The sequence below is a fragment of the Acipenser ruthenus genome, chromosome 4 (assembly GCF_902713425.1).
Source record: "Acipenser ruthenus chromosome 4, fAciRut3.2 maternal haplotype, whole genome shotgun sequence".
Lineage (NCBI taxonomy): Eukaryota > Metazoa > Chordata > Actinopteri > Acipenseriformes > Acipenseridae > Acipenser > Acipenser ruthenus.
In genome coordinates, this window is record NC_081192.1 from 8792515 (window position 1) to 8864603 (window position 72089).

A 72089-nucleotide genomic window follows, 5' to 3' on the forward strand; every position below is an offset into this window, starting at 1 on the left:
AACAGCTGAGCATTGTTTAAATCCCATGCAACATATATATAAAAGCCAGAGATATTTTTTGGGTCCTATATCAAAATCTGGATCCTAATGTCAAAAGTGACCAAATTGAGTACTTCACTTTTTCACTTTTTGATTGATTGATTTGCACTGTTTGCTATATTTTTGCTGTGATTATTTGATTGTTTTTATTTTATATGAATTACTATGTTCAGTTTTTGCTTTGTGTGTTGATTATATTATTGTATTTATTATTAGTACATGAGTTACCAAATGGTAGAACTGATTGACAGTCTGAGGAACCTAATTACATCGCCTGTTACCCATTACCTCATTAAACCAATGACTGCCTTATAAAATGTGTGTTGTCAGCAGGGAGCAGGGCATACTGTGTTGCCTGAGGACCCAGACTAGGAAGTGGCTGAGAAAAGCTGATGGAGGAACAGACTGCAGGAAGAACCTGGAAAGGTTGGACAAACAGATAAAAGGAAGTTACAGCCAAGTAGTAACGCTTTTGTTTGAGTGGTGTCTAGCTTGCGGATAAGTGCACAGGACTAGAACAATCTTGTTCAGTGTGCAGTTGGAAACCATTCTATTAGACAGTACAACACGCATATTGACTTTACTACTATAAAGGAATTACAGGTCTGATAATATTATACTGATTGTACAGGATTGTTGGGTTGGGGTTTTATCATGGAATCCCAAAATAACCTGTAGAGAAGTGGAAAATGGGAGGGTTAACTTTCATACACATAGTTAACAGTGTTACTTAGTTTATTGTCACCTTGTCAGCTCTCTATCAGTTTGGTGCGTTAAAGCATGTGACACATTCACTGATGTCCAAATCTTCTCCCAAGTTTTAGCAGATACTCCTAGACTACTGACGGACAATTTAAGTTATTTTAATATGGCCTTTAAGGACAGGTTTTTTTTTTTTTTTACAAAAGTAAAGAAAGTGTGTCTTCATATGAATGCATAAATAGTAAGGTCCATTATTCAAATCTTTCCTGCTATACAACACTTGAGTTTATACTTGAAGGGCTTACGACACAGTTGGTTTGCCTAGAAAGGGTTGTTTTATATGTTTTCCATTTAAGACCAATAAGGAAAATAAAGCCAAGCTAATTTTCTGTAAAGAGTACATACAGATGTTTGTACTCGCCTTTTCTCAGCTGTAGTCAAGGAATGGAAACCATCAAAGATTTAGTACTCCAATTTATAAATTCCCCTGAGCCCTGAAAAATCCATTGTATGCTGTACTGGGGGTCACAAGAGTATATCGTTATTGAAACTAAACATTCACATGTCATTGATTTTTTTATTTTATATATATACTGTGTGTGTGTGTGTGTGTGTGTGTGTGTGTGTGTGTGTGTGTGTGTGTGTGTGTATATATATATATATATATATATATATATAAATAAATAAATGGGTCAATTGGAAATGTGCCCATGGCAATGTTACTGTACATGTTCTGTGTTTTTTTTTTTTTTTTAAGTGCTGTTTTAAATCTGTCTCTTGAAAACCCCTCAAGTGAGAAATATACAATGGCTAAAAATAGATTAACATTTTCAAAGTGCAGTATTTTTAAAAGCTCTGCCAAGAACACATACATTTGCACAAAACTACCAAGGACATTGTTGTGCAACTTGGCTTTGTTCTGTCTGGAAACATTTCAATTTGCCCATGATATATATAATTATGGTATGTTTACGAATCAATCTGTATATACAGTATAACTTATCACAGTTAGACATTGTCAAATAAGACACTTCATTAACTTTGCTATTGTACATGTTCCAAATGCCTTCCTTCCTGCTGAACAATGAGCTTCAGGTGTTCTGCATTACTGACAGATGCACCGATATATCCCCAGCAGTTACTGGAAGTCATTTCTACTTGTCAGCTGTGCAATCAGCAAGTTACACAGAATTGTGATCTCAGCCCAGCTTTTCTAGCAGGTGTCTCTTTCATCAGTGCCACCATTCCAAGTGACTTTTGACTAATTTAGCTGTGCAGTCCTGAAGAAGTAAAGTAAAATCTGGAACTGAGTAAAAGCTATTGATGTTTCATAAGGTTGAAAGAATCACTTTAATTTGCACTAGCTTGGCATTTAAAAGTCAAACACTTGTTATCTTGACATCCCTCTATTTTCTGTGACACAGCTGTTCCAGTCCACTCTTCAATGAATACCAATCAATACATTAAATAAACAAAAGAAAGCATAAAGGTTACAACATACAGTATATTGTAAAGGTCATATCCATTGCCTTAATAAAAATAGGTAAACCATGCTCTTTTTTTATGAGAAGATTTACTTGGAGTGTAATGAATACACTATGTAACACAATTTTTGTTCCTGGGTAGTAAGTGTTATTTCCTAATTGCTTATGCCTCAAAAGTATAGAAAATGGCTATTATTCCCCACAAACTTTGTTTTTGTGACCAGGAGTGATATTTTGAAATTTACCTATTTCCAATGAGAAAACGGGCAAATTTGTGTCTTTTTGTTCACATAAAGTCAGAAAAAAACAACATATGAATCCAAATTAACATGTATTTATACTAAAGTAATACAAAAATGACTACAAAAGATTTAGAAGTGAGTAGTTTTTCAAGATTTACGATTATACTGTAAATCACTTTCACGAATCAGCCCCCAAATGTAGTCTCCCATCATGTTCTCGTTATACTGTCCTTCATTGACAGCTCATCCAGGCGCCTCAAAGCCGTGCTGCTCCATAATGGTAACAAGTACCCGTCTTTTCCCCTGGCTCACTCGGTGCACCTCAAAGAGGATTACAACAGCATCAAGACCTTGCTGGACGCCTTGAAGTATGATGAGTACGGCTGGGACCCCCGGAAGGTGCTGATGCCACCACTGCACATCAAATTGGGCCTTATGAAACAATTTGTCAGAGCTCTAGATAAGGAGTCGGCAGCCTTCAAGTACCTTCAAGACTTCTTCCCTAAGCTGTCTGAGGCAAAGGTCAAAGCTGGTGTCTTCGTCGGACCACAGATAAAGAAGATCCTGGAGTGCAATGAATTCCCCAAGAAGCTCACTAGTAAGGAAAAAGCGGCTTGGAACAGCTTTGTCGCAGTGGTTCGGGGCTTCCTGGGCAATCACAAGGCCGAAAACTATGTGGAGCTGGTTGAGACTCTGGTGAAGAACTACGGTACAATGGGCTGTAGGATGTCCCTCAAAGTCCTTGATGCTCATCTTGATAAATTCAAGGAGAACATGGGAGCGTACTCGGAGGAGCAAGGCGAGCGCTTCCACAAGGATATACTGGACTTTGAACGCTGCTACCAAGGACAGTATAACGAGAACATGATGGGAGACTACATTTGGGGGCTGATTCGTGAAACTGATTTACAGTATAATCATAAATCTCGACAAACTACTCACTTCTAAATCTTTTGTAGTCATTTTTGTATTACTTTAGTATAAATACATGTTAATTTGGATTCATATGTTGTTTTTTCTGACTTTATGTGAACGAAAAGACACAAATTTGCCCGTTTTCTCATTGGAAATAGGTACATTTCAAAATATCACTGTCCTGGTCACAAAAGCAAAGTTTATGGGGAATAATAGCCATTTTCTATACTTTTGAGGCATAAGCAATTAGGAAATAACACTTACTACCCAGGAACCAAAAAAATCTATATATTTGTTACACGGTGATATCTTCCTAGCGGCTGATGAGTTAGTAATACTGACATCAGCATAAAGAGATTGCTCTTTAGTTGAATTTCTATGACAATCATCTTCAAACCGTGTGCTTTGCTGTTCATGTCCAGCCCTTGCCTTTCCATTCAATTCAATGGGGTGAGATGCCAATTCATTACAGTAGCATATGTAAGTGGTTAAATAATTGACTTGGTAATCGGTCTCCTTCACAGTTTAATTGTCCAGGTGGGGCACTACCACTATATAAAGACTTTAATCAGTTGACAGCAATTCAAAATCCATCACAAGAGTCTATACCACTGGAAAAAACAGATGGCGACCGATTACCAAGTCAAATATTTCACCACAAGTCCTTAAAATCCTCATCTATAAGCCCACCAAATGTCAGTTTGTTAACTTGTGTCATTTTTGATACTTTCATCCTGAAGCCTTTTTGTGGGGCCATTAAATCAGACAGTAAAGTAGGTAGACCGCAACAGAGATGCATACAGAAAGTCAGCTAAATTATGAGCACACCTAAACAATTTTGAAAGTGATATATCCTCTACTTTAGAAGGAACATGCACTTAAAAATCACAATTTTGGTTGGCATAGTGACAGTGAGTTTCATTGTCCCTTGTGTTCTTTGTTCTGAAGTTTTGTAACGGTAGGGCAGGCAGTGGTAATTGCAGCTTAAACTAAAAGGACCACAAAGCCTGCCTGCTGTTAAGAACTTGAGGAAGGGCTTCAGGGAGATAACAAAAATTGGCATATCACAGGTTAAGAAAATGTGCTTAAGTTAATTGGGTAATTGTTTCATTGTGAATTCCATGCTTTCAGAGGGAAGGTGGGGGAAATTCTGTAAATCAATTATCAGGTTGGATGGTATAAAAAGCTTGGTCAGAAAGATTACTGGGCCATTTTGCTGAAAAGAGTGAGCGACTTGGTTTAATGGTTAGAAAACTGAACAACTATAAATGTTGCCATTGACTACATGTTTATCTATTAAGCATACACTAAAAAAAATGCATTTAGCCCTTAAATCAGTAAGATAGAGCACTAAAGATTTAAACATGCCTCATTTTCTACATGTTTCTAAAGTCTAGTAGAAAATTTAATGTACACAATAGCATTACAACTTTGCATGTGTATCGTAATGTGTACTCTATTTTAGTATTTATTGATCTGTTATTTAAACTTTGATCATGAAGAATGAATGACAGCATTCTTTTGAACTCCAGGCCAGCACTAAATGTGTTCCAGAGGCCTGCAGTAATTGCTGTGCTGTAAGCCTGGCAGCACATCTCAGATACGAGACAGTGGTTCCTACCAGCAAGTCAATGTGAAAGTCAAATACTGTATAAAGTAGGAGTGTATTTAGTTTTAAATGTGCTGGTTCCTTGTTTTGACACATTGTGCTATTCTGTTTGACTGTAGTCTGAATTAGATCTGACTTCTGTAAAAAGACTGTATTGAAATAAAAATTGCTATTGCCTTTTTTATCAGTTCACTTGCACTAGAGGAAAAATGATTCTGAACGGCATAATAAAGTAATAAGGTTATGCTTCATTCTCTATTTAGTAGTGAGTGGGGGCATTACAGAAAAAAAAATTCAGTCTGTGTACAGTATGTGTGAAGGAATGGTGTCTCTATGTAAAGCATTATCTTATGTGTGTGTGCCTGTGCAGTAATGAATGACATGGTCCAGGGGTCTCCAACCTCGGGCCTGGAGAGCTAATGGGTCTTCTGGTTTTCATTTCAACTGAACACTGTTACTTAATTGCACCAATTATTGGCTTAATCAGTCAAGATTAACAGCTGTTCCAGATATTTAGCCATTGATGTAAAGACAGCTAGAAAACCTGCAGGACAGGGGCTCTCCAGGACCAGGGTTGGAGATTTCTGTCACAGACCATCCATCTTGCATTTTGAGCTTTCACCTCTTTTGTACGCACCAAACTGCTTAGAGAAATAGGACACAATTTGTGTGATCCACATACAGGAGCAGACTTTATATTTTAATCAATAAACATAGTGAGAACTGGCAAAATGGTAAGGCTCCATTCATACAATAGCATTACAGTCTGAGTATTAATGAGAAGAAATACATAATTGGAAACAGCATGTGAGAGTTGGAGGAAAAACTAAATACACTAAATGTATTTTGTGACTTCATTGTAACCGGTCAAAGCAAATCTCTTCACTTTCAAATCTTGATATTAATGTTTTTCCATACCCAGCTGACAAATCATGTGCTTGTGTTTTATGAAAACAATTGAAATCTAATTTAAGCATGTCTCAGAAAAAAAAGCTCTTCCTGAAACTTTACACACCTGTAGATTTCTATTAGCATGATCAATACACACATTTTTGCTGAAGCATCTTTGCTTAAGCATTAGACAATGAACGGCTCCTGCCAGGACACACAATTAATTATCCAAGCAGTGGTTATAAAACCTATGGAAAGTCTCAGTTTCAGTGTTTAGAATAATGAAAGATTTAAATCCAGATACACTAGTCAATTAGCAATTTGTTAATGCAGGCCCCTTTTACAATACAGAAACAGATATAACAGTACAATTACTTAATCTTGTATCATTCCGACAACAGTTAATCCCCAAGAGAGATCACAGCCTTTTTGGTGTTAATAATAATTAATGATCTGTATATAACGCAAAAAATGGGATACTGAACCAAGTATTTAGTAGAAGAGAATTAAAAAATTAAGCATTTAGACATGACAGGGGGTGTGATTAACATGAGAACTATTTATGAGAGTGATTATCATGTTAATCAAACCCTTTGGACAGGATGGCTTGGTGATGATGTCAGACCAGGAAGACACAGGCACAAATACTGCAAGGGTGAGTTGCAACTGCACTCGTATTTATTACATTAAATAAAATAAAATAGTTGAACAGAAATAAAACACAAAACAAAATGTCAGTGGCCAGAATAAACAGATACAATAAATTAAACCAAGCAAGTATCTTGCTGGTTTTGACCCAGCACGCATAGCAATTGTTTTATCTTGCTGTCACTTTCTCTCCACACTCTCGTTCCTACTCTCCACTCTCATTAACCCTCTATGAGTGGCTGCTTTGCTTTTATATACGTGGCTATCTCCAAATTGATAATTACTTAAATAATTTGAGAGATGGCCACGTTATACACAAGTTTAGCTGGATGGGGGATTTTAACCCCACCCATGCTGTAAAACAACAATAACAAAACTTTGTTTAAAATAAACACAACAGTACATTTTAAGCAATAATAATACAAAATAAACACAGGGGCAGGGTGTACCCTTTCGCACTACAATGCAGGTACATCTTCAGTGATGTGTTGACTTGATGGTAGGACGGAACCAGAAGTCGTGCCATCATGATGAAAAGGCGTAGCTGTAAGACTGCTGAACAACTCTACTGTGATCAGCTGTGTTGTGCGCGGCGATTGGCTAGAGCGTGACACCGTGCTGGTCACGGGGAGGAGTTTGGCATTACAAAGGGGATGCAGCTACGTGAGTATGGCCTCTTACGCAAAAACGTTAACCCATTCAGAGCGCTGTTTCTTGTTGTTTTGTTTTTGTGTTGGCAGACCTATTCGGAGTCGGAAGCTGAAGCCCTGAGCCAGCTCTACCACCGAGAGCATCCACACTGCCACACCACCTCAACCTGTACTTGCACTTGGAGCACCTGCACTTCCCCATCACCTCAACCCATGCATGCACCAGTGGATTACCAATTGTGATTATGCTTTATTTCGGGAAACCTATAGTTTGGGACTGCACGCCCACTGTTTAATCCCAGATACCATCGCTGGTAGAGGGGACAGTTATACAATAAACTACACCCTCTTGTTTGGAATTCTATCACTCTGCACCACTAACATCCTAACATAAGCGCATGCTGTTTTGTCTCTTTAACTACCTGTTCTAGCCTTTTGTTTTTTGTTTTTTCTCCATGTTATTTGTTCTTCTCCCGTCCTGATAAATGTTTTAAATATCTTCAGATACTAGCTCTATTTTATAAGGGTTATATTTTATGATAAAGAGGTTCTTAAAAATGTGCTGCTAATTCCTCTTACTGTTTAGCTTATAAGACAATTTAATGTAGCTGCTGCTATTCTTTGTAGACCCTAAATTGCTAAACAGTTGCTTCTTACTGTATTCGATATTAGAAAACGATTCACTGTTATACGTGAGGAAACATGTGTCGCCAGCAAAAACCAAGGTTATTCTCTATGGTTGAATCTAACAACTTTTCTACTCTCTCTCTCTCTCTCTCTCTCTCTCTCTCTCTCTCTCTCTCTCTCTCTCTCTCTCTCTCTCTCTCTCTCTGTGTGTATGTGTATATATATATATATATATATATATATATATAGAGAGAGAGAGAGAGAGAGAGAGAGAGAGAGAGAGAAATTAAGGCTATATTTGCATCCTGAGCCATTCGAAAAAAAAGGCATAATACCACAGTACTGACGTCTAAATGTGATAATTCCTCTAGAGGAAAATATACTTGACCTTTGACCCGTTCGACTCCTCGAGACCATCACTTTCAATTCAAACACAAAATGTCAATCACTCGACAACACCCACAGCACAGAAATGTTCATTAATGAGCAACAAAATCAGAATATGTAAATCTGGTAAATTTGTATCTCAGAAAAACTGGAGAGGAATGGGAAATTAAAACAAGGTAAAAGAAAACATCCAAATAAAGCTGAAGCACTAACTGATAATGACATAGAGCGTCTGTGCAGCACTGAAACACTACGTTTAAAAAAAACAAAAAACAACTGTACTGGTGAACCTCATCTTCTTTAATATTAGCATCACAAGGGTATCCATGTATTATACAAAATAATAGATGGGCATCTTCAGTGAGTTACAGGTAAACAATTCCATCTCGGGTTTTTGTAACAGTTTATAAATTACTCGACCTAACGGTCTCATAGTTTATGATGTCACAGAAACCCTAGATTAAATTATTTTCCTGTAACTCACTGAAGCCCACCTACACCATTTTAGAATTAAAGAGTGTAAGCAACAAATTGGCCCTTTTTACTTTTAGTGGGAGCAGCTCAAATACCAAACAGAAGAAGACCCTCAGACAGCTGTAATATCATCAAGGGTTTTTATTCTCTCAGGAGAGAGTGATAAAAACAAATACAATAATAACAATACAAAATATTAAAACACTGGCCACTAGTTTTTTAAATAAAAATAACAACCACAATTAACAAACAATAGATCTGCTGCTTTGACCTCACTACCTGGTAGTAGTGCCGTTCCCAGCCAGCGAGAGGCTACAGCTACCCTTACCCCATTTTAGAATAGTTAATCATATCTCCCTTCCTCTCTAAGGGCACCACCAGACCTTCCCTCAATGGGTGGCACTCGTATCTTCAGGTCATCAATGAATTGCAAAAATACTATTTAAAAAAATGTACATAAAAGCCAGCACAATAAAAGAAAGAATGTCTACTTTTTTTTTTTTTAAAGAATCGGGACTACAGTGCTTCTAAATCCATTAAAACAATGGGATCCAGAGAGGTCTTTAGTCATGTCTGCTTGCTCACTCCTGCTTGCACCATTCTCCGCATCTCTTCCCCCCCTGGCTAACCTGCCAGCTTTTAAGCTGTGTGGACAGCCACGCATTAGATTCATGAATAAAACACTCAAATAAAACACAAAAATGTGTCCAAAAGCAAACGCATCATTCGTGAAAATGCACCCTGCAACATCAGTATCATCAGCCAATCAGCTTCCAGCTCTATCAGGCTTTTAGTAGACAGTATCAAATTTTAAAATCAATCTGCGCAAGTATATAAAATATATTTGGTGCAAGTGCCTTTTTCATTTTGACTTGCTGTATTGAAAGCTCAATTCACATCCCTTGGACAGCAAATATAAAACAAAAGACACAATGGTCAAAATTTATTTTATTATCCACTATAACCAGCCAATCAATACTTTTCACCAACAAAAGCAACCAGCCCTGTACCCACAACTACAGAGTCAGCCAATCACAGCCTCTCAGCTCGACTGGAGCTCAGACAGCAGCATCTTTTAATAACAACAAACCGAGACATGGACAGTTCAGTAATATCGCTCCATTCATATATCTACCACTGTCCAGATAAACTATAAGCAGCTCTGACAAGTAAAAAAGTTACTTGTTTGATAAAGTTTTTTTTTCTCTCTAATTATTAATGGGACTATTTTCCAAAAGCTTTTCTCAACTGAAGGGTACCCGACAAATCATTACAAGTTCAAGGTAAAGTTCAGTTTGAAAGTGTGTGTTTTATTATTTTTGTTTTTATTTTTTTTAAATAATGAGAATAATCATTTTCTAATCTTGATAGTGTCATCTCGATGCATAACTCCAGTCGCGGTCAACTACTGCACGGTAAAGCCTTTGTCGGCGGACATGATTGCTTAAGTGGACCACTGGCTGCCGTCTCATCACACAAACATAACAGCATATAACTCTGCACTTCAGTTCTATATATATTAGTCCTATATACGGTAGTGTGGCAATGTGCCCCGTTGTGGCTGTCCTCCTCCCAGCCCGGCATGCAGGATGAGGGCTGCAGATGTTGTTGCTGCTGCTGCTTCTGCTGCTTCCTGCAGCTCTTTCTTCCCATCCTTGCTTTACTATTATTATTTATTTTATTTTTTTTTCACAGAACCCCCTCTCCTGGTCTGACGCTTGGAGGCGCTATTATCCCACTTCTGACACCACGTGTCACAAAGACGGCCGGAGTGGGTGGCGTCAGACCAGAAAGGAATACACAGACAGAGACGGTGGTGATGATGAGCTGAGTGCAATGGCTGCACTCAGCGTTTATTAACAAATAAAAGGGTTGAAAACAGCGGAATACAAAACAGGACACGGCACTTGCGCCAAAATAAACAGACATACAAAATGACTAACACTAAACAAACGGTGCAGGACAGACGAACAAACACGGTGAGTGAGACAGTTATTCACTTTATATTTACGTTCTTTCTTATTATTTAGTTTCTCCTTCTCCACACTCGTTCTCCACTCACCGAACACCTAACCACGAGTGACTAAAAATGTGCCTATTTATACTGTTGTGCTGGGATTCAATTACTAATTAATTATTCACTTGAATCCCAGCACGTGAATTAATTCTGTGCAACCCCGTGCTCACATATTACATTTAACCAGCACGTGAAGTGATTTGTGCCCTCCTCATGCCTAATACAAATCTACACTTTTTAAATACACGTGAAACACAGACCCGTTTATATCCCGTGTACCAATCTATACACCAACATTAACATACGCACCAAACATACAACACATAACACACAAATGCACACAGGGGCGGGGCACATTGCCACAGGTAGTTGTAAGTTTAAGATTTTGGCAGTTTTCCGAAATGTTTATAAGTAAAATAATATTGAAATTAACATTCACCTTTATTTAGGCCACATTAAACTGACACAAGACAGGAGTGCTTGTCACCTGGAAGGACATGTTATATAACTGCAAATCATTGAGACTACTCTGTAATACATAAACATTTCTATATCGTGGAGGACTCCCGTGTAAATCCCTTTGGCAGTGTCTCATTCAGGATGATATTTTTTTTTGTTGCCATGGAAATAACAGACCCCGCTGAAATGGCTCTTTTCATAATTGATCTCAGGGGAACTAGTTTTATACCATTAAAATGCCTTCAGTATATGGCCCTATGAGTTAACTTTCGATGTAATTACATTTCGCGATGCTGTTACACACTGAGCATGATGTAAAAAGTGCCTTGAGGCTGCTACACAACGAACGTGATGCAAAAAGTGAATATGTGCTGAAATGAAACAAAAAAAAATAAAGCCTCTATTTTCGATAAGAACTTTTCACACCCCAGGCAAAACTGTGTGAGAAATAAATAGGATTGAATCTTTGTGGATTCATCATGACCTCTATGACATGGCTTCTCAGAAATATTGGATTCAGTGGACAGGAATTGTGGCATATACTGAAAACTATTTGAGGAGGCAGAGGAAAGTAGTAGCTGCTAGCTCTGATTGAGGAGGAAATAGTCCAACTGGGGACCTCAAAAGAGAGGTGATGGATGAACTTAACATCAATAAAAAGGAATGGATGGCTAAGGTAAGTGATGACAGAAGTTAACATCGATGAAGGAATGGCTGGCTATGGTAAGCACACTTGGTCGGGTGGGGGTTGGAGGGGAGTGGGGTTGGGATGCCAGCAACAGTGTCAAGCTTTTCTGAGGTACTGTAGGCTAGTTGATGAAACACCAAATACGGCAGGTGCCCACTTGATGACCCCTGAGAAGTACCCCACCCATCCTAATCCAGAAGGTTGCCATGCTGAGGTGCCAGGGAGGCTGCAAATAGCCTGAGCCCTGGAGCCAGTATTACACTCCAGCCATCAACACACTGGGCCAATAGGAAATCCACATTACCTGGAGGAAAAGCTCTGAAGGCTCATATATTACAGTTCCCAAAACTGTTATCACATGTTATTTTGGCAAAAGCTGTCCAATATTAGCATGAAGTAAATAACAGCTTGTGACACGATGGCTTGTGTAGTGACGTTAGACCAGGAAATAATTGACACTCAGACAGCACTGGGGTATGTAAGGGCTGTTGCGCATTTAATAATAATAAATAAAAGGTTTACACAAACACAAAACACTTGTACAAAACGGCACAAATAAACAGACAAACAGACACAGAACAAAACAAACAAGTATCATGCTGGTGTCTACCCAGCTCGTGTAGCAATTGCTTATATTTCTACATTCCTCAGTTCTCTCTACTTACATTCCATCTCTGAGCACACCACATCCATAAGCCCAAGCTCCGGGTTTATATATATATATATATGACTGCCTCCAAATTAGTAATAAATAAATCAGCCTGGAGACAGTCACATTCTGTGTGAGTTTTAACCCCATCCATGCTGTAAAATAATGAATAAAACATTGTGTTTTTACGCACTAAACCATACAGTAAAACAATAATAATACAAAATAATACAAAATACACACAGGGGCAGGGTGTACCCTGTCACATTTGTCCTACCTTGTGCATAGTCCACATGGCCTCAAAGGCCACCTCCCCCCCTTAAAAGCCCAACAGTCTTGGTCAGGGTCCTGGTCCAGGAACGGAGGCATCACTGGGCCCATGGGCGTTAATGTTGCCAGTGGCAATGCTGTCAGTGGAAATGCTGACAGAGGCAAGGCTGGCTGCTACAGCCGGGGCAATCCTGGCCACAGAAATGCTGCCATTGGCAATGCTGGCAGCGGTAATGCTGACAGTGCATAGACTGTCTCCTCCAGCATGGGCAGTCCTGGCAGCGGAAATGCTGACAGCAGAGCAAGGTCCTCCTCCAGTGGCAAAGCTGTCAATGGAAATGCTGACAACGGGGCGAGGTCCTCCTCCCGTGGCACTGCTTTCAGCAGAAAGGCTGCCAGTGGCAATGCTGGCAGCTGCACAAGGCTGACAACTGCAAGGCTGACAGCGGGATGGCACACTCCAGCCTCGGCGGTGGTGCTGCATACTCCGGTAGTGGTGTCGCTGGCAGCAATAAGGCTGCCCTCAGCGCGGGACACTGGCAGAGGCAGTGGTGCTGTGTACTCCAGCAATGCAACTACTGTGGGTGGAGGTGATCTCCTCATCTCTCCCCCTTCTCTGTAGTCGGTGGCCCCAGAATTTCTGGCAGCACAACTGCTGCTGCTGGATGAATTGTGACTCGTGACTTGGACTCGACACTCGGGATTCGGACATGGACTTGGACTTTGAGGTTTGAGGACTCGACTACAAGTCTGGAGACTGGTGAGAATATGGAATTAGTTACCTAGTCATGTTGTTGAAGCAGAATCATTTGGATCCTTTAAGACTCAAATTGAGAAAGTTTTGAGATCAGTCAGCTACTAGGAACCAGACTATCTTAGATGTGACGAATGGCTCCCTCGTGGATACATTTTCTGATGTTCTTGTGGTATGTTGTTTAACAGTCTCAAGATTAACACTGATCTTGGACTGGCTTACCCAAGGAAAGTAAGGAAAGTAAATCATCTTTGAAATAGTTCTCTTTGTTTGGATCTGTCAGAGGTCTAGGTGGAATTCCACTTAACCTGTCGGCTGCCGATAAAACTGTATGGTTGTTTAATCACCTAATCCCACCCACTAGTGTTTGAAGGTGGAATCAAAGCTTTTCTCTTGACTGAATGTTAGTTCACCAACTGACTCTACCACCATTTAGTTACTGCTAATTTAATTAAAATCCTAGCTTACAATATTAGTACAGGTGGTGATTTCACACTAGTCTAGAAGTACTATTCTAATATGTTGTTTTCAGGATCTTGTGGCGTGGGAGCAAGATCACTGTACTGGCTGCTCAAACTGTGTGAAATGACATCTCTTATATAAAGAAACAACCTTCACACAATGTATTTACTTTTTACAAACCACAAAAATGAAGATCATGCTCAGGCTTTAGTATTAAATATCAGAAGTATATCTTAAAAAAACAAAACAAAGCAAAAAAACAATTCTGCTGTAGTATTCCACTCATGCGATGACACATGGTATAAAAACAGAATCGTTTTTTATTATTTAATTTCTAGGAAACTGGGTCTCATATATTCAAACAACAGACAACTTAATTATGTTTTAAAATATAGAATTTTCCCTAAGGATCCAGCCTGTGGTGGAAGGAAATGAATCACTGGGTATAGTGATCTAAAATACATGTTTCCTTCTGGGTTCCATAGTAATTGGTTGCTATAAATCCCTGTTGTAGATTTTTCAACACATCTTGCCCATAGGCAAGTTGAGTGTTTAACTATTCCTCTTGAATGAATGCATAAAACATCAACAATACTGTAAGCATTCACCTAACAGCCATAGAGTGGGTAAGCTGCATTTCAGCATCACATAAAATATAAAGAGACAACTGGGTCTCCAATATATAGTTTGGAAAGGTGGGTATGGCTCTCCCAACACATCACTGCATACAGTTCAGTGTTTTGTTCCAACATGTGTCCAATCTATCCTAGTACAGCTGTGGCAAGTTTGGCATCACCTAGAATTTTAGGATTGAAATATATATATATATATATATATATATATATATATATATATATATATATATATATATATACAGTATATATTGTGATGAAGCTAGACTTTGTCGCTTTTTAAAATGGCTGTCCGAGAGTAAAAAACAAAAAAAAAAAAAAAAAAAAACTACATGTCCCAGGAGCCTCCGTGGCAGAGAAAGGATGGGCGGGGACTCCTGGGTATGTAAGGAGGCAAGCTGAGAGAGTCAGGGCAGTTCGTGGGAGGTTGCCGTAGGGAACAGACTCCAGACTCCAGTTTGCTTGGAATAAAACTGGAATACCACAGCCTGTTGCAAGCTTGAAAGGGGTATGTGATTCAGGACTGCTGCAGTTTATGCAAATTGTTTTTTTTAGTTAAATTGGCGGGTGAATGAAATCGCCAATGTTAATTTGCTACAGTGTGGGAAAGTTAAACTAATATAGCCAGCCAAATAGGGAACCTGGGAGTGAGAGGTAAACCTGAAGGCATGTGACTTTGTGATTGAATATAAAAATAACCACACGGACACGTGAGAGACTTTAAAAAAGAAACTTTATTTTGTTGAACACTATTTCTGGTGGGTAAACCAGAAAGCCCGCCTTCTTCACATCTGGGAGGTCTGGAACAGTCATCTCGGCAACGCAGGAAGTGTTGGACCTTGTGGAGCGGTGTTTGTTGATTTCACTGTGTAGAGAGGGACAAAGAAGAAAGTCAGTTAGGCCCGAACAGGGCTAGGCATATTATTTTGTTTGTTTATTTTTGTGTAAATAATAAACTTACCTGGACCATACAGTCCATTCTTTGAGAAACTCCTGTCTGGATCTCCGGTTTTTGGGTCTCCCCCACTTACTTGTCTGTCACAATATATATACAGACGTGCTCAAATTTGTTGGTACCCCTCCACAAAAAACGAAGAATGCACAATTTTCTCTGAAATAACTTGAAACTGACAAAAGTATTTGGCATCCACCATTGTTTATTCCATATTTAATATAAATCAGACTTTGCTTTTGATTTTTTATTCAACATAATATTGTAAATAATAAAACAAATGAAAATGGCATGGACAAAAATGATGGGACCGCTAACCTAATATTTTGTTGCACAACCTTTAGAGGCAATCACTGCAATCAAATGTTTTCTGTAGCTCTTAATGAGACTTCTGCAACTGTTAACAGGTAGTTTGGCCCACTCTTCCTGAGCAAACTGCTCCAGCTGTCTCAGGTTTGATGGGTGCCTTCTCCAGACTGCAAGTTTCAGCTCTTTCCATAGATGTTCGATAGGATTCAGATCAGGACTCATAGAAGGCCACTTCAGAATAGTCCAATGTTTTGTTCTTATCCATTCTTGGGTGCTTTTACCTGTGTATTTTGGGTCATTATCCTGTTGGAGGACCCATGACCTGTGTCTGAGACAGAGCTTTCTGACACTGGGCAGTACGTTTCGCTCCAGAATGCCTTGATAGTCTTGAAATTTCATTGTGCCCTGCACAGATTCAAGGCACCCTGTGCCAGGCGCAGCAAAGCAGCCCCAAAACATAACCGAGCCTCCTCCATGTTTCACTGTAGGTATGGTGTTCTTTTCTTTGAAAGCTTCATTTTTTCGTCTGTGAACATAGAGCTGATGTGACTTGCCAAAAAGCTCCAGTTTTGACTCATCTGTTCAAAGGACATTCTCCCAGAAGGATTGTGGCTTGCCAATATGCATTTTAGCAAATTCCAGTCTGGCTTTTTTATGTTTTTCTTTCAAAAGTGGAGTCCTCCTGGGTCTTCTTCCATGGAGCCCACTTTCGCTCAAAAAGCGACGGATGGTGCGATCAGAAACTGACGTACCTTCACCTTGGAGTTCAGCTTGTATCTCTTTGGCAGTTATCCTTGGTTCTTTTTCTACCATTCGCACTATCCTTCTGTTCAATCTGGGGTCGATTTTCCTCTTGCGGCCGTGCCCAGGGAGGTTGGCTACAGTTCCATGGACCTTAAACTTCTTAATAATATTTGCAACTGTTGTCACAGGAACATCAAGCTGCTTGGAGATGGTCTTGTAGCCTTTACCTTTACCATGCTTGTCTATTATTTTCTTTCTGATCTCCTCAGACAACTCTCTCCTTTGCTTTCTCTGGTCCATGTTCAGTGTGGTGCACACAATGATACCAAACAGCACAGTGACTACTTTTCTCCATTTAAATAGGCTGAATGACTGATTACAAGATTGGAGACATGTGTGATACTAATTAAAGAAACTAATTAGTTTGAAATATCACTATAATCCAATTATTTATTATCTTTTCTAAGGGGTACCAACAAATGTGTCCAGGCCATTTTAGAATATCTTTGTAGAATAAGCAATAATTCATCTCTTTTCACAGCTTCTTTGCTTTATTCTATGACATACCAAAGGCATGCAAGTATACATGATAAAATAGCTTTTAATTTTATCACTTTTCAGGAGGAATGAAGCATTATTTCAATGAGCTGTAAGGGTACCAACAAATTTGAGCACGTCTGTATATATATATATATATATATATATATATATATATATATATATATATATATATATATATATATATATGAGCATAGTTTAGATCTTTTATTTAACATCATGGTTTTAAATTGACTTAGTTGACTTATGAAGCAAAATGTGTTCATTCTATATGGTGATGTAAAACTTCTGGCCATAACTGTATATATTAGCACATGCCAGTAGCTGTTTTCTAAACCACTTATCTTAAGCCTACTTTCATGAAGTAAATTAGGTCAAATTGGAGTCAGACCACTGGATGTGTCCCTGTCATCGCACATGAGACTGTGAGTAAGAATACCACCCATTACAAAAGTTTATTTTTGTTGTCTCAATTTGCTGTACACTCTTAAAGAGGTCCCTGTTGTTCATTATACCCAATCGTGGGCAAATTCTGCAACCATAGGATTGGATGTATCTGCAAGAAGATATGGAGTGTCTGGAATTTCTTTCTGGATCCAGGAAGATAGAAATATTATCAAAATAATCTTAGAATTAACACATACTAACTGCACATTTACATTTTAAGTGTGTTTACAAAGGCTCCGCTTTGAATCTTCACTGTGTAGCGTGAATTAAACCACCGATGAGAAGCACTGATAATGCATAGCGTTGCTTGCTTTCTTTTACAGTATAAGGGAATCTGCCCGGTGCTCATCCTGTGTGTCATGCGTTTTTGTGTGTTTTGTAAATGTACTGCAGTGGCTAGACAGTGGACAACCTCTGGTTATTCAAGGAAGACTATAGCACAGATTTGTCGTAGAGTCAATAATGTAGGGCAGATCGTCTTTGAAAGGTTTGTTAACCGTGGACTGACTGTATCTAAAGGAGTGAAAGCCAAGGTTTTATTTATTACTAGTAATATTGAACACTAATAATACTGTTTCTAGGGTTGCAAAAACAGTGATTTAAAAAATTAAACAAAATTCTATCCTGCTCTAAAACAGTTAAAAACAGTTTAATTGACTGCATTTAATTATACAAAATAGGCTTTTGCAAACATTCCTAAACACATTCCCTTAACATTTTATAAAAAGGACCTATAATTGAATTATATGCTACCATTTTGCATATCCAGATATCCAAAATATAGCGCATAGATGTAAATGTGCTGTTACTCCCTGGTACCTAACTTACATCAAACTCACTTCAATGGTCTGCTGAAGTCAGGGCATGTCACCTACAGTAAAGTATCCATTTTTGTTCACTGTTGTGCATCGTTAGACTATAAACAAATAATAATGTAATAAATATGTCTGTAATATTAATAATCTTGCATTGTAATACTCTTCTGCAGCTGCAGTTTACACGGTGGGTGATGCACACAACATGCTGACAATTCAAATCCTGTCCATTTTAAAGCCACAATCATGTTGAAAGAGTTGTCAAGTAGAAAATGTTCAGCATTAATGGTTGTTCCTTTGGTAACTAAATTCCGCTGAGATGTCAGAGTGATGGGTTTAATTAATATTTTAGATAGACTAGATCTTAGGACTGCGGAAAGACTCTTCTGGTGGTCATTTACCATAACAGCAGCATGTAATAAAAGTAATTGGAGATTAATAATTAAATATTATTAAAGCAAAGAGTTTAGTTAGAACATTTTATCAGTCCATGTGCCATTAATTCATTGTGAGTCAGGGAAAAATATAAACTTTTATTTTTATTTTTAGAAATCAGTGGTTTGGGGAAATGCATGATACAGATATCAAATATCTCTGACAATTCAAATTGAAAAGCCAACTCTCAAGTGTTATGAGACTACAAGGCTTTGACTATATGTATGAATAGCTAGAGCAGTTACCCACAGTGTACAGTCATAATGTTGCCACTTTTTCGTAAGTATTGTATTTTTTTTCACTATATGAAGCAGCTTGTTACCAATGGATTGATTTCTTTTTCTCTTTTTTTTTTAAATCTGGGTCTGGTATACCACTGTAGACATACATTCATATGCTATCCTAATTGCATTGTTTATACAAGATGCAGGTGGTGTATAGCAAGTGTGCTACTGCATAGTGGAATTTATATATATTCCTCTCAAAGCCTACAAAATGTGTTTTTGTACATTCTATGATTGTATGTCCTTAGTGCTCATGTATTTTATCATACCTGTCAACTTTTGAAAATACAAAGTCGGGAGTGGGGGCGTGGTGCAATCCGTGATACCTTGCTGTCAGCAGAAGTGCTTACATTGGTGAAGCTGGCTCCTCTAGCCAGGGTAATGCTGGCAGCAACAATGCTGACTGCAGCAATGCTGTCAGTGGAAATGTTGACAGCGCACAGGCTGGCTCCTCCAGCAAAGGCAATGCTGACAGCAGCGAAGGACACTCCGGCAATGGCACTCCAAACGTGGTGGTGGCACTGGCAGCGGTAATGGTGCCCTCAGCGCTGGACACTCTAGCAGTGGCAGTGGCGTTGAATAGTCCTGCAGTGAAACTACTGCGGGTGGGGGTGGTCTCCTCACCTCTCCCCCCTTCTCTGTAGCCAGTGTCTCCCTTTTCTTGGGCTTCGCCCCAGAATTTCTGGCTGTGCAACTGCTGCTGGTGGACACAACAAAGCCCCGGGTGATGACAAGCAGGCATCCCCGGGTGATGGTGAACAGGCCTCCCCCGGGCCATGGCGAACTGGCCTCCCCCGGGCGACTGTGAACAGACCTCCCTGGGTGGTGATGAACAGCCATCCCTGGGTGGTGTGGGTCAGGCCACCCCACACTGCAGGCTTGGCCTTCCCGGGCATTAAAGGCTTGGCAGCCCTAGGCGTTGCAGGCCTGGCAGCTTAAGCTTTGCAGGCTTGGCAGCCCTTGGCATTGCAGGACAGGGCAGGAGTTGTCCCTCGGGAGGTAGCTTCAGCTCCTCTGGTAGTGGAGGCGGGAGCAGCAAGTTACCTCCCTCTTGCAGTGGAGGTGGGACCAGCTGGTAGTCTCCTCCTGGTGGCGGTGGCAGGAGAAGCAGGTAGTCTCCCTCTATCACTGGGGACTGGTGTGGCTCTTTCTCGGTTGCTGGGGACTGGTGCGGCTCTCCCTCGGTCTCTGGGGACTGGTGCGGCTCTCCCCTTTTGGGCGCTGGTGTGGACATGCCTACTGTGTGTGGAGGTGGGATAGGTGTCACTCCTCCTGATGGTACTGGAGATTGTGGGGCCCCTCCCATATCTGCAGACAGGTAGTCAAATACCATGTCTGTGATGGCTAGGAGGGACGCTTGGCAATGTTTCTGCTCCCAGGCTTCCCACTTCTCCCCCTCTCTGGCCCACAGCAGGTTGATTGCCATCGGGAGGTCCTCCTTCATGCTCCCCTCAGGGTCCACCAGCCAGTCCCATATCTCCCTCAACCCCAAGCGGCTCTCCTGCCGTGTAGGCAGGGTATTCCGGTCGTGGCAACTGTGGCATTGGAGTCAGCGGGGCTTCTCCCCCGTGGCGCTGGAGACTTGGGCTTCCCCCTTGTGGGCACTGGAGCTTGCACCAGCTCCTCCCCTTCTTCCTCTTTGGGCCAGGTGATTCACTCAGCCCTGTTCGGGCATCCAGTTCCACCTCCTGGTGTGGGGGTTGGTAGTCGGATGACACGTGCCCAATAATAATAAACTGTGTACCCACAGTACATCTCCTGGCCTGAGTCTGTGGAGGTGCTGTTTTGCATTTTTCTCACACCATATGTAACAGGGATGGCTTGTGATTTTGTCAGACCAGGAAGAGAATGGACATAGTACTGCGAGTCAAGTGCTGATGCACGTATTTATTCAATAAAATAGTTAAACAGAACAGCTCACCGAGCAAAATAAAGGTTTAAACAAAACAACTCACAAACACAAAACTCTGACACCAAACCCCAAAACAAGTAGCAATTGTATTTCTTTTGAATTTCTTCTCTCACGTTCTCTCCTATGAACACCCAGCCCTGAATGAGCGATCCGTGCCTCTTATGCAGCTGTGCCCGGACTCGATTGCTAATCAATCAATCAGGCCCCGGCACAGTCTGCACATGAACTACTACACAGTGCCCAAATACATACATTTACATACTAATAATACCACACCAAGCGCACCAATACATACATACATATAAACAATAACACACCACATAAAACATAAAATATGCACAGGGGTGGGATGTAACCCGCCACAGAGCCAAATTGGCAGTTTGGGCAGTTCAGGGGGAGACTAGTAGCTGTAAATAACATCAAGAACATCAACGCGTGGCACACAGGCTACTAGGAAAGTGAATACTGATTGAGTCTCCTTGATATTAAGAGTCAGTTTCATCTCCTTTTTTATTTTATACTTACTCAATATATAAAGCATATGAGCACAAATATATATACTGTATATATATATATATATATATATATATATATATATATATATATATATATATATATATATATATATATATATACACATATACACACACACACACACAAAATAATTGCATTGTTTCAAGCATTAATCACAAAAAGCTTCCCAGCTTATAAACCCTCCATGTCTAGAAAGCTATTTACTGTATATGCCATATGGCCAAGTGTTGTGATACGTCTTAAATTAGAATGTTGCTTCAGTAACTCAGCAACCAAACCAAGATAGAACACATTCAAGGCAGATAAGATAATTAAGGTGCTTTTGACTAGTTTAATTTTGCCTGAAAATACATGTACTACAATGTTCACTTTGAAATCTTTTCACAGTTTGGGTTTCTATAACTTAAATTGGTGCCTGGAAAATAAATGTCCCCTAATATTGCTGATATATGTTGTTTAGAAAGAGTTGATTTCAAATTTTAGTTATCAAATGTTTAACACAATATTGAATTCTATAGCACAGGCATTTTATGATAGCAATAAAACAACAGGGTGTTTTAATATGGACCAATATCCACACACCTCGAGGTACGGTTAAGCAGCCTAGCTCTGTGGATTTTGGACCATATCTGAACACCCTGTGTGTTACTGCAGTTATAAAGTAAGCATTGGTGAATTCCCTTATTCACCTACCACTCTGTTTACATTTGAAATCTACACTCCCACCCTATCCAGCATGGCGTTACTAGCACAATCACTTAGGTATAGTTTTCTGTGTTCTTGTAATGACCTTGTAATTCTGATAATGATTTGTTTAGAGCTGTGCTGGTAATCTGTGCCATACTAAAAACATCTTACATAGTCTTATATCAGTCCTTAGAAATACTGGCACTGTGAGAAAGTCAGACGGACAGTTCTATGCCAAAAAAAACTTTCATAACTATGTGGACTTCAAACACATGACTTTCTTGATGACTCATAAAACAAATATGGACTGCAGACCTCGGCTCATAGCGGGAAACTAAAAGCCCCTCTGGAAGAACAATAGTTACCTCCCAGGGACAATGCTCTCACTCTGCGGTTATTCATTTTTAAAGGGTCATTAAGATTGCTGTTTCCGAAATTAGAAACAATGTACAATAAGCAACGTGTATTGGTTGCGCTTATATTGTTAAATATGCAGTATGTTACACAATAATTAATTGCTTTCCTCAAACTGTTGTTCAGTTGGCTTGCACTTTATAAGAAAGTGTGCATGGACAATCTGCTGTTATTATTGGAGACACTTTCAGTTTAGATTTTAATTGAGTTAAACAATATCATTTTCTGAAGCTAAGCAAGTGATAATGGAAATTAAACACAATGAGGCATTGCTGGTTCAATAATGGTTCTAACGTCAAAGTCTTCTGTACAACCTGTAAAAGTTAAATGGTAATAAATAAAAAAAATGATTATGCCATATAAAATATGCAAATGTTGTACTTGTTTTTACTTTAATGTAAAGGAATATCCAGAAAACATTAGGACTATGTAACACTTGTTTCTGTGTGTAATAAATAAGCATTCATATGTAATTATCAATTTATTAAAGTTCCAGTTATGCAATAAGGGTGCATGCGTGGATACACAATTACACTGTGGTGTTGTGCTCTTTTTATATATATATATGTAAATGATTAAGAGTATCAAGACTTTTATCTGTAATTTCCTATGCAACAGATATGCAGGGCATACAAATATGTCTTTGCTCAACAATGGTTAGAAAGTTTTGGAATAAAGCCGATACCTTTGCATTGTTGTATGCAAAAGCTTTTTTTTTTCAAGGATGGATACAATTTTCTGTGGAGTAGTTGTACAGAGGATTCCTAGTATTTGTGATAGATACAGATGTAAAGCTCAGAATATATAGCTAGATTTAATTCTAACAAAATTATACACATTTACAAATTAATGTAGAAAATGGAGGTCAACTACACCCACTCAAATTGTGGTATTTCAGCTCAGAATACAGACAAGCAAAATTATGTATTCTTAAACAGGTCTGCTATTGTTGGTTCAATAACGGTTAATCCTGACAGAGCTAGTTCCACATATGAGAGCTTCTACATGCTCCCTTGATGCTATTCCTACAAAGCTATTAAAAGATGTTCTTATTGTTATTAATACCCACATTTTAAAAATTATAAATGGTTCACTTTCCTCCAGTATAGTTCCCTCAGCACTTAAGGTAGCTGTGGTAAAGCCTATGCTTAAGAAGAACAATTGGACCCTAAAGTCTTCAATAAATATAGGCCAATCTCCAACCTACTCTTTTTAGATAAAGTCCTAGAGAGTTGTTGCAATTCAATTACAACAATTTCTAACTCTTAACGGTATATTCGAGAAGTTTCGGTCTGATTTTCATGCTGCACATAGCACAGAGACGGCCCTTGTCAGAGTTGTGAATTATCTGCTGATAAGCTCTGACTTGGGTTTTCCATCAGTTTTAATTCTTCTAGATCTAAGTGCTGCCTTTGATACTGAAGACCATTCCATCCTACTGAATCATCTTGAAAGCACAGTGGGACTGTCTGGCCTTGTCCTATCCTGGTTCAAATCTTATCTTTCTGATAGGTTTCAGTTTGTTTCTATTGGGGAGGTAAAATTGCATTATTGGAAGTTGTCTGTGGTGTTCCACAGGGCTCCATTCTAGATCCTTTGTTTTTTTCATTATATATGCTACCATTGGGTGACGTCATCCTCAGACACAGAGTGAACTTCCATTGCTATGCTGATGATATCTACCTACAGTATATTTGTCCCTAAAGCCAGGAATTTCTTCTGCCTGGGTGTTATTAGCTACTTGCCTTACAGACATCAAGCATTGGATGTCACAGGATTTTCTAATGTTGAATTCAGATAAAACAGAGGTTATGCTAGTGGGATCACAGAACCAACTAAAAGGAAATGTGGGATTACATGAGCTCGACCCTTGCAGTCTCTCATCAAAACTTAAACTAGAAACTAGAAATTAAGGGTTTGGGGGTCATCTTTAATCCTGATCTATCATTTGAGACTCATATTAGGGAAGTTACTAAAGTATCTTTTTACCATTTGAAAAATATAGCCAAACTTAGACCATTAATTTCCATATCTGATGCAGAGAAACTAATGCATGCCTTTATTTCATCTAGAATTGATTATTGTAATGCACTTTTTCTGGTGTCCCAAAACATGTGGTATCCCGCTTGCAACTTGTTCAGAATACCGCTGTTAGAATTCTGACTAAAATCAGGAAAAGGGAACATATTACCCCTGTTTTGGCCTCTTTACATGGCTCCCTGTGCAGTACAGAATTGATTTGAAGATTTTGCTGTTAACTTACAAGGCCCTGAATGGATTAGCACCTAGTAATTTGCAAGCGTTACTGATCCCGTATCTTCCAAACTGCATTCTAAGATTACAGGATGTGGGGCTGCTGGTTATTCCTAGGGTCAACAAGAGCAACACAGGAGGTATGGCTTTTTCTTGTAGAGCTCCTAAATTATGGAATGCTCTGCCTTCGTTTGTCAGGGAAGCTGGGACCATTACAGTTTTCAAGTCAAGACTAAAAACGCACTTTCATAAAATGGCTTTCTTATCTTAGTGGGTTTTAATGTAACTTTAGAATTGCTGCTTTTGTATTATTATGTGTATACTGTTATTTAAATCTGTTATTTAAATGGTCTGACTGTGGCAGTTGTATGTGTGACATGCTATACAAATGTATTGTGGTTTGTTCTTTTTTTCTGCTATGTACTGTACAGTGCTTTGCAATACTTTTAAAACGTATAAAACATGATTATAAATGCAATAAATACATTTTGTTGTAACAATAGTTATTTTTTTCTCAATATATTTGCATCATAAAGACTGCATTTTACTTACTTCTCACAAAGCCACTTCAAGGGAAAGAAATCTCTAGTTTAGTACAGTAATTGTTTTTCACGGTATGGTATTACACATAAATTATTAGTGCTTGGTGTAATCTTATGCACTCCGGGCTATCATATAAAAGGCTTGTTAAAGACTAACCTCCTACAGTATATATGTAAGATCGTTGCCTGCAGGCAATGAGGGACATGCTGTGAATTTTCGCGAGGTACTTCTGTATAAAGAAACTTCGGCAGTCATTAGAGGTTGAATTAAGAGGGATGCTACTCAATTTGTCAGACTGTGTTAATATCGTGGTTCAGATCTAAGTGAATAGAATTTATAAAAGTTAACAACTATGGTGTGGTAGTGTATATGCTATTTATATTTCTGCTACAGCTACAATGATACTAGGAGAGGATATATTGGTGTTTATTTTGGGTGATTTAGCGTTTTCAACAAAACTACATTAATGTCGACAGAGTCCGCTTTTGGACGACGTCGAATGCCTACTACAATCTGCAGTGACATCAGAAAGCTAAGCAATAGGCACTCCTCTGGAATCTTTGTGAAACTGTGGAGTGGACAGTTTCGGCGGAATTAGATCCAAACTTTGTTTCATAATCAGAAAGGTCCAGTTTTATAAATAGCATGTTTTGATGTCAGCTGATTGTGTACTGAGTAGCCAACAGAGGTATCTATTGACTTTTGTATTTACATTTTTGTAATTTGTTAAATGTATTTATTTTTGACACAGCTGATTAACTGCTAGGTATAGACAGTAGCCAGGACGTTTTGCGCTTCATTAAAGAGACGCCTCAGAAAGAATAGCACCCTGGACAGCGCCTGCCAGCCGTCAAGCTCAGAATGCATTGCAAAGGGTAAAAATACAACTGATAATTAGTTATCTACTTTACTGTGGTCCACGGTGTCAGCAGCAACTGGGATTTACGTTATATTTTCCTGGATTATTATTGTTGTTATTTTTTCGAAGATCGTTTAAAATAAATAAATAAATCAAATAAAAGTCTTTGCTACCAGAAAGATCGCTTGCAATTGCTTTTCCTGAAACGTACTGCTTATGCTCTGAAACTGAAGCAGTTTTTTGCAGAGGTGAAACGCCGTTTGATTTGTACTTTCTGTGAAGGAATGATGCCTAGGAGAGGATGTGTACCAGGAGGAAGATCATCTGCAGTCTGCTGGTGCTCTCTGTATTGGAGATTGGAGTCGGGGTGTCGAGCATAGTTTTGGGGGCAGTGGGGATCAGCAGTGTCAATGCCGAGCAAAAGCCGCAACTGGGAGATGCTTCTCCGGTATGGAGCGGGGTGTGTGTACGTCAGAAATTTCACTTGCTTTTAATCCACCATTTAAAACTGTTAAGAACATGCTTTTAAAAATGCACCATCCTTTTAAAACTTCGCAAGCCTGATATGCGTGCTGACTGATTTAAAAAATGATCATTACGTTATGATTTGTAAAAGATTTTATAATATGCTTCTAGGAAGCCACACATTATTATTATTCTTATTCTTCTTCTTCTTCTTCTTCTTCTTCTTCTTCTTCTTCTTCTTATTATTATTATTATTATTATTATTATTATTATTATTATTATTATTTTAGTGGTGCTAACAGCATGTTAGCAACACATACATGTTATTAACTAGCATTTACTAATGCAGACTTTTAATAAAATAAAATCTTTACTGAGGTTAATTTCTTTTTACCTGGTAAGGGATGGTGCACCTTATATATATGCACTAAAGCAGGAGGGGAATCATTTATGATTGGGCAATGAAACAATAAATGGTGCATACACTAAGTATTTGGGGAAAGTACAGTGCATTACCCATGTCTGCAAGTATTGAAGGGTTCTGGGTTTGAAATGGAAGCAAATTATAAAATAATTATGTAAACAATTCTAGGTTATTTTTCCATTAAAGTGACAGATTTGTCAAAACAACGTTTACATTTTCCGTAAAGTGATATTCAGAAATGTGTTAAATATCAACCTAAACTCTTAAGGGGTTGTATTGTGCATCTCGTGTCAATTGTAGCAAGAAATCACGTGTGTATAAACGTGGTTCCCTGAATGCTCTATTCATATTTGGAACCCTTAATTATGGTAATATTTGTGGTTCTAATGATATTTATAAACCTGTGGTTTCATAGTTCAAATAATGTGTTTTATTTATATAATTCAATGGACCAAAATGCTACATAAATGCATGAGAAACATATATGGTTATATGTGAAGGTTTCTGATGGAATGGTAGCTTTCTTTTGTTTGTTTAAACTTGATATTGTTTTTCCATTGCAGTTTCTAATATGTGGTCTGTGTGGGGTAATATGCGCCAAAAAGAAATCAGGACTCATTGTAAGTAGCTTGTACTAATGTTAAAAATGACTAACCATTTCTTGTTGTTTTAGTTTTTTTTGTTTGTTTTGTGATTTAGTGTAATGCTTAAATCTGTCAGAACAAACTAAGTCAATTAGGCAAACTTTATAGCTCGTAACTTCATCAGTGTATTTGATTGTGTTTTCAAATCACATGCAATTTCATAAATAAGACCAGTAACATGCAAACCATGCTCTTCAATGCCTCATAAAAGTTATCAATGTACTACATTTTAGCAATTTTCTACATTTTTGAACTGAAAGAGATTTTTGCTAAATGTTTTTCCAAACAATATTCATAGTGAGTGTATTGTCCAAATGGTATTGTACAGCACTCCAACACATGAGTTAACAACACACAGTTTGTATTAAACCTCTGGTTAAAGGGCACATAAGGACCTTTTTATTTTATTGTGTTACATGTTCCTATGTGTTGATACAACTGTTTATGTAAGGTGTGTGCATTGTTTTAATTTATTATTATTATTTTTACAATTTGTCCAATTTTTTAACCTTTTAAATTGCATTCCCTGCCTGAAGATGACTTCCCATGTACCTGCATGGACCTCTCAGAACTACATTTCCCATCATCCTCCTGCTCACTGGTAAATCCATCTCAGTTACATATGTGAGCAGGAGGATGATAGGAAATGTAGTTCTGAGAGGTCCATGCGGGTACATGGGAAGCCATCTTGAGGCAGGGAATCAAATTTAAAAGTTTAAAAAAGTGGTGAAAATGTAAAAATAATAATAAAAAAGGAAAACAATACACACACCTTACATAAACAGTTAGCAACACATGGGAACATGTAACACAATAAAATATAAAGGTATTTATGTGCCCTTTAAGGAAAAAGGATATGTTATTATCAAGCAAGGTTTTGTCATGCTATTTTTGGTGTGCATTATTTTATTTCCCATCCTTTTTTTTAACTTGGCACAAGTTGGATTCCTGATTCCCTTCATTGATAATGTGCGTAAGGGCTGTGTGGGAAATCTTGGAATTTGACAGTGAAAAGAATCCCTGATTCAGTTTACACCTGATCTCTAGGTTATTAGTAGTACTAATAAGATTACTATATTAAAGAGATACTTTATAATGCCTACAATTTTGTAATAATTAATTTCTTACACAAGCATGTGATGTATTCCTCTGTATAAATAGAGGAAAGATATTTTCTGCAATCTGGAGTTATATATTAAGTTCAGCTGCATACTCTTTCTGGTGCAAAGTTTTCTGGTTTGTCCTTCCAGATCTTCTCAAGAAACCCCATTTTTGTTTTAGCACACATAAAAACTGTAGCACCCAAAAGAAACAAGTTTGCAGCTCTAAGGTACTATCCTTAAAGGTATATCCACCACAAATATATTAACAGGGTATGTGCAAATGGAAAGTGCAGTTTATCAGGTAAATTGAATCTTTCCAAGGATGGGATACACATACCTTGATAATGTATTACGGCCCAGGTGTGCTGGGTTCAGAACCCATGACCATTGAATGTTTTTTTATCATTCTGTTAGCATTTATAATGCATTGTGCACCTTTTTTGTGAATACTATAATCTTTCTTTTTCCTCGACAGATGATATTATTTTCAGCCTGTTGTATCTGTGGGCTGATTGGAGGGATACTAAACTTTCAGTTTGTGCGAGCACTTGTGAAAAAGTCCTCTGCTCTCTACTCTCTGCATGTTGCTGCTATGTCACTGGCCTGTCTGGGGATTGGTGGCTGCACACTTTCAGCCTGGCTCACCTGTCGCTTGGCCAGCAATGAGCAACAAAGGATGTTTATAGAAAGGGAGCACTCTCTACACCATTCCCACGAAATGACAGAGAAAGTAGGTTATTTTTTCTGCCTACACCTTCTCATATGGTACAGTAAGGATTACTAGGATTAATTCCTGTTTCAAATTAAGTATTGATTTTTCAAGTACTTATGATGGTTGTCAAGTGAGCTTTTAAGATGTGCAAGTTTTCAAAACAACTTATTTAAACAGATCTTTAAATGCAATTGAGCACTAAAGCCTAAACGTCTAGACACACACACACACATGCTACGGAATGGTATGGAGGTCCGGTATGCAGCGAGGAAGGAACAGAACAAATTAAAATATATTCAATTCAATCTAGCCGGCCGTGGTACTGCATCTGGCAAAAAAATCAAAAAACACGTTGGTTCAGGTGAGTGAAGAGCTGGACACGCATACCAGACAATTATTAACAGGAAGGAAGGGACCAAGTTCACACCTGGCATTATTAAGACTATGGCATCACCTGATCTTTTGATCTTTTTTAAAACTTAATTAGGGGTTTTCAACATTTTCATAAATGTACAAAACATGTTACCAACTCATTGAAATCTGAGTAACATTGCTGTAAAATAAAAACACATGGAATAAAACTACTAACGTAGTAGTAGTTTAACAATTTGCAGAAAATGAGCAACTAGATTGTATTTTCAGTCAGGTAGCCTACCTGCCAATAGTGCATTTTTTCCCCGTCTTGTTTTGCAGTGAATGGTTCTATTTTTCTTAAATACCCCACAATGACCTTCAGCTGATATCATATGACTTCACCTCTTTCTTTTTGTTTTCAATACACATTGTGATTTTCTGTCTGTGTGTAAACAATACCCACAGTGCTGTTCTGTATTTCACCGCATACCAAACCTCTGGACTATTCTGTAGAGTGTGTGTCTGGCTCTTAAGTATTTTTAAAATATGGGTTTTGATTCAGTTTTTTAATTTTTTTTATAAGAGTGTTTTGTTCTAAATCAACACCATGCATAAATTACATATATTAGCCTGTGACAACGTCACTAATATAAAGTTGTCGTAGATAAAGCTGAGGTTGTGATATATTTTAGTTTAAAGGAGATTGCTGAGCAGACAGGCTGCCATTAACTAAATGAAAAGCAAGCCTACAATATAACAGAATGCACCAAAGCAGCAGTATCATTCTGGCCCTTAATTGTGACTCTGAGGAAACATAAGATATGCTGAAATGTTGTAATACTACTTCTTATTATTACAACATTCACAGTAGTTTCTTGTTGCTTTGCTGTTGATTTTTTTCTTCTCTTCTCAGACTTTATTTTCACTGACTCATGTGAAGCCCATTTATCTTGTCACAATGCCACCTCACTATCACAGACGTGAATAGGTTTACCATGTTTATTTTTAACTGTGCTTTATCTTGCCTTTCTGTGCTTTACTGTACTTGTGTATGCTATATCATGCTTCCTCTATGCGTCTTTACATTTTGTAAAGCCAATATTTTAAGAGGAATGTCACTGCTGAATACCCTGCAGGAATACAAATAGTAAATCCATGAAGATGAGCCTATATGTATTAAATAAATTGGCCTCAATATTGCACTGGTGGCAGTCACTACAGTATAAGTAGTGGGAATGATGTAAAGGTTTAGGGTGTTCTCTATTTTGCCTGTCAAACATCTTTAGAAAATGTATTGCATCAACTGTATAACCCATGTGTTGACCACTTTTGTTTACAGCACACATCTTTCTCAACGGTCAGATAATATTGTTCTGTGTTTGGGCTCTTTAGAGCTTTTTCATTTGTAAATTCTCATGTCTAACCATTGCAGCCGCATGTAGTTTGTTAGTACAATAAAAGCAGATGCTACGAGAAAGAAAATCATAAGAACTACTAATCATGTAATTAGTGATGTATCTAAATACAACTGCCCATTACACTATATTAATCCTGTCAGTGTTTCCCCCAGGGGTGAGTCACCACTACCTTCCTTAATTACTTCACTAGATGCAATTACAAGTTAAAGGGTAGCAGTATTTGATCAGGATCACATAAAAAAATGCAATGGGGGATTGATATAATGAAATTCAGTGCTACCTTATTGTGACACTATATGTACGAATACTGTACGAATTCTAAGTATTATATTACCTTTATGAACATTTGAGTTGCCCTCTTCCGAATTGGCTTCTGCTTGTGGGTTTGCTATAAATATCGATGTGCATTCTAAAGATGTTCACTAACATGTTCACTTAACTAACACATTTTTAGCAGTTAACTGTGTGTTATTGTATAGCTACAATGTGTACTTGTATAAGTCGACAAGAGTCTATGAAGACTAGATTTCTAAAATATTTAGTAGTTATACTGACAGTAAATTCTGTTTTTTTACAACAGGAATTGCCAGATAATTTAAGCAATGGGATCCCCCAAGTTCTACAGAATGGAAAGACAACATTATAGTGACAACGTTCAACAACAACAAAGAATGCGGTTCCTATAAATATGGTAAGCAGAGAGAACACTGAAGTTATTTAAGACTGCACAATTCATTGGAACCACTGTAGACTGGACAATGCCCTGTGGTGATCGGGTGATCAATTTTACTGACTATGGAAGCAGCAAATAATTGTGCAAGCTGCATAATTGTCTGGACCAAAAACTTTCTAGAAAAAAAGCCAGATTCTTTTAGCTACAGTCCAGTTAACTCAAGAAATGGCTTGAAAAGCAGCTTTTCCTGCTGTTTTTTTTTTAAAAGGACAAATAACCCTGATGAAGACTTCAAGACAGTCAAGACTGATACTTTGCTATGTTTGTAAAATATTCATGTACAACTTCCTGAAAGCATGTGAAAGGCATTCATCTAAGGCTTGCAGTCTTACAGTCTTTCTTAATCCACAGGAACCCCAAACCGGAATGCTACCCCATTAGAATTATACTTGACAAAGTACGGGTCCTTATATATTATAAATATTTACCTGGATTGATATCACATTACTAAATATATGGGATTTATTATTTGTGAATGAAATATGTTTTTTTTAAGAGCTTATTAAAAAAAATAAAGAAATATGAGGTAATAAACTGTTGTTGAATTCTGTTTCACTATTTTACATTTATTAGTGTAGTTTTCTTCTGATGGCTCTGTTGCTTTCAGTTGAAAATGTCTTTAGTTGTCTATACTACCCAGAAAGTACAAATACTAAGGAGCTAAAGAGTAGTGTATATATATATATATATATATATATATATATATATATATATATATATATATATATATATATATATATATCATAATTAAACCATAGATATGTGTGTGTGTGCATGTTTACTATTTACACGTAAAGTTATTATTTGTAATATTATATTGAAAAACCCCAACCTAATACATTTTAACTAATTGATGTTTTGATGCGTATTAATAACATTTGTTAATATATTTGCTATGACATTGCCACTGGTGCTGCAGCTAAAATATCATTTTATCGCCGGACAAATTGCATCGCATCCAATGTGTGGAGACCTTTATCCAGAAAAGCTCTAAAATGACAGTGCTGAAAACATGTTTAAATTGCCCACTAGAGGTCACTGTTTAACCTGCCTGCAAGATGCAAATGATTAACAAGGTCAATGTTTAAATCAAGGGTGTTCAATTATTTTAATTAAACACAAATGATCTCATTTAGACACCCTATTTAAGAGGTTCTGTGTGTTTGCGTCGAGGAAGGCGTGTAGGAGTTTAGGGGACAGACGCGTGTGTGAGACCGTTGAAGCAACTGATAGAGATAAAGAGAAAATAACAAGCGAAACATCTTGTCCTGTACCACTGATTAAAGCAACATCAGCTCACTTTGTGTGAGTCAGGGCTGTTTCAATTCCTGTGCAGAATTACGGTTTGTTACTGTCTACAATAATTGTGTTTACGCTCTGTTGTTTGTGTCAAATAAACGGCTTAGCCTTTCCGAGTATTAGTTAGGGAGTCTGTGTATCGTTAGCACTCCAAAGAGGAGATGGGTTTTGGTTTGGTTTGGTTTGTTTTGTTTTGTTACATCATTGTAAAACAATAAACAACACATCTTTGTTGTGGGAAACAAATATGCAGTCTCCAGTATATTATTACATCCTGCAACATATGGCCACTGTGTGACACTGTCAGCAGTGGGATTGGAGCACCCCCTAGAGGCTTGGAGAAAAGGTGCAGAGGTTTTTTTTCTTCTCCTTCTCTCTGCACGCATGTAATTGAACTACTGCACGCTACCGCCACGCAGCAAGAAACTAACCGTGTGCAGCAGGAACAAGCAGCAGCACAACGGAGAACCACTCAACAATTGCTGAAACAGTTGGTCCAAGAGCAGCAGGAGCGACAGGAGCTGGCTGCCAGGCTCGATTCGGCTGAGCGTTCCAACACGGTGGTGAGCAACATGAGGCCGACTCATCTATAGAAAATGACCAGGGACGACGACACTGAGGCGTACCTGCTGTTCTTTGAATGGGTGTCCACCAGAGAAGCCTGGCCAAGGGCTCAATGGGCCGGTATTTTGGCCCCATTTTTAATAGGCAACTCCCAAAAATGCCTGTTATTATCTTGACCAGTTGGCAGCGGAGAACTACCACCAGCTCAAGGCAGAAATTTTGGCTTGGGCAGGGGTGACCTCAGCAGTGAGAGCACAGCGCTTTCATGCCAGGTGTTACAAGGCCAAGCAAGCTCAGAGGTCACAAATGTTCGACTTGATTCACCTGGTAAACACTGCTTCCAGAGTGGTCAACATTCTGATCATGGACTCATTTTTAAGAGCAATGCCACCCCCCCTAAGGAAGGGGGTGGACCAAAGTGACCCTTCTACCCTCGATGACTTTATCACTGTTGTAGAGCGACAACTGGCTGCCAAGGACTTGGCAACTCAACCCGTCCCAACTTCAGCCACGTGAGGATGGCAACCCCCCATCCCAAGCAAGACAACGCCCAACAAGAATTTGGGTAAGAACAAACGGAAGGGGTCATTGAAGAACAGCCTGTGGCTGTGAAGGGACTAGGGTTACAAGGGGGAAAACGGGCTATAAATACTGTACCAAGGGCAGATCAGTACCAAAACTGTAAATGTTATAAATGCAATGATTATGGGCATATCACAGTGCAGTGTCCTAACAAGTGTGAGCCAATGCAATGTAATCTGGGTGATAAAGAGTATCATGGCTTAATAAATGTGGTGAACATGGCATTGGCTGCACACAATTTCATGGTTAGCATTGTGGTAAATGGGAAGAAAGCACAAGCTCTCGCAGATTCGGGAAGTGCAATTATGCTAGTTTTACCGAATTTCATGAGACAAAACCAATTAGACCACAATCTTAAGACCGGTATCACCTGTATTCACAGTAATGTAAACTTCTACCCAACTTGCTTGCTTGAGTTTCAGGGTAGGAAGAATATGATAATGGTGGGGGTTATTCCAAAGCTCCCCCACGACGTGATACTGGGTAGAGACTATCCGGGTTTTGATGACCTGCGCAAATTACATTAATGATGCACCTGATTTCAGGTAGTAATTTGTAATGGGATATTCAATACGATCAATACAACCCAGTGCATACTCTAGCCCCATGTCGTAACTCATGTGTTATTTAAATAAAGTCTTTTCAAAGCCTTTTTTAGGAATGAAATAAAGTTTCATATTCATGAAAGATAAGGATGTATGTATTTTATGTAAGTTAAAGATTTTCAATAAAACATAACCAAACTAATACTATACTGTCATGGTCATGAATTCATACCTATACTAGCTAAATACAGTATGTACATTAGAAATGGACCTCTGGGACTCTCTCTGCCATGGAGTTGCTTAATTGCAGTTTTATTTATATGCAGGTATATGACAAGCATAATCAAAGTTAATGTTTATGATTTATGCATGTTTACAAAGGGGTTGTGCATATTGTGTACAAACATTGTTTGGCTAATGAATGCATTAATAATACCCAATAAGCATATGATTAACATTTTTAGGAAAATGAATTACTTCAGCATGTACATTCAAGGGAAAGTGTGTTTGAACTCAAACAGTGCAGGTACTTCTAGGCTTTTGATGCCATGGTAACTACACTCATATATTTCTATTTCAGTCTATTGGATTTCTGTGCACTCCAGTCTCAGTTAGAAGAGATTTTACCAGAGTCAAGTCAAATTTAGCTTTCTTGTGAGACAAACTAACCTTGAGAGAAAGCCGTATTGCACATCACAAAGGTGCAGTATGGCTTTTTTTAGCTTGGGCCACTGTGTAAATGTAGCTACTATCCATGTAATGTGTATATATACAGTAATGCAAAAGACTACAGAAACAACAGATGATTTACAGAATGACTGGAGGGGGAGGCGGGAGGGCTGTTTTGCCAGTTCTCCTCAATCAGACTAGTTGTTTACTGAATATTTTGCTATCTCTGAATATATCATTGTCTCCTCTTTAATAGTATGCTAAAGATTATAATGAGCAGCACCCCAAATATGATCCACTTACTACCAATGCTGAATTACTAGTTATGACATTTTCGCTTCAATTTACCGTCAGAAATAGGTTTCTGGCTAAGGACTGCTAAGCAGAACACCACGTTGAATATTGTACAAGTCTTGGCATTCACCACTCAGGAAAATCAAGAGCGAAATAGAGACAAAATGCTCCACTCAGTCATTCAGCATTGGTTGTAAATGGGTGATATTTAGGGGACCGCTGAACTAGTGAGAGAGATTGCTCATTAAAATCCTTAATATTTTTTAGAGGAGACAATTATCTATTCAGGGATAGCAAGATATTCTGCAAATAGTCTGAGTGAAAGTATTCAGCAACAAACTCCCCATCCTGTTGTACTGTTTACAAATAAAAAGGAGAATATTTTGGTGTACCATTCTTTTTGTGACTATCTTGCTACTTAAAATATTTTGCATATTGTTTAAAAAGCAGACGACTATTTATTCAGGGATACCAGTCGTTCTGTAAATAATTTGTTGTTTCCATATTTCTTCTGGTACTGTGTGTGAAATAGGGCCCGATGTGGAGGGTATTATTGTTTATATACTTCAATGTTACAGCACAATTAACTATAATTTTGATTGATTTTAACTGAATTTATTTAGGTTTGCCTTTTTTTTACGTATCCTTCCACATAAGCACTCTAAAATGAACGTTCTATAAATATAGTCCTCCATAACAACGATCTTCTCTATAAAATGTGTACAAAACAGCATTTTTAAAACTGTATACTTTTATTTGAATAAACAGAGAACAAAAGATTGTGAAAAAAGGTATTATTATTATTATTATTATTATTATTATTATTATTATTATTATTATTACTACTATTATTATTAGTACGCAGTTATTTAAAAATGCTTCAGTGAAAATAAACTGACATTTTTTTGACGGTTGCATAAAATTCTCTTTATTCCCTTTAACCAGTCTCGAAAAACATTAATTGCCCAAGCTGTTTGTTTTCAGTTCTTTCTATTTCAATTAAATCAAGTCGCTGTTGGGTAACGATCCCATGTCTAGCACTACTTGTAGTAGTACTGATGGTAGGATTTTCAGTTTGTCCGACAGTACTTCTGTCTGTATTAATTGTAGTAACTGTTGACATCTCAGAGGTGCTTGGCTTTTCCAGGATGTTTTGATTTAGCCATTGCTCAATTGACATCTTATTAAAAAGGTACAGAAATGTTCATTAATAATCAACAGAATGGGAATATGTTTAAAAAAAAAAAAAAAAAAAGATGTATAGCTGGTACATTTGTATCTCAGAGAAACTAACAGCACTGTGGGAGGGTAGTGGGCGGAGCTTAGGGAAGGACCTGAAATGACAGCATACAGGAGCCGGAAGTGATGTTTAGTCCTGGAGCCCTGTACCAACAATGGTATCTGGGCAGGATTTTATTTATAAAGTCTTGAACAAAGAAGTCTATGCAGCGATCTGATTCAAGCATTCAAAATTCTAAAAGGTATTGACAATGTTGACTTTTTCAACCTGAAAAAAGAAACAAGGACCAGAGGTCACAAATGGAGATTAGATAAAGGGGCATTCAGAACAGAAATTAGGTGGCACTTTTTTACACAGAGAATTGTGAAGGTCTGGAACCAACTCCCCTGTAATGTTGCTGATGCTGGCACCCTGGGATCCTTCAAGAAGCTGCTTGATGAGATTCTGGGATCAATAAGCTACTAACAACCAAACGAGCAAGATGGGCCGAATGGTCTCTCTCTCTCTCTCTCTCTCTCTCTCTCTCTCTCTCTCTCTCTCTCTCTCTCTCTCTCTCTCTCTCTCTCTCTCTCTCTCTCTCTCTCTCTCTGTTGATTTCCCGTTCTATATATTTACTACATGGTATATTTATTTATTCATTTTTTTTTACTTAGGTAATTTTATTTATTCTTTTTTTTTGTTGTTGTTGAAATACTTTACAGGCATACTATTTATATTAACCTCTGTAAAGTGCTTAAAAGACTGAAACATTCAGCAAAGTAATATCTTAAATAACACATTAAGGATTATTGACACAACCGGGGATATTGCTTTTATACTTAAGAGTCAAGAAGAGCAGTGGTTCTTACATTGTTTCTTTTCCAGACAGTACCAATTAAGGTGTCATAAGCACTTAACATCAATGCAGGTTCCCTATACTATACACAATGTTAATAGCATCATTTATTTTGGGGGTGGATTAAATCCTGTGGTGTTGTTATAAGCAATGGCAAAGCAAATAAATAAATAAATAAATAAATAAAACACTATACTGCATATTGGTTTGCAAATATTATATATCAAATTGCGATAGTTGAGTGCCAAAAAACATCTGGTTTAAATGAATGCTCAATTGATATACTGGTATTGAAAGTGCCTCCAGTGCAATTTGCACTGTCTGTGACACTTCAAATCCTGCAATACTGCAATCTAAGCAGTCTTTTCTGTGCACATTTAAATCTCTTAGCAAAACAAATATATCTACTGACTTAACAGTTCCCAGTTCTTATTTTTAATTCAAAAGTGTCATTGGGATACTACTCTGTTAACCCCACCTAACCAGAGGCAAAGGGCTTCTGTACTTAACAACCTCCCAGTAAAAACACAATTCTAGATATTCCATGATAAAATGCATATCACTGGTATTAGTAGGAAAGTGTGTTGCCAATACTTTATTGCAGGAATGAGCCCCCTCATCGCATCCTATGGTTTCTCATGACATTTCTATGCTGATGATGCTCAGATTTTCCTCTCCTTCCCCACCTCTGACTCCACCATCTCCTCCCGTATCTCTACCTGTCTGTCTGCTATCTCCTCCTGGATGCACTCTCATCACCTCAAACTCTCTAAATCTGACCGCCTGTTCTTTCCCTCCTCCCCCTCCTCTGATCTCTCTATCTCCCTTCCTCTGGAATCTACCACACTCTCTCCCTCCTCCTCAGCTAAGAACCTCGGAGTCACCCTGGACCCCTGTCTCTCTTATTCCCAGCACATCTCCACTCTGGCACGCACTTGCTGATTCTTCCTGAGCAACATACGAAGAATCCAACCCTTCCTCACCAATTACGCCACCCAGCTCCTGGTCCAGGTCCTGGTACTCTCCAGCCTAGACTACTGCAACTCCCTCCTGGCTGGCCTCCCTGCGTCTGCCACCCGTCTGCTCCAGCTCATCCAGAACTCCGCTGCTCACCTGGTGTTCTCTCTGCCTCGCTTCTCTCACGCAACTCCACTGCTCCGCTCACTCCACTGGCTCCTGATCACCGCTCACATCGAGTTCAAGACTCTTGTACTAGCCTACAGATGCCTTGACCAGACTACACCCAGCTACCTCCAGACCCTCATCTCTCCCTACACCCCCACTAGACCTCTCCGCTCCTCCTGCACAAGAAGACTGGCTCTACCTCCTCTACGCTCCCCTGCCTCCAGAGCCCGATCCTTCTCCACCCTCGCCCCGCAGTGGTGGAATGACCTTCCTACAGATGTCAGGACTGCCCAGTCCCTGACCACCTTCCGGCGCCTCCTCAAGACTCACCTCTTCAGATAGCACATGTAGAACTCTTTTTTCCCTCTGGACACTTATCACTCTTCCTTAAATACGTTTTACTTGCTCTTATCTGCCCCCTATTTTGCTGCATTTAATCCTGTACTTTAGAGTACTGTAATCTGTCAAGTGTTATTTAATCTGTAGTATTTTGTATTTAATTATATCCTGATGTAACTATCACTGAAACTACAATCTGCTCCGTTATTGAATTGTATTTTGTCATACTTGTACTTGCTAGAACCAAAGTCATTGTATTTATCTTGCTCTTAATTGTATTATTACTTGTACTGTGATTCTTGAAATGTATTTTTGTTTACGACTGTAAGTCGCCCTGGATAAGGGCGTCTGCTAATAAATAAATAATAATAATAATAATAATAATAATGGGCAACTCTGTTCCTTCCAGACCAGGTCTTTGTTCTAACCACATGCCTAATTGCTTGATTGAACAATTAAACCTGCATACAGGTCCCCAGCAGTTAATGGCCTCATGTTAAACCTGACGTGGAATGGTCTGCCACATCCCTGCTTTATTGCCTTAGTAAACAACATCTAACTGTTTTATTTATTTTTTTGTTAAGAAACTGGTCACCTGTCCTGCCTATTACCTATTCTGATCTGAATCTGGTTATGACAGTCACATTTACATTCCATATTTAAAATCTGATCTGGCACTTTGCAAGATCCAGCAAGATTGCTTGTTTATGATTCGTTATATAGCCTTTTTTTTTCTTTTGCTTATTTGTTGCAATAAAAACTAAACAAAATGCAGCATACTAAAGTTCCCATATAATTAATGTGATAAATAAATAAGACATACGGTATTTAAAATGAGACAACATTAAAAAAGGGTCTTAAAAAATCTCCAAAGTAAAAGACACTGACACTAAGAGGTCTTAATGGTAAGGCTGGTCTTTGGGAAGTGTAATGCAATTACAAGTTATTAAAAGTTAATCATGACATTGAGCTCTCATTAGTTGTCCAAGACCCTTGTTAAATAATGAATAGATGATGTTGTTATTTCTTTAAATAATGTATGCTTCCCTTTATGACATTCCTTTTTGGGAACATTATTCCAATGAATGCACTCTGCAGTTCACACATGCATGTTAGTTACAGTTACATTCCTTATTGAAGGCCAAACAGCCCCATGCATGAAGAGACCCAGCTAACTGACTTAACCTTATGCTTGGGGGTCAATGCCTGTTGCAAAGAGCGTATTTGAAAGCTAGGAGTGTAGGAGTGTTTACTAGCAAGGTATAGACAAACACATAACACACTTCCAACTAACATTAGAGCACGGTTGTATGCCACTTCCAATGCAGACTTAACTCCTTTTACAGAACACCAAGAACTGGCACGCGTACCCAGTCTATTCACTTAACCCAAACTTGTCTACTGAAACAGTGTAACCCACTGTAGGGTAGCCCACCTTTTGAGTAGCCTAAAGTTACAGGATCCTGGCTCTCCTTGGATCTCCACTTTGGATCTCCAGTTTTACAGTGCAGCTAATATATTCCCATGACACAATCCCAAAAGGGTTTGCAGCTTGGACTTTCACTTGAAAATGTGTTAGCTAATGAGCTAAATTAACAGAATGAGACTGCATTGGATCAATGCAAAATTAAAGAGTTAGAAAAAGAAGTATACAATTACTATATATTTATATAGGACTTCACAGCACCTGTATTTCACGTCCCCATTCATCCAGTGCACAGGAAGTATCTCCACTTCGCCTTCAGGGAAGCGTTATGAGTTCTCCGTGCTGCCGTTCGGCATCTCCCTGCCCCACGTACGTTTTCAAAGTGTGTAGACTCTATCCTGGCCCCCTTGCATTGCAGGGGTAAAGAGTACTAAACTATCTAGATGACTGGCTAATCTGGGCTCACACGGCAATGGTGACGCAGCATCTGGCGAGGCTGGGCCTCACCATCACCAATGCAAGGAGTCGACTTTGACCACTGCAGTGCACAACGTACTTGGGACTCCGGGTGGACTCCTCTATGCATTCCCGCCAATACCGTTGCTCCCGGACTTCTTGGAGAAGGTCCAGTTAGAGAAAGTGACTGTTGTCCTAGTGGTCCCTCTGTGACCCAGGAGAACATGGTTCTTGACTCTATGCCAGCTCTTACGAGGCCAGCCCTGGGAGATCCCGCTTCGTCTAGATCTCCTCAGTCAAGCAGGAGGCACTCTCTGGCATCCAGAACCTGCCAGATTCCAGATATAGGTCCTAGGGCTATCTGATGCGGTGGTGGCTACTCTGCAGAGCACTAGGGCAGACTCCACTAGGTCACTGTATGCGTACAAGTGGAAGTATTTCCAGATTTGGTGTCTACAAGTCACGACCCGCTTTCTTGCCCCATGCCGGTTGTCTTGCAATTTTTACAAGAACTGCTTGATGCTGTTTAGCGGCTATCTCTGCGTGTCATGCCCCCATAGATTCAGTATCTCCGGGTGCGCATTTTCTGATGACCGAGTTTCTCAAGGGAGCTCGGAGGTTATACCCTCCTAGGAGGACTGTCCTCCCCGTGTGGAACCTTGATGTTGTACTGGAGGCTCTCACGAAGGCCTCGTTTGAGCCTATTCACTCCACAGAGTTGAAGCATCTGTCTATAAAGACAGCCTTCCTCTTGGCTATCACCTCCACTACGCAAGTCATTAAGTTACATGCACTGTCGGTGCACAGCTCCTGTATGCATATTTGGGACGATGGCAGCAGGGTGTCACTATGTACAAACCCTGCTTTCTTCCCCAAGGTGATCACAGCCTTCCACATTAATCAGTTTGTGGAACTGGAGTCCTTCCATCCACCCCTGTTTTCTTTCGAGGAGGGTGAGAGATTGAATTTCCTCTGCCCAGTGCGGGCACTGAGATGCTACGTGGATACGACAAGAGCTCTGCGTCAGTCAGACCATCTCTTTGTTTGTCACGGGACACGGACCCTAGGACACCCCCTCTCAAAGCAGCGCCTGTCACACTGGACTAGAGGGTTGGCTACATCTTGGGCCCTCTTCAGCGGGACCTCGCTGTCCGATATTTGTACTGTGGCTAGCTGGGCTACGCTGCATACTTTCTCCAGGTTCTACTGCCTTAATGTGGTAGATCTTGCCCTGCCTTCGTTAGGCACGAGGGTGCTTGAGGGTGTAAGCTCACACCGCTAACCCTTGGGTTATGCGGTTCTGATGCGTCCCTCATATGCTGCCGTTCCTTCTCCCTCGCAATGGCTCTGGTATACATTATCCCATACATAATGTAATTGGTGGTCGTATTTGAATTGAAAGGGAACGTTAGGCTACTTACCGTAACCCTGGTTCCCTGAAACAGAAGACGACCATCAACCGCGAGGTCGCATCGGTCAACCTCACGGGTTCGATGGAAAAAGAGAAATGGCTTCCACAGGATGACGGTTTTAATCCCTCAGTGGGCGGGACCGAGTGCGTCATCCCAGGAAGGGGCCTACTGGTAGCTCTGATATAGAGAGCTCAGCAATACCTATCCAATGGGCAGTCATATCCCATACATAATGTCGTTGGCGGTCGTCTTCTCTTTCAGGGAACCAGGGTTACGTGAATAACCTAACGTTCTCTTGCCTGTTTCTTTGTGCCTGCATGTTCACACAATGATATTTCGTCACTTGTTAACTTTCAGCACCTTGCTGGCGCATGCGTATTTCGAAGCTGGATGTGCCGTTGAAAGTAAATTTCATAATTTTAAATTAAGTGCTCGTTCGTTTCGTGGAGACAATGGCATTCAGCAAACCCTCCACAAGTAAGAAACGAAAGTCTGAGGCTTTAAACCAGACTGCGAGAAAGAGTTCGCATTCACTGAAAACAGTGGTAAACCTGTGTTTCATCTGCAACAAATCGTACACAATGTAGCCTGTACAAGGCGAGCAACCTCAAACGTCACGAAAACACATTTTCATCTGCTCGTTTGGTTGTTAGTAGCTTATTGATCCCAGAATCTCATCAAGCAGCTTCTTGAAGGATCCCAGGGTGTCAGCTTCAACAACATTACTGGGGAGTTGGTTCCAGACCTCACAATTCTCTGTGTAAAAAAGTGCCTCCTATTTTCTTTTCTGAATGCCCCTTTATCTAATCTGCATGTGTGACCCCTGGTCCTTTTTTCAGGTAAAAAATAAAATAAAATAAAATAAAAGCTCAACATTATTTAATACACGCAGCAGTCATACAATAAATAAATAAATAGATAAAATAAACCCATTATTCAGATCTTCAAGGGAAGAGCTTGTTAAAAAGAATCCTTACAAAAATGTGTGTTTTTATGTGATTTTTTTGGTGAAATCAGGTCAGTGATTGTATTTTGCTTCATAACTGAATATATTTTATTTAAAATGCGTAATATATTGAGCATACACAGAAATAATGGAAAAACACCAGTGTTACATTTAAAGTACAATACAGATCTGCAGTACGAATTACACAGGAACTGTGTAGGCTCCGCAATGTTCTCTTCCTTGTTCTTGTGTATTTTGCTGCCATCAAGAGATAGCCTAACAACTACTGTAGTGCACAACAATGCTAGTATTTAAATGTACGTGTCTTGCAGCTCTCGACCATATTTTGGTATGCGGCTCGTACGGTGATGAAGTTTGGCCATCCCTGCCACTGTTGCACAGATGGAGAGGACATGACGTAGCAGCACGACAACATGCTGTCAGTGTGCACTGCTTTACGGCAGTTAGAAGCATGGCGAACCTGGAGCAAGAGGAGCAGCAGAAACGGGAGAAATCCTCCGTTCCTGTGAGTGACCTTGTACAGGCAACTGTAACTGCTTCGGAATCGGTGGCAAAGGGTCCTTTGCCGTGTCTAATCCCGTCCTTTGATGAAGCTTGTAATTTGGTTCGGGCACCATACTCATGCCTGGTGGTGGACACTCACAGAAGGCACGTTGCTCTGTCTCCAATGTACCTGAAAAAGAAGAAGACAGGAATCCAGGAGCAACTCGGGACAGAGCTGCTCAAATATTCAGAAAGGTACATTGTTACAAATTAACTGGAGGTTTGGGAGATTTTTCGAAATGATTACTGAGTCAGCAAACCCAAGAACAGCGGGCCTCTATTATTATTATTATTATTATTATAGTATGTGTTTTCATTATCTATCTATCTATCTATCTATCTATCTATCTATCTATTTATCTATATATATATATAATCATCTATATCTCTGTGTGTGTGTGTGTGTTATACTGCTGCAAAACACCATACCTGGACCTCTTTTTAGTTTCGTTACCAATTACCTCAAAGTTACCACAAACAATCTTTTTAAAAAGCATAAACAACAATGCATTTATATAATTTGAGCCGGTGTACTTTATTGCGTTTCAGTGCAGTACTTCACAAGAAGATTTTTTTTTAAATGTTTATATAAATGAGATAACTAAACATAACTTAATGAATGGATTTTTGTACAACACAGGTAATGGAAATAAGCATTGCAAACTTATCACATCACGGTCTGATCTATCCGGCTTAGTTGAGACCATTTTGAGTACTGCAGTATCGAATTCTGGCCCTCTGCTCATTGTGCGCATGTGCAGAGCGATGTTTTTTCAAGTCACTGCACATACTCTGCTGAGTTTCTCATAGCGGGTTCACGGCGATTCAGCAGTTAAGTAACGCGCAGCGGCTGCCACAGGGTCAAGAGTTAGGCTGAAGTTCGAATAAAACTCGTCTGGCAATTTGCTAAAAGTGAGTAGGGTGCTCCTAGTATTTTTTTTTTTCTGAAAAGCCCTATTCAATACGAGTAGAACGAGGTTCTACACATGATGGTGCCATCAGAATATCTGGACAAGAGCAAAGAAACTCCCCCGCAAATATTAAATAAATATTAATTCTGTTGATGACCCTTATTGCTGGAGTAAACAACAATATCTGAAGATAAATAGTTGTTTTCAAAAGGTTCTGTCGTGATGCAAGTCAGGCACTAATATATATATATATATATATAATATATATATATATATATACCTTTTATGATGCGTAATCTAAAAGCAATTGACAGTTAAGTTTTATGTTTTCATTGTATAACATTAAAACAAAGTCTTTTTAAAAAAAAAGCTTAATAACATATTGTAGATGGCATTTAAAAATGATACGTAATCTGCATACTGGCACCTTTTTCAAACCACTTTAAACACTGGTGATAGCCAGGCAACCAGAGGGAAGCATGCGTGTTGTAGGTCTGTCGAGCTAGTAAATAAAATAAATAATAATAATAAAAAAATACAACCGGCAGAACTACAAACGCACATCACTTCCTGGCTGTCCCTTTAGAACTGCAGTGTTCTCTTACATTGATGTACTAAGCCTGCCGAGTACTTGTGTATTTGTGTTGTTGTCTTTTAAATGTAACAGTTATGTGCCTCACTTTACTTACTCCCTAAAGTATTCTCTGTTATTTTTTGTCTTTAGTTTAGATAAATTCATATTTTTTAAATTATAATTAAGGGACAACCTGGTCTGGGTTCATTAATTCAAACAAAACACACAACGCAAACTACACAATGTAAATACGGTATATAAAATCACTACCTGATTTTAATTTGAGTTAATTTAATTGAGTCCGCCCATTTATAAAATAGCTGGGTTTATAATATATTGTTTACTGTAGCCCTTAGAAACGGTAGGCTTTCGGGCTGTGCTGGAGGATCATTGGTTTTAGGTGGCCTCCAGCGCGTGAGTTTACCGTTACTTAAATTCTAAAGCAGAGAAGGAGGGTTACAATAACAACATTACTGGGGAGTTGGTTCCAGACTCCCACAATTCTCTGTGTAAAAAAAGTGCCTACTGTTTGCTGTTCTGAATGCCCCTTTATCTAATCTCCATTTGTGACCCCTGGTCCTTGTTTCTTTTTTCAGGTCAAAAAAGTCCCCTGGGTCGTCATTGTCAATATCTTTTAGAATTTTGAATGCTTGAATCAGATTGTTGCGTAGACTTTGTTCAAGACTGAATAAATTCAATTAGCCTTTCTGCATATGACATGCCTTTTAAAAGTGTATATGGTACAGCAGTATCGATAGTCATTCTCAACTAGTCCCCACGGAAATCCATGGTAAAATATCCTAAAATCTGCAACAAGAACAGTGTTTTCTGCAAAATTCTGCGGCAATGACTTAATGATTATAAATAAATAAGAAAGTAAGTCAGTTAGTTAAATTCCGTTTTTTTTATTCAATCGCATTACTAAAATCTGAAAAAAATGCAGAAGAAACATGTTTGCCATATTTTATGGAAATCAAAAGAAGAAAAAAACACATACAATAAAGCAAAGAGTTCACTTTAAAAAACAAAAACAAACTTGCAGCACTGTGATTGGATGCCATTTTTTAAAATAGACATAAAACATAACAATTCTTAAATAAATTAAATACAGTTATGGCCAAAACATATGACTATTTAATCACTTTAGTAATAGTAACATTTGCCTGGCAGAATAAGATTGTACTTGCACTGGGATTCAAATTCGCATTGGTACATTTTACAAATACACTGTTTTACAAATGTAACAGTGTTTTTAGAAACATTTGTTGTAATTTTAAAAACATATCCACATCAAGACAGCACATAGAAATATTTGGGAAACGGTGACAAACACTTGGAAACAGTGACAGGCGACACTGACACAATGTGAAAGTGATACCATCACATACCAAAAAACAAACGGGAAAGTAATGATTTTTTAAAAAAAAAGAAGAGGATTTTCACAAGAATAAGTCATCCCAAGTAATCGGATAATATGTAATATAGTTTGCCGCCTCCTTCCTTTTTGAGCATTCATGTTTCTACACCATGTACAAAAAAAGTGTGTATTTCCATATATAATTAGAATGACATCTTAAAGGACCTGCAACATAGGGAGCACAAGCAAGGTCCTAATTGTTTTTCTCTGACCTTTCACATAGGAGTAACAGAACAACGCTTCGCTTTGAACTTGCGACTAAACTCTGAAATCCTTCTGTAAAATAATAATAATCTTACCTTATTTCGTTCTTCAGTAGTCACTGTTTGTCTTTCCATGGTCATTGCCACAGTCTTCTGCTGTTTTAGAAGACGCTATGACGGTGAGTTATTGGAAATACTGGACTGCCGTATCTCTTGCCGTTATATTAGTTACTAATTTAGATTTGTTTCTGGAGCTCACTGATGGTCTTAGGAATCTCTCCATGGCTGAACTAAAGCTTGCACTGAAACCTCACCACACTTCTCACTATACAAATAGCGTGTATGCGCTCTAGTGACATGTACAGCGATAGTAGGGAGCAAACGTTTGATTTTTTTTTTTATTTGCAAAAAAAATGAAAATTCTGCGAGACAGCAAATCCTGTGTTTTTTTTCCGAGCTCGCAGAGTCGTGAAGGGACTACTCAGCTCCTTCAGACGCCTGTTCTGAGTACTGTATTTGTAATGTCCACGCGCCAAAACATATCCGAAAGCATTTTGGAATATTGGAAGATACACAAAAAATGTAGTTCGATATTACAGCGTCTACACTTCTGATGCAATCTAATTTAGAACCGGACTTGAGACTAACCCCTGAGGTCGTCAGCTTCATGTTGTCCACACTGGAGTACCGTTTCATGTTTAGTCAGGAGTAATGCATACACACACTAATGCTATTAGAATAGTTTGGTTGGAGTTCCTAGCAGCGCAATGAATATGGGAAAATACAATATTTGTACTGTACTTTATTTTAAAATAATGTATTATGCCCCATATTAAGAGGTCCATATTGCTAAGAAATAAAACAAGTATTTTGGAAAAAGTAAATGCGAACACACACACACAAGTAGGGTTTTATTTTTAATCAGGTGACAAATTTAGCTTATTAAACTCAGAAAAAGCTGTTAATTGCAAAACAATCTTTGCTTTTACCTTCATGTCTTGCCTGAGCCTAATTCTGGTCCCTTTTAATTTTATTTCAAACAGAGCTGACAAATTCTGTGAATTGTTCATCCCTGATCCTACTTTTAACTCGCATTTCATTTTTACAGTGGCCTAATTTAACAGATTTTCTTAAAGCATCAAAGTCAGCAACTTTATGGTAAAATGTACTGTGTGTGAAACAGCTGCTGGGCAAAAAAAAAAATACATACGCACGGATGTACAGTTTTTCAAGAATCTTTGCTTAAAAGACACGACGATGCGGTTACTGGAATGCAGAAAAATATTAAAACACGTAGGTGAAGGCAACAAGCAGTGCTTAGAATCCTGTCTCGTCATGCGAACGGTCTACTGTTAATATATATAACAAAAAAAGTGTCTGATTATATGTATATCTATACACAGACAGAGATTTTTTAAACTACTACATGCCATAGAATTTAAACGTTCATACAAATGTACCAAAATGCACATCCCTGGAGTTTATTAGCCTTTGAGTTAAAATGTATATTTGATGGATGGGATGCAAAATTTTGGGCATGTGCGTTTCAGGAACGCACGAAAAGAAGAGCTAGCGGGACCTCTGTGTACCTGCATGTATTGTTTTCATGTGCATGAGTTCAACCATTTAAGGACTCTACAAATACAAAGCTGTCTACAGTCATCAGAAACTTTGTTTCCAAATTAAATATACACTAGGTACACTTTGGCAGTTGGCAGCCCAAATTTCTTGCAACCCAGGCAATAAGATTGTTCAGCAAATAGCCCAAAGCATGTCAGATTTAACACCATGGGCTTTGTGTCGCCATACAGATACTACACAACAATGCTTCAACGTTGTCATCTTTTAAAATAAATAAGGCAACATGACATTTGAGTCACAGCTCTCAGTAACAAAGTTGTGTTATAAAAATGCCATCGACTTTGCTTTTGTTCTCTGTTTCAGTTTAAAAGGAGTTCCTGTTGCATATGATAACATAAGAATACTGGGCCAATACGGTGACATTTATGATGATCAAGGCTATATTCATATGAATATAGAAGCAGACTTTGTTATCTTCCGACCCAATAAAGGACAAAAGCTTGTGGTATGTATAAGGATCAATTTGTATTGAAGGCTACAGGTGGTTGAACACTTCTGAAAACAACGAAACATTTTGTTTATACACTGGTTGAGACCAGTTATACCATTGTTCTTTCTAGCAATGATAGATTCCATTTTGTTTCCTAAACATTTAAACTATAGTGTTAAACATCTTTAGTAACATATTAGAAATTTTTCTAACCAATCAAAAAAGCCATCATAAGCCTTCCATTAGATTGCTGACTTTATGATGCCGTACAACATTAACGTGGATGAGACTGCATGCACACATTTATGTACTTGAAAAATACTCCTACTGTATACACACTGCAGCTGACTTCTGTGTTTGCCATGCATTTCTTAGTGGTTTAATGTTTCTACAATCTGAAATGTTTAACACTTGCAGAACCTTTAAACTCAAAACTGATCATCCGTAGTTATTTAATCTATAAAGCACATATTGATGTTCGCCTTAGCATTAGTATTGTTGATTTGTTTTTTGGGTTGCATGGGAATAGATGCCTTTCCCTTGAAATCTTTGAGAAATTAACAAGCCTCGTGCGTGTTTGCAATACATCATCTGCACATGGAAAGTGAACAAATTGTTAAAATGAGTCTGTTCATTAATTCTGGATATCTTTCCTATTTTGTAAGAGGGCTTCATTTGTATATCTTTTATTTTTTATTTACTATTTAATTTATTTTGTATCATTTCTTTTTCCAGGGAATTGTTAACAAAGTAGCCCCCTCTCACATAGGATGTCTGGTGCATGGATGCTTCAATGCTTCTCTTCCAAAACCACATAAGATGTTCAATGATGCCTGTCACGACTCTGGACTGAAGGTTGGAGACAGGCTGGAGTTTGAGGTGTACCAGTTAGACGCTGATGTAGCTGGTGTTCTTCTTATTAGAGGAAAACTAGATGAAAACAGGTACATTTAAAAACACGTTATTTGAGAATTCCTCAGCTAAACTGCCATTGCAACAAAACCTCATGCATGCAATTAATTTACAATAAATTATAATGAAACAGACAACACAAGGAGGAAAGAATCAGTGGAATTGGGGATCAATTTTTAAATGATGTCATAAGTAATGACAAGTTGTAAATAGTGGTGTAGAATTTTTTTTATATAGTTAAACACATTTACTAAAATATCACTGGAGCTGAGCAAAAAATAATTGGCAAAAAAGTATTCAAATGCAAAATAAATGCTAATTTTAATTAATGTGTTTTTTTAATGTGTACTGTCAGTGCACTAGTATACAATGACTCATCAATATAATTTATTTTGTTGTTGTGTGAATTACTGTACATATACAGCACATTGTAGTGTACAGTTCTAAACATACAAAATAGTGTTCTGTATGTTGTATTCTGTACTGAAATATCCTGATGAAGTACAGTACCCCTTTTATACAGCAACTTGGTTATTTAGTCTAAACACAAGTTATAAAACAGTATCCAATTTGCATGAATTGTGCTAAAATGCTTTAAATGTAACTGCATTTTAAGAAATGTACAGTGGGTGCAATATCAGTTTTATGACAGTAGGTGGCAGCATTGATAAGCAAGAATTCGTGTTTTCTAAAAGGTTTAGCTTAATCATATGCTGATATTTTCCGGCATTCCTTTTATTAATCAAGATTGTCTCAAGCAGTTGTTGTTTTTGTCCTAGTTCCTACAAGGAGCCCCACCACTTGCACATCAAATCTTTAAGCCCTGATTGAATTTATTTGTAGTTGGAACAGGCTTTGGGTTGGCAGCACACGTTGAAGCCTTTCCCGTTACTAATTTCGGTTTTTGGTGAGTCTCTTTGAGAGCTTGTGCATTTGATGGGCTACAGTTCCAGACTTTTTATACAGTAGTTTCTGCAGGACATGACTGAAGCCCTGGCTGTTATACTGTAGTCAGTATAACATCTTGAAGAGAATTGTTACTAAAGAATGGAATGTCGACTGTCAATGTTGAACTAAGCATGCTTAGTTATTGCTTTGATTAAAAGGCGAGTAATTAATATTTTTCTAGGTTTTAGAAAGTGGACACTTCCAGATATATGAAATGCCTGGGAGCAATAATATTGCTCATTGTCCAGTATAACAAACCCTTAACCCCTTATATTCCTACTTAAGAACAAAATAAAGTTTACAAACAAGAGGAGGCCATTCGGCCCATCTTGCTTGTTTGGTTGTTAGTAGCTTATTGATCCCAGAATCTCATCAATCAGCTTCTTGAAAGATCCCAGGGTGTCAGCTTCAACAACATTACTGGGGAGTTGGTTCCAGACCCTTACAATTCTCTGTGTAAAAAAGTGCCTCCTATTTTCTGATCTGAATGCCCCTTTATCTAATCTCCATTTGTGACCCCTGGTCCTTGTTTCTTTTTTCAGGTCAAAAAAGTCCCTTGGGTCGACATTGTCAATGCTTTTTAGAATTTTGAATGTTTGAATCAGTTCGTTGCGTAGTCCTCTTTGTTCAAGACTAAATCGATTCAATTCTTTTAGCCTGTCTGCATATGACATGCCTTTTAAACCCAATGGTCGCTCTTCTTTGCACTCTTTCTAGAGCAGCGATATCCTTTTTGTAGCGAGGTGACCAGAACTGAACACAATATTCTAGATGAGGTCTCACTAATGCATTGTAAAGTTTTAACATTACTTCCCTTGTTTTAAATTCAACGCTTTTCACTATATATCCGAGCATCTTGTTGGCCTTTTTTTATAGCTTCCACACATTGTCTCGATGAAGACGTTTGAGTCAAAATAAACTCCTAGGTCTTTTTCATAGATTCCTTCTTCAATTTCAGTATCTCCCATATGATATTTATAATGCACATTTTTATTGCCTGCGTGAAGTACTTTACACTTTTCTCTTAAATGTAATTTGCCATGTGTCTGCCCAGTTCTGAGTGCTGTCTAGATAATTTTGAATGACCTTTGGTGCTGCAACAGTGTTTGCCACTCCTATTTTTGTGTCGTCTTCAAATTTAACAAGTTTGCTTACTATACCAGAATCATTAATGTAGATTAGGAATAGCAGAGGACCTAATACTGATCCCTGTGGTACTCCACTGGTTACCTCGCTCCATTTTGAGGTTTCTCCTCTAATCAGTACTTTCTGTTTTCTGCATGTTAATCACTCCCTAATCCATGTTCATGCATTTCCTTGAATCCCTACTGCATTCAGTTTGAGAATTAATCTTTGTACCCTTGAGCAGGGTACTTTACCTAGATTGCTCCAGTAAAAACCCAGCTGTATAAATGGGTAATTGAATGTAAAATAATGTGATATCTGTATAATGTGAAATAATGTATAATGTGATATCTTGTAACAATTGTAAGTCGCCCTGGATAAGGGCATCTGCTAAGAAATAAATAATAATAATAATACAGGACTTTTGTCAAAAGCTTTTCAGTTATCCATTGTTTTCTTTTTTTTTCCTTGATAGTGTCCTAGGAAAACTTGTAACACAGCAAGAAGAATGCACTGTAGATCAGGACAATGTGAATGGGGAACCTGATGCCATCGAGGAAACGCCAAGCAAAAAGAAGAAAAAGAAAAAAGAGAAGAAAAGGGCTAAAGAGGACTTGGAGTCTTCAGTGTGTACCAATGAAATTTGTGCAGACAGCACGGTGAACAGGGAGGTGGGGGCAATGCCAGAAGGCAGCAGTGTGAATGGAGACAGCAGTGTGAATGGAGGCATCTTGGATATGCCTAAAAAGAAGAAAAAGAAAAAGCTGGACAAAGAACCAGAGCTAGCCTCGCAGACTGAATGTCATGCTAGTGACTCTAGTGGTTCCCGGAGTCACAGTAAACGTGATAAGAAAAGGAAACTGTCTGATGGAGGAGACTTAATTGAACCTATTCTAGCACCTAGAGCCAAAAAGAAAAGGAAAGAGTGAAGGGTTTTGCTATTCTGATGATAAAATTGTATTCTATTTTTCTTATCTAATGTAGGAGGGCTTATTACATTTTCTGGCTAAAAATAAAACAATTTTTGGAATGTAATTGTGGTACCTGCAGTTTTATTAAAATATTGAACTTAGTTTTGTATGGAGTAACAGCAGCACACATCCATAAAGTATGTTAACAGTTCTACTAAAAATGAGAAATGTTAGTTAGTGTCAGTAATAAATATTGCCTCCTCAAATGGTTAGTGGTATGTAGATTTGCCTCGGAATAATGTATCCTGTAATGTCACTGAATCACCCCAATTGTGTGCCGCAGATCTATCTGATGTATGTTTTAAGCCAGTTGCATATTGAAGGTCCACCCTTTCTAATGAAATACTCAGGAGAGTGTGGTGTATATATATTCACTACTGATTCATGGCACATGAGAGTGATATGCATGAAAAATGAGATGTCTGAATTCTAGGGTCAGTTAAGGTTAAAGACTGTAATCAAACAAAATGTGAACAGATGTTATTGTAAACAGATGTGTACAAACTAACTGATTAATCCCTGAATAAAAGTGGACAGGTTTTAGTGACCCCTTTTCCAGTCATTTTGAGTTTTAGGATGTTATCTTAAAAGGAAAACCGTATGTGTGGTGATCAGAGGGATCTAGAAATATCATGTTTCCATTAATTGGATTGGAAAGACTTTAAATGGGTTTGTACTTGTAGTTTTTATTTCTTTGTTTTATGGCCCATTGTTTTTAACATCTTTCATCCAGGTAAAACCAATGTAGGATATGACTAAGTTTGACTGTTTCCTGTGAAAGTTGTAACACCAACCTCACTCACACTGTATGTGCATCCAGGATTTAAAAACCAATAGCAATAACCACTTCTAAGTAAACATCCTGTATATCTGCAGCTAATGCTGCCCTAACTATTGTAATAGTTCTGTAACATTTTAATATCCATCAGTAAATATATATAAACTAAAAATACATCATGTTATTTATTACTAAAATAATGCATTTCTGTTGTGCTGTAGCAGGTAATGACACTGCATTTCAAATGTAAAAATAACAAATCTGCACTTTAAAACAGAAAAATATGCATCATCAAACACTAAAGCACAACTATGGCTCTTCAACATGCGTTATTATTATTTCTTTTTTAAGATCAGTGGATTAATTCAGGAAATGTTAGTTCACTTTATTAAAGAAGTGTCCCAGACTTGAGTCTATGAAAAGCATGTACCGGTATCCTGGGTACTGGCTGCTGTTGGTGTGGTTCACCTCTTGCATGATCCTAAGCTTATGATTGATTGTATCCTGCCCCATTAACAACCTCTTCAGACAACCATTCTCTTTGGCAGATGATATTTCCTGTGCTGCAATCCAAGCAGGGAAGGTTTGGACACAGCCACATGACTTCCCAGACAGTTCTGTGGTCGCCATGGTCATGACAATTCCTGCTAGTGGAGCACCCAGACGAGGGATGAAAAAAAAAAGCTTTGATTTTACCAAGGCTTTGCTCCATCCTGTTTCCCCAAGCATCTCGGTGAAACTTTTTTTTCAGATATAGAAACTACATTTAAGGATACCATACTTTTAGAAGGGATAGCCTAGGCAGGCAATGGAGCATCTGGTACTGTTAGTTCTGATATTGTCTATAATACAACCCCTTTACTACTGAATAATATCTATAGGACAACCCCTTTATTATTACATATATTGCATACTGTAATGTTCACCACTGAATACTACAGATCGATATGTAGGGCTGGAAGCATTACACACAGCATGATGGGTTACTAGGGGCCTGTTCGGTTTAATAGATGTTCAATAAATCAAAGTTAGGATAATCAGGATTTTCAATCAGTAGTCATATTTCTTGATATTTTGGTTCCATATAAACAGTGCGATTGACTTGTAAAAGCAGTTGTCCCTGAATTCTTGCAATTAACTTGTATTGACTTTTCAACAGGTTTTGCAGTCCCAGCTCTTAAAGGTCAAGGGTATACAGTTACTATTTTTACATATACAGGAAACGCACAGCGCTGTTCCAAACCCCAGAAATGTGCTGTGAATCAGAATTGAAATTCCCCAGGAAAACCAACGTTTTGGCTGAAGTTCCATTTTTAGATTTACCAGTTGGAATTGCCTCCCACCCTTAAATTAAACAAATACACATTATATGCTCATATGTTAACCCTATCAAAATTAATTTCCAGGTTCACTTTTGTTGTAATTCCTTGACTGAAAATACAGAGCCCAGCCTCAGGTACTCTGGAATACTTAATAATCAGATAAGTAAATCTTCCCAGTAAAGAATCACCTAACTTTAATTTCTAAAATATTTGGTCTATATCAAAGAAGAATACATGCAGTCAGCGCTCCAGGTAACATTTTGGGTAACAATTGAGAAATGTAGACACTATGGGCCCTATTTAGCACCGTTTGCAAACCCCTAAGGTAATCGCAAAATAATTTTGAGGACAGTTAGTGCATCAGAATCAGGCGCATGTGTGGGCAAACTGACTTTGCCGACCTATGTGATTTAGCAGTCGTATTTTAGTGTTGACTGGGCACGTCCGCATTAGCGCTAGACATGGGCTGAACTTTAGGGGAGTGTCCTCATTTACATACAAATGTAGCAATTTAGAAAACTGTCAACAGTGTTAAAGTTTGCGTTTCAATTGACGTGAAAACCAGGTCTAAACGACTATAAAATGTCGCTGAAACTACCAGGGAAGCAGGCAAAGAAAAGAGAGAGAGAAAATAAAATGGAGTGTGCACTGAATTTGTACATGGCCTGACAAAGAGAGGAGGAGACTTCCCCAAATATTTAGAATGTATCTGTCTTTTCCGAGCCTCACTGACACAATGTATGCAGCAATTGTGCCTCAACAGACAAACAATCATTGACATCTGCCAACTGCCAAGCTGACCTGGAAGGAGACATGCGGAGAGCACGCTGCCTGTAGCACTAAGAGTATCCGCTGCACTAACATTTTATGCCACTGTGGGTTATGCTGCAGGCACGAGCCAGTCAGCTGTATCAAATGCAGTGCAAGATGTAATTTCAGCTTTAGTAAAGCGAACAGGAGAATTCATCTATTTCCCTCTCTCACAGGCTGCAACAAAATTCAAAGCAGGGTTTTCTTGGGAGGTATGGATTGCTGGTGTCCTGGAAACCATCGATTGCACACATGTGCAGCTATGTGCACCAACACAGAATAGGCACTACATAAATCATAAGGGGACCTATTCTGTCAACTTGCAAACACAGTAGTGTGTGATGCCAAGTACATCAAATGTGTATGCAAACTATCCTGGCTCCACGCATGACTTGTTTATCCTCGCTAATTCACAGGTGACAGCTGCGTTTCAGCCGGATGACAGTCTGAGCGGCTGGTTGACGGGACGACGGGTATCCACTGAACTGCTCAACTCCACGACCCCTGTCGAACAGAGGTCTAATCGTACCTTTAAATGTGTTGGTACTGTAATTGAGGGAACATTTAGAATCCTCAAAATGTGATTCCGACGTTTGGATGTCTCTGGGGGAACACTACAGTACACTCCTCAGAAGGTTAGCAATATCATCCTGGCTTGTTGTGTTTTAAATAACATAGTTCTCCGTAATGGATGTGATTTTGAACATACAGAGAAATGATTACAGGGTTTGAGGGGAGCAGCTGCTGAATTTGAAGCCTCAGTGGTGGAGGTTACAGATGCTGCAAGTGCCAGGCAGGTTAGACAAAGCCTTATAGATGACTTTTTATTGCATAAGTATTCACTCTCCCGCTGCAGGCTGCTAAAAAAAAGTGTAGCCTTGCTTGAGGGGCTTGGTAATCCTGCTGAACATTTCTATTTTTTTGTGCTTTTGTCTCCTTTCTTTTTTTGTGCGTGTGTGTTTCAAATGACCATGCATTCGCTATCGCAGACGCACAGGTGCTCTCAAAAGGAATGTTGAATCCTTATTGGTTATAACCTTACTCCCCCCACTGTGCTTTGATTGGCTGGGTGCATGATTCGCTATTTGATGTGCGTTAGCCCACGCATGAGACCCGACAAAATTAAGAAAACATTGCAATTCACCAGTCACAAACACGAATTGCAAGGGAGCTGAATTAACCGTAAGTTTAAAAATATATATATTGAAAACCCGGATTTATTGGTTACGTTTCTGGCAATTCCCAAGCAGGCTACAGCTGTCTCTTCCTTTGTTTAGCTACCGCATGCAGTATAGCCTATTCATAGTTAACCTGTGAGACTCCGGGAACCAACGAAATACAAGAAGCTTGATAACATATGAACTCAAGCTGTGCAGCAAAATTGCTATGCGTATTCGTTACGCAATACATGTATATGTCATGCATAATTCATATGTGTGAAACACCCTTTACCCAGCTGATCTGGAGCACTGTATATTGTAATTAAATACTAGCACATGGCTTAGAGGAAATATAAATCATTTTATTAAATAATTATTCTGAAAGTTTGGATGGCATACCCAAACTGCTGTAAAGAGTAAGTAGCAGGGTTCTGAAAATATACAGCAGTACACACGTGTTACTACAACTGTTTAAATAACATACCTAGCATTTTTCTTTCCATTGTTAACATCCTGGCATGTGTTCCTTTTTTTTCTTTTTTTTTTAAATCGCCTTTCCAACAGTGATTTAGAGGACAGCTCTCCAACCTCAGAATGAGAGGACAGCATCTGAGAGACATCTTACTACCGCCATCTAGTGTTGATGGTGTGAGCGTGAAACCTCAAGGAACCTAGTGCCTATTAAAGGCATAGAGGGAGCTACGACATTAAGTCGGTAGAACCTGGTAAATGTATGCAGGGTAGTCCAGGTAGCCGCAGTACATATATCGGTCAGTTTTTTTTTTTTCCTGTATAAGTAATATCAATAGTAATCGGTGACCTGCAGGGGCACTAGGCCGCACACACCGAGTGGGAGTGTTGAGGTCACCCAGAACACTCGAGTCAACAGTGGCTGCAGAACGAGGCTGGACTCATTGGAGGGTCGTGTTCTCCTTTACCTTTTTCTTTTTTTTTTTTTTTTTTTTACAGCTGCAGAAAGCAGAGGAAAATTATAGTAAGGAACATGCAGCAAGCTGCAGAGGTTAGAAAGCAGCCTACAATCGCTAGGTGATGTAGGCTGTTGAAGAAGGTTTTTTCTTTTGTTTTTTTTAAATGAAACACAGTTGCGTAGTGTTCGCTCAGCCTTCGGTTGCCGAGTTTCTGATTCCTGGGAAGTGGCAAGCCTACTTCCAGCAAAGAATTGCAAGGGAACTCCAGAAAAACTTGATAGAAGGAGCTCTGAGTCAATCACAACTGGAAAAAGGTTAGAGTTATTCTCACCTTACCTACCTGTCTGTGAAAGGCAAACGAGACTGACATCTCCGCACAGTGACTATTTATTACCTCGGTGAGGCGGGACCGAGGACGTCACTCCGTGGAGGGGCCTATAGGCAGCTTTGATATAAAATGTTTAGTGAATACCTAACAAGCAGGCATATCCCAAAAGTATGATTGCCGGTCATCTTCGAATTGAAAGGTAATGTTATATTTACTCTTTAGGGGGGCGCATTAACTTAAATAAATTATATTAATTAGAGCCAATAGAATAATCTGTCAATTCATATTAGGCACATTTCAGGGGCATTCAAGTTATGGCCAAGAAAAAACATAGCATAGAAATAAAGAATACAAGATGTTTTGTTAACAAGTCAGAAAATGACAGCTTATTTTTGTTTACTCAGACTTTATTATGTATAAAACTATTAGAATTAAAATGTAAATGTATGAGTGTGTTGTTTTGACATAATAATTACATTAAAACTGACAAGAAAAAAAGAACTGCATATTATGGGTATCAGAGAATAGTGTCTATCTAAGGGATCCTGGTGAAAATAAAAGTCTACAGAGCTATTGTCTTTTAAAAAATGTAGGAGTTTTTTTCTGTCCATTTTGTACCCTTTAAATGACTTTTGAGCAACACAAGCATATCCTCGCTTGTTAATCTATTACTGTGATAAGCAGCATAAATCCAAATGCACAATAACACATTCTCCAGGAAATGTATTGCCAGTGGAGCCTTTAATGCACCTGGATCTCCGCTTTTATCATATCACCTGACAGGACTGACACATTTAGCCCAGGCAGCGTTTAGTTTATCTTGTCAGGGTCTTTGAGCAGTCACTGGAAAACTTTCAACATTGTGCTTGAGAAAATCTCAGCAGACTGATAAATCTGTTTATTTTGCTTTAAAAAAAAAAAAGAAAGAAAAGTACACTGGTTTCCATAATATGCTTCCCAAGCAGTTTCCCCACAGGTTAAGGGATGTCAAGTTTTGGCTACAGTTCTTGGGATCATTGCCAGAAACGCTCATATTTTGAATTGTTTTCACTTTGTTTTTCCACCACCCGAAAACGTACAACTGGCCTGACTTGAGACACCTTGGCATTTTTATTGAATTGCCTGCTCTGATAGCTAAGTGTGCACTTGTGGAATGATTAATATAGTGTGGGGGCTGATGAAATAGATCTGTTATAACGACTCTGATGTACAACCCCATATATAAAGGCTGCCAGAGGCATATTGCTGTGGTAACCTCCTGACATGAAACTGATTCTATTGTTTTTGAAATCTGTGAGGTAAAAAAAAAAAAAAATGGAATGAAGATTACATTTATCCCTACTGTTTTTTTTGTTTAATTTAGTCTATGGAAATGTAATGGTAGGGGCATGCTTTAATAGTTATTCTTGGGCAGTAAGATGGCCCTGTGAACCTCATTATATTGAATAAAATACGTTTTTTCTCCAGAATATGTTTCACTTGAGTCAATTTCAATGTCTTGGTAAAAAAAAAAAATAATAATAATAAAAAAATTGCCCCTACTCAGAGTTTACAGCGTGTGTTCTTTTAGTGTTAGTATACAAAAGATAAAACAGAAAAGGTTAGACAACCAGTTCTAATGAGATGTATCTGGTCATTCAGTTTGCTTCAGCACTTTTTGGATGTAAGTGATATAACATTGTTGATATATTGTCTGTTCTCACTTTCAGTATTCTTGTTCTCATATAATGCCTCAGACTTTAAGTGAAATACTATATTCCCCCAACAAGTTAGGAAAACCTCATAATTCACCACAGCCACAAGCACAAGAGAATTCTGCTGGTTTTGTACTAGTGAAGTACTGCATGCAAAACGTGTTATATTGTGATATGTTAACATTTAAAAAAAAAAATAATAATAATAATAATAGTAGTAGTAGTACATGTTTAATTATTAACTTCTGCATCATAACCCCACACACATAAACATGTTGCTCCATATTTACATTATATGATTCATAAACTGTAGCTCTCTCTCCCTCTAAATATGCAGATAATCACAAGTTGTTGCATTCTACTTATGGAACTGAGATACAGGTGAATAAGGAACATAGAAAGCATTGAGCAATATCTTAATGCCATCAGACCATAGTGGAGGCAGTCTCAAGTGTTGTACCTTCAGAGCTTGGTTTGAAAACAAATCTGTGAAGCACATAGTAGTTTTATCTCAGAATGCATAGTGATCGTTATGGATGCAGTAAATTAGTTGATTTAAGGAGAGGACCCTAAAATGACATTTGATGAAACAGAATAACACACATTTACACAGAGCAGACTACAGTAATGGGATTGGTCTAATTTCCATGTGTATGTCTAATTATAAACAAAAGAAGAAGAAAAAAACACATCTCGCATTAAATTCCTGTTTGATTACTAAGATTTTCGTTTTAGTCATTTGAACAAAATGCACTGTTTTCTAAATGTAACAGACATGAGAGAAGTCTAATGAGAGCAGTCTCAATTCCTATGTGTATATCCAATTATATACAAAAGAAGAAAAAGAAAAACAAAACATCACATTCAATTCCTATGTTTTATTACTAAGCTGTTCAGTTTAGCCATTTGAACAACATGCACTCTTTTTGAAATGTAACAGACATCTGATGGCTAAGTCGAAGGACAATATAAACAAATGTCTGAACAAATATAAAACTGCAAAGCAATTAGCATTTGGGAACACTTATTTCTAGTACAATATGCAGCTGGGTTGGTGGAGTCTTTGTAATTGTGTTGGAAAGGCATTAAGCAACGTGGCATTTCTGTGATTCAAGGCTTAAGAAACATTTGGCTGAATGATATGCAGGCCATTTCCGAGTGTGAGCACTTCTTCTCAGGGTGTTTAGGTTGCCATTAAGGAGAGGCCCAGCATGACTCAGTGTTGTCAGGGAAGCACAGGAAAGAAGAAATCCAACACTAAGATAAATATTGTGGCTTACTGAATTCCAGTACATTGTAGAAACTCCAATAAAAATAGTAAGTCGTTAGGGGGAAAAAAGCAGCGATTACTGTTCTATTCTAGAACAAAAAAGGAACGGTGGAGGAACTAGTCTCCCACAAAAGTGTTGTGGTACAGATCCCCAAGACATAAGTTAACACAAAGGCTTTTTTTTCTTTCGGCACTGAGGAAAGAGAGTATCCAACATCTTCATTTTAAAAAGTACACAATGAACCTTTGAGAGATGTCCTCCCAGTGCTTAGCAGCCCCAAAAGCTTGATTTCAAAACCACTCTGGTATTATGTGTACAGCAGCTGCAGACATTTTTTTTTATTGATTAGTGTTATTACAACTTCTTATTTTAAAACTGTGACGTGAGGCACAAAGAAGTTTGCTATGTAAAAAAAAAATAAAACAGTGTGGGTTTTCTTAACTATGTATTCTTGCTGTTTAGATTAACATTGTATCATTGTGTGTCACTCTTGTAAAGTTTTAAAAACCCCTGTGGCCTCAATATAGCTCTCAGAATTGTTTATAACCTCCAGGTATACTTGATACACAAAGGGGTGCCATGAACTTACCCCCTTGCAACACCATGCTTCTAGTGGATATACAAAATATAATATTTGCTCTTACTGTTGTATATGTGGGAGTGTGGAAGGGTGGTGGGTAATTCACTGACACAGGAGACAGAAATGAGGCTGAAAACACCGCACAGGTGCCCAGTTTTATTAGAAACTTATTTTGGGTTCAGCCCGCAGAGGGCACTGTTGTCTGTGGCCTGCCGTACCAGCTATGGTAGCGACAGAGCCACAACTATACCGGAGCGGTACAGGGTACAGAGGTTAGAACAAAAATACTAATCAAAAGGCAAAAGAAACAGAGAAAACAAAACACAGTAAACAAAACTACAAAATAAAAAGTGCTGCACTCGGCAGCTTCACCCCAACCTTCGCTACTCGTACGGCACGGGTCTCCGTCCTACCCTAGCGGCTCCCTCAGCCTGCTATCCACTTTATCGGGGCTGCCCAAGAGTTTTTCCCTGCTAACGCTAAATCTTTCTTTATTTGTTTTATTATTTATTTGTCTCGCCGGGATTTCCGTCCCTGCTGATTTTTCTCCAGCGCTTCCGCACGCCGTTTACGTCTCCGTGGGCAGACCTGAGGGAACAGCAGAATGAAACTTATAGGGTCAGCAATTCCCCCAAGACCCGCCTCCCAGCCACTCAGAGAGAAGGAAAGTCCGCACACCCACTCTTCCCCCTCTCCGTGTCACTGCCATGACTGACAGGCAGATATTGACGAGCTGCTGCCCTCTCCCTGCAGCACTATGAACACGTCAGAAGAGTCAGCACAGGTCTCCCCCTGTTACAGGGAGGTTAATGGTTGCCAGATTGGAGGCTCAGTGTGGTTCTGAGAACTCTATTCAGGCAACTGGTGTGCTTTAAAGTTTCATTGACATTGTATTTATTCTACTCCTTTGCTTAATGATGCACTTTTTTCACCTCTCCCTTTTTCAGTTTGTGTAAACATATGTAATAAGTCCCTGCACAGTTTGAGTTTGCATGTTATCCAGCTTCCTGTACTTCGTTGGTTGCTGGCGTTTCAATGGTCAATTGGAAATATACTGCGTGCTGTATATTCATAGAATGGTCTAAAAGGTATAGACAATGTAGATAAAGGGGCATTCAGAACAGAAAATAGGAGGCACTTTTTTACACAGAGAATTGTGAGGGTCTGGAACCAACTCCCCAGTAATGTTGTTGAAGCTGACACCCTGGGATCCTTCAAGAAGCTGCTTGATGAGATTCTGGGATCAATAAGCTACTAACAACCAAACGAGCAATATGGGCTGAATGGCCTCCTCTCGTTTGTAAACTTTCTTATGTTGTTATGTTCTTAAATGCTGGGACAAGTATTGTAGACTGCCTGGGAATTGACAGAAAACACATGACCAATAAGTCCTTGTTTTCAATAATAATAATAATTAAAAAAAAAACGTACAAACAAATCCACTCACTTGCAAAGAGTGCTTGTGACTGGTGACTTAGTGACTGGGTTCTTGATAGGATTTTTCCACGCCATAACCTAACCTACCAATTTACTTATCTGTCAACCAAATGCTTAAGTAAATAAATAAATAATGAATACAATATCCCCCTCAGTGACTGCGTGCATAATTGTACCACATTAGTTTTCCTATCCGTGTATCTGTTTGTGACATTGTAGCATCACAGCCCAAGCTGTTACTGGCAGGAATAGAGACTCAGACACAGAACTAGAGAGCATGTTTAATAACAAACAAGCACAGACAACAAACAACAAACAAAACACCAAAACAAACAAACAGAGGCCAAAATAAACACTTGAACAAAACAAGACAAACAGGTTTAAATACACCCTGTGGTTTCGGGCCGAACCACCACTTTCATGTAAACACAGCCCTGTACTCCCCTAAACACCAACTATAGCCACAAACACTAACCTCACCTTCACCAACATTAATTCTCCACATTAACTTTCTACCCAGCACCATTACCACCCTATTTATACCCTGTGACTGGAGCCTAATTAATTAATCATCACTTATTCAATTTTACGACTCCAGCCACATTCCCATGTGTTTTTGCAGGGAGGAATTTAACCTCCTCCCTGCCACCCAATATTCCTCACACAACACACACACACACCTGTGCACTGACAGGGCGTTCAGCCTGCCACACTGTTTTATAATGCAAATATGTTTCTTTCAAAGTTTTGACAGGGCAGCTTCTCAAGCTCTATAGAGAGTTGGGATACTTTATATTGCTATAGCAAGGCGATCAATAAGGAATACAATATCTGAAACAAAAACACATTGGAAATGTGAAAAAACAGCAAGTTATCAAAAATGCCCAGCCATTTAAAGTGGAGATATCAAAAACACAAGTTTCAAGAAACCATTAGGTCAACCTTGCCCAGCACAAAGCAAATAGGCACAACTGTAAAACCGATGGGGGTACACAAGGAAGTACGCTTCCTCTTGATACTGGTTGATGAGAGCAACGCTATTTGTGGACCCCACTGGACAAAAAGGAACGTTAATTTTTCTGAGAATTAGCTATGCTAAAGGATAGCCTGTATATTTGGTAAAAGTAAAACATAAATAAATAAATAAATAAATAAATAAATAAATAAATATTGAAATAAATGAATACATAAACCAATACATATACATTTATTTATTTATCTATCTTGATATTTATTTATTTTTCACTATCAGATATAAACACTGCCATTTGATACTGTATGAAACAAAAATAAATACTCAACAGTTCTTGTTCAATTGTATATTAGTGAAGATTTTTGTACATAAAGGTCATCATGTTTTCATATATTTTTATTTTCAAATTAAAAATATATATATTGTAATGGCCCAGACATTTGCTTTATTGCAGGACTTGTTCTCTGTTCCGTTTGTCTCGTCTGTCTTTTATGTTACATGTATAAGGGGAACGGGTCACGCCATTACTTAGCTAGCTGCAGTACAAATGTCAGTCAATGAGGCACCTCGAAAGAGAGCCCATGATGCAGTCACACCTCTGGTAGAGTGCGCAGCCAACTTCCCAGGTGTGGATAGGCCGGCACTATTGTATGCAGTTGCCACTGTTTCCACAATCCAGTGGGCCAGTCGTTGCTTTGAGAGGGCTTCACTCAGGGTCCTTTCATCATAGCAAACGAAGAGCTTGTCCTATCCACATAACCTCTCAATGCCCTCACTGGGCAGAGGGAATTCAGTTTCCTATCCTCCTCCGAATCAAAGGGAGGGGGGTGGAAGGCATCTAGTTCCACTGACTGGTTCCAGTGGAAAGCAGTAATCACCTTGGGTAGGAATGCAGGGTTCGTGCTGAACGACAGCCCGTTTCCATTATCCGAGACGCGTATACAGGAACCGTGCACAGACAGAGCCTGCAGCTCGCTGACCCGCTTAGCGGAGGTGATGGACAATAAAAAGGCTCTATGGAATGTATAGGCTCAAACAGGGCCTTAGTGAGAGTCTCCAATACCACGTCCAGACTCCACTCGGGGAGAACGTCCTTTCTAGGGGGACACAGCTGCCAAGCACTCTTTAGAAACCAGGTCGCCAGAATATGGGTGCCCAGGGATACTGAGTCTATGGGGATGTGGCATGCAGATATAGCTGCCAGGTACACTTTCAGCGTAGAGGGGGACCTGCCCGCCTCTAGCAAATCTTGCAGAAACTGTAAAATAATTGCTATGGGGCAGTAGATGGGGTCATGACCTCTGGCCATACACCACTTTTGAAAATACCTCCACTTGTAAGCATATAGTGCTATTGTGGAGGAAGCCCTATCGTTCTGCAGTGTACGAACGACCGCATCTGACAGCCCAAAGGTGGACAGACAGTCCCGTTCAGGGGCCAGATCCACAGCTGGAGTCTGCCCGGTTCTAGGTGCCAGAGGGTGCCTTGCGCCTGACTGAGGTGATCCTTGCGTGGCCGGATCTCTCAGGGCTGGCCTTGCAGCAGCTGGCAAGGTTCGAAAACCAGATTCTCCTGGGCCATCTGGGGGCCACCAGGAGAACTGTCATTTTTTCTTTCCTGACCTTCTCGAGGAAGGCAGGGAGCATCGGTATTGGTGGAAAAGCATACTAAAGTGCTTTGGGCAATTCGTTGGCTAGTGCACTGCTCGGAGCTCCAGCATATTTATGTGCAGGGATGTCCAGCGGCCTGTCTAGGTTGGATGCGTCTGTTGTCACCACTTGATGGTTGTGTATCACTCCATCCTTACACCTTCGCTCAGGTGAGAGGCTTGCTTCCACCAGTGTAGAGCTTTCCAGGATAGGCGAGACACGGTCACCCGACGGTGTTTGACGTGCTTGGAGTGTAGCCGAAGGCACTGAGCCACGCATGGATCGGGCGCATGTGGAGTAACCCAAGTTGGATGGCTGATGAAGCTGCGGCCATCAGACCCAATAGTTTTTGACACCAATTTTACTGTGGACCCTTGTTGAAACAGGGCCAGACCGTTGAGAATGGCAGCTACTCTGTCGTTCGACAGGTAGGCTCGATCGTAAGGGAATCCAGTCGGAGACCCAAGTATGACATTGTTGAGGGTGAGAACCAGCTTCAACAGATGCTTCATCACAATCGCTGTGTGGGCCACTGCTCCTTCCTGCAACTGGGAACAGATCAACCAGTCGTCCAGGTAGTTCATCACCCTGATCCCTTGCAGTGGCTGGACAGACTGGAGAATGTGACGGTGTGCATAACTGTTATGTACAGTGGCGAGCACCCAAGGGGAGCTGCCTGGGGTGGCTTTGGGACTACCTCCAAGATCGCTGCTGTGTTGGAATCCCACGTTTGGCTCCCTCCCGTTGTTGCGGGTAGGCCCAGTTACCAGTTGTTAGCTGCCGGGGAAGCCTGAAGGTAGTGCCTCAGGTCATCACACGGGGCAGTGGGGATTGGAACCGTCTGAGTCACCGTGCGAGTACGGGGGACACCAGCGTCTCACTCTCTCCCTTACCAGAGTAAAGGAGGGGATCATTGAGGCTACCTGCCAAGATGCCTTGGGTTCTCGGTGAGAGCGCTGCAGCAACTCCTCTAACACTGGTCCAAAGGTATGGTCAGGGGAGGTAGGGGCTGCTTCTGAAGGACGGAGCCACCTTTCCATGATGCCGCGATCGAAATCAGATCATGGTCCTCCTCAGCAATGCTGACATCCGATTCTGTAACTTCCAGTGCAACCACCAGCGGCTCCCAACGCCACGCACAGCTCAGATGTGCTAGCAGGGGACGTTGTGCAGGACATGCAAGCATGGAATTTAGCCATGCTTGATGTCTGTATGGCCCCAAGGGAGTTGTTTAAACACCGGAGGGTGTAGACCTGTATTGAAGCACAGACACCAAGGGTGCAGAAGCACGAGGACACTGAGTGAGGTAGAATACAGTACTGGTGCACCAAAGAATCAGGGCACTGAGTGCAAGTGTTATTGATATGCTGGGGCACTAAAGCACAGAGGCATGGAGCGGCTAAGCACTGAGGCTCTGAGGCACAGAGAGGCACCTAGCCTTAACCGCGTGTAGTCAACACAACCCAGGGTAGCGCATAGCATACACCATGGTGGATACAGAGGCTCGGGCGGCTGCGGTAGGCAATCAGGAGAGCAGTACAGGGAAGAGCACATTGCTGCACCAGGGTGCAACAAGTGGAGCACAGGCTCAAGGAGCTGTGGCGTGTTAGACAGGAAGCAAAAGTGTACTGCTTTTTTTTTAACTGCAAAGGCAAATAGGAAAAGAAAATAGAGGCTCACACACCCTGCAATTGAGCTATGGGAAAACAACAGTCTGTAAAATTGTATTATTATTGTTATTACCAAGCACACCGAGTAGGCAGTCTGAAACAAGCCAGCGCATTCAATTTAACAGCGGGGCGCAGCAGAGCTGGGACCCGGTGGAGGAATCACGCTTCTATTTTTATTATTATTATTTTTTTTTTTTTTAACTGCAAGGCAGGAAAAGAAAAAAACATACATGCACACAACAGCAAAGCTGTGAATGTAAACCACGGCAATGCAGGTGAACTGAATTTTTAAGTGCACCGAGAGGGTGGGCCGAGACAATCCAGCTGAGTCAACTCAACAGCAGAGCACGGCAGAGCTGGGGCCCAGTGAAGGATCACTTGTCTCTTTTTCTTTTCTTTTTTTTTTTAGCTGCAATAGCAGAGGAAAAAACACAAAAAAGCCAGCACTGTAAGGTTAGAAAAGCAGACTACAATAGCAAAGCAATGTAGGCTGTTGAAAAGAAAAAGATTAATGTAGTACAGTTGTGTAGCGTTTATAACTGAGTTCACATAAGCAGAGTTTCCGATTCCAGGGAAGTGGCAAGCCGGCTTCCAGCAATAAATTGCAAGGGAATTCCAGAAAACCCGAGAGAGAGCTGTTTCACACAGGCTCATCACAGCAACTGGACAAGGGTGTCTAGCCTGGACTGCATGCAGTCACACAACTGGGACAGCGCGTAGCCTACAGCGGAGTGGAGCACCGTCTACAAGCACCGAGGACACTGAGGGCACCGAGCCCCATGCTGTGTGCACCGAGCACCGAGGCAAGGCACCGAAGCGCTGTGGGCAGCTAATGCAGCGGTGGCTACCCAAACCACGTACAGTCATCCACCTGGTCAGCGTGCAGCATGCACCAGAAGAGACACACAGGCCAAACGTAATACCAATCCACAAAAAGGGAGACAAAACCGAACCAGGTAACTACAGACCATTAAGCCTGAAATTACCCATATGGTAACAGTATCCTGGAAGACAGTCAGTATGGTTTTAGGAAAGGGAGATTGTGTCTAACTAACCTGCTTGACTATTTTGAGGATGCAACATTGACAATGGATAATTGCAAAGCATATGACATGGTTTATTTAGATTTTCAGAAAGCTTTTAACAAAGTCCAGAATAAAAGATTAATTCTTAAACTGAATGCAGTAGGGATTCAAGGAAATGCATGCACATGGATTAGGGAGTGGTTAACATGAAGAAAACAGAAAGTACTGATTAGAGGAGAAACCTCAAAATGGAACGAGGTAACCAGTGGAGTACCACAGGGATCAGTATTAGGTCCTCTGCTATTCCTAATCTACATTAATGACTTAGATTCTGGTATAGTAAGCAAACTTGTTAAATTTGCAGATGACACAAATATAGTGGCAAACACTGTTGCAGCAGCAAATGTCATTCAAAATGATCTAGACAGCATTCAGAACTGGGCAGACACATAGCAAATAACATTTAATAGAGAAAAGTGTAAGGTACTGCACGCAGGCAATACAAATGTGCATTATAAATATCATATGGGAGATACTGAAATTGAAGAAGGAATCTATGAAAAAGACCTAGGAGTTTATGTTGACTCAGAAATGTCTTCATCTAGACAATGTGGGGAAGCTATAAAAAAAGGCCAACAAGATGCTCGGATATATTGTGAAAAGTGTTGAATTTAAATCAAGGGAAATAATGTTAAAACTTTACAATGCGTTAGTAAGACCTCATCTAGAATATTGTGTTTAGTTCTGGTCACCTCTCTACAAAAAGGATATTGCTGCTCCAGAAAGAGTGCAAAGAAGAGTGATCAGAATTATTCCTGGTTTAAAAGGCATGTCGTATGCAGACAGGCTTAAAGAATTGAATCTATTCAGTCTTGAACAAAGAAAACTACGCAGCAATCTGTTTCAAGCATTCAATATTCTAAAAGGGACTTTTTCGACCTGAAAAAAGAAATAAGGACCAGGGGTCACAAATGGAGATTAGATAAAGGGGCATTCAGAACAGAAAATAAGAGGCACTTTTTTACACAGAGAATTGTGAGGGTCTGGAACCAACTCCCCAGTAACGTTGTTGAAGCTGACACCCTGGGATCCTTCAAGAAGCTGCTTGATGAGATTCTGAGATTAATAAGATACTAACAACCAAACGAGCAAGATGGGCCAAATGGCCTCCTCTCATGTGTAAACTTTCTTACGTTCTTATGGTTTCGAATCCCACACATGCCAGACCTTTTTAATATATATATATATATATATATATATATATATATATATATATATATGTATATATATATATATATATATATATATATATATATATATATATATATATATATATATAAATGTTACTGGCAAATGTTCCATTTTAAAACAGAAATAAATTTAATATAACTGATACAGACGTCACAATAAGTGTGTTCCCTACTATATTTCCATGTTGACAAAACAAGTTAACTGTCATTAAAACTTGGATGCACCCTCCCCCCCATCCCCATGAGCCAAACTTATTTGAATGTCATTGCTGTTATTGCTCTTATATAAAAGCTTACACACAACAACCACACATTCTTGGAATGCGGGGGGTAATTAACTGTACCAGCTTTGCTCGTTGTAGGAATGTTGGCATTCATTTTTCCTCTCAGCTGTAAAAAGAAAATCATCCAGTCCGGGCCCCCAGAATGCCCGGGGCCAGGGCAAAATTCCTGGTTGACAACACTGGAAGTTCCTGACCCCTCTGTTACAATGAGCAGGGGCACAAGTTGTACCTATTCACATCAGAGACAGACACATTGCTGGCAGAACTGCAGCATTTTATCCCATGGTGAATTTAGTCAAAAAACATCTGTACACCAAACAAACCGCCTACCAACAGCAATAAAAATGATACAATTTTCCCTAAAATCTACTTTTATTTTTTGTTGGTTTTCTCTGGAATAAGCCCATATAAAGGTTAGTCTGACCAATTAAAAACAGAAGTACAGTAAATAATAACCTTTAATGAATGTTAACATATTATTTTTTGTGTAGATTGCAATAATCCATCAGTGTCACTTAAAGCCATTTAATGTCAAAGTCCAACCACTAACACAGTACCGCTATTAAGAAATCTGAGTGGGCTGAAATGAGGCTCCCTGTTGAGCAAACGTGGCAGAGTTCAGGATCCTGGTTCCTCCTCATATTAAATGTGAGTCATCAGTTTACCCACACAGCAGGCCTTCTCTTTGTTCTGTTTGCTGTGAGCAACACAACACTCTAAAAGGTCCCAGATTAGTTTACAAAAAAAAAAAAAAGTAATTGGCTCATTATTTGAGGTATCTGCATGCCTTTGTGTTTACACGATATTGTTTCTTTATAAACACTGGTTGTCTAAACAATAACTGTCCCCCTTTTATATACGGTGGAAGACTCATTTGTTCCCAGCTGCTCCGTAATCAAGCTGAAAACTGCTCAGATGTAAGACGGTAAACAAAAATGAAAAGGGAACTCTTGGTTTCTTGAAAGATGGGTATAAAGAAAATAAAATCATTTTAAAACTCCTCTCTTTATAAAATAGGTCTCTACTGCCATGTAGATAACAAATGTAGCTGAAATATGGCATACATTCTATTGCAACAACAGAATACCCATTCATGCACTGCAGCAACAGCAGAAATACAACTTATTATAGCAGGACTAGATTAATTGATTTTCGCTGTGGTTCTTTTCAGAAATATAATATAATTGAAATAGTATAACTGAGAAAACATTGATAGAGAAAAGCAAGGCATGAAGATGGAATCACCCTTTTTACACAGGCCCAGATAAAGGCCCCTATTATAAATAAAATGCTAATATTATAA

The 72089-nt window shown here is 39.1% G+C and overlaps 2 protein-coding genes across 2 annotated transcripts; both read left to right on the forward strand.

The window, feature by feature from the left end:
* Window positions 1-26271: 26271 nt before the first annotated feature.
* Window positions 26272-32849, forward strand: LOC117399385 (transmembrane protein 196-like). The gene is made up of 4 exons (XM_033998493.3): window positions 26272-26811; window positions 27798-27854; window positions 29457-29711; window positions 32046-32849. The coding sequence occupies exons 1-4, from the start codon at window positions 26647-26649 to the stop codon at window positions 32109-32111; spliced, it is 543 nt and encodes a 180-aa protein (XP_033854384.1). The 5' UTR covers window positions 26272-26646; the 3' UTR covers window positions 32112-32849.
* Window positions 32850-44278: 11429 nt separating this feature from the next.
* On the forward strand, window positions 44279-54173 carry polr1f (RNA polymerase I subunit F). The gene is made up of 4 exons (XM_033998905.3): window positions 44279-44689; window positions 49544-49685; window positions 50406-50614; window positions 53131-54173. Exons 1-4 carry the CDS (start codon window positions 44403-44405, stop codon window positions 53582-53584), a joined length of 1092 nt encoding a protein of 363 aa, XP_033854796.3. The 5' UTR covers window positions 44279-44402; the 3' UTR covers window positions 53585-54173.
* Window positions 54174-72089: the final 17916 nt, after the last annotated feature.

Excerpts from the sequence above, each read along its gene's own strand:
- LOC117399385 (XM_033998493.3), top strand. The coding sequence starts at position 26,647 with ATGTGTACCAGGAGGAAGATCATCTGCAGTCTGCTGGTGCTCTCTGTA. Across the intron at positions 26,812-27,797 it reads CGGTATGGAGCGGGGTGTGT|TTTCTAATATGTGGTCTGTG; the intron begins GTACGTCAGAAA and ends TTTCCATTGCAG. Across the intron at positions 27,855-29,456 it reads AAAAGAAATCAGGACTCATT|ATGATATTATTTTCAGCCTG; the intron begins GTAAGTAGCTTG and ends TTTCCTCGACAG.
- polr1f (XM_033998905.3), top strand. The coding sequence starts at position 44,403 with ATGGCGAACCTGGAGCAAGAGGAGCAGCAGAAACGGGAGAAATCCTCC. Across the intron at positions 44,690-49,543 it reads CTGCTCAAATATTCAGAAAG|TTTAAAAGGAGTTCCTGTTG; the intron begins GTACATTGTTAC and ends TCTCTGTTTCAG. Across the intron at positions 50,615-53,130 it reads GGAAAACTAGATGAAAACAG|TGTCCTAGGAAAACTTGTAA; the intron begins GTACATTTAAAA and ends TTTCCTTGATAG.